The sequence below is a fragment of the Triticum dicoccoides genome, chromosome 7A, assembly GCF_002162155.2.
Source record: "Triticum dicoccoides isolate Atlit2015 ecotype Zavitan chromosome 7A, WEW_v2.0, whole genome shotgun sequence".
Classification (NCBI taxonomy): Eukaryota; Viridiplantae; Streptophyta; class Magnoliopsida; order Poales; family Poaceae; genus Triticum; species Triticum dicoccoides.
The window spans coordinates 505,161,098-505,233,186 of record NC_041392.1 but is presented as its reverse complement, the minus strand read 5'-3'; positions in this window follow the sequence as shown (position 1 = coordinate 505,233,186).

Genomic DNA, 72,089 nt, shown 5'->3' with positions numbered 1-72,089 from the left:
GCCTGAGGCAGATGGTAACAGGAGGGAGGGGACATGATGTTTACCCAGGTTCGGACCCTCTTGATGGAGGTAATACCCTACGTCCTGCTTGATTGATATTGATGATATGAGTATTACAAGAGTTGATCTACCACGAGATCGTAGAGGCTAAACCCTGGAAGCTAGCCTATGGTATGATTGTATGTTGTCCTACGGACTAAACCCTCCGGTTTATATAGACACCGGAGGGGGCTAGGGTTACACAGAGTCGGTTACAAGGGAGGAGATCTACATATCTGTATTGCCAAGCTTGCCTTCCATGCCAAGGAAAGTCCCATCCGGACACGGGATGAAGTCTTCAATCTTGTATCTTCATAGTCCACCAGTCCGGCCAAAGGATATAGTCCGGCTATCCGGAGACCCCCTAATCCAGGACTCCCTCAGTAGCCCCTGAACCAGGATTTCAATGACGATGAGTCCGGCGCGCAGTTTTGTCTTCGGCATTGCAAGGCGGGTTCCTCCTCCGAATACTCCATGGAATATTTTGAACACAAGGATAGTGTCCGGCTCTGCAAAATAAGTTTCCACATACCATCGTAGAGAGAATAATATTTCCACAAATCTAATCTGCTGACACGTTTTGACAGCATGACATCACGTCATGACCGGGTCATTATTCGAACCGTTTTTCTCAACCAGCACCGCACATATCGCGAGGTGGTTTTCTTGACACGTCTTGTCAAAGCAGAGATCGTGTCCCCCTTATTACGGGATTCTCATCAATACGGACGTGGGTAACCCAACCGCGCCATCAATTATGGCGCTTGGGGAATAAGCGATTTTACCAGGCAAGTGGGGAGGCGCATTGCCTCTTCCACCCTTATAAAGGGACAAGGATTCACCCTTTTTACCCAGCCTTCTTCCTCCTTGCTTACCCATTCTCGCACACTCGAGCTCTAGCACCCAAGTTCGCGTCTTTCTTCTCAAACCACTCCAAGCATGTCCGGAGCTGGAGGCAAGTGGATGGTCCCCTCCGTCACGGAGGAGAACATCACAAAGTTACGGGAAGCCGGATATCTGGCCGCAGATATCGCGCACCGGCTGCCAGATGCAGGGCAGATCATCCCTACGCCCGAACCCCATGAGAGGGTAGTTTTTCTTACCCACTTTGTCCTGGACTGGGATTTCCCCTCCACCCGTTTGTCCGCGGGCTCATGTTCTACTATGGGCTAGATTTTCATGATCTGGCCCCCAATTTCATCCTCAACATCTCGGCGTTTACATCATGTGCGAGGCCTTCCTCTGCATCAGGCCCCATTTCGGCCTGTGGCTGAAGACCTTCAATGTTAAACAGAAGGTGGTGATCGACCAACAAGAAGAGTGGGGAGGCGCCATGGTGGGAAAAATGCCTAACGTCACCAGGCTCGAAGGCTCCTATGCGGAGACCATAAAGGGGTGGAAATCAGGGTGGTACTACATCACCGAGCCGCGCGACACCAACTGGGTGGCGGCCCCCAAATTTCGATCCGGAATCCCCATGCGGCTCACTTCCTTGAAAGAGAAGGGTCTATCCTGGGGTTCCCCGGTAGAGCTGACCGGACTCTAGACCTGCATCAGGAACATGATGAGCAAGAAAATCATGCTCGTCAATATGGTCCAGGTCATGCTCTTCCGCCGGATTCTCCTGTGTCAACGACGGGCATTCAATTTGTGGGAGTTCGACCCGGCCAAGCACCAGACGCTGCGAGAGCTCTACGACACGACGCACAAGGACGTCTGGAGGGTGTTGTTCAAGTGCACCGAGGTACCTGCTCCCCTCACTGAGGACCGCGAACTCAGCGCAAAGCACCATGCCAATCCGGTAAGTTTTTATATCTCACAGGGTATTTATTTGCCCCAGTTAAATCATGTGCGGGATCTAAGCTTCCATGTCATTAACAGGACTGGATAAAGATAGCGGAGTAGCTCGATTGCCTAGCCCCCCTGCCTGAAGATCCTGCAGATGCTCTCCTAACGGAGATGCTGGCTCTGGCACCTTACGAGGTGCCGGTGAAGAAGACCAAGAAGAAGGTCATGGGGACCCGAAAGGGTCTCCGACGCAAGGTTGTATCGGACTCATCGTCCGATGACTCCGACGCACACTCCTCCCACGAAAACGAGGATCAGGAGGAAAGTTCTCCCCACCCAGCCGGGGGGGGGGGGACAAGAAAAGGAAGGCCGACCCAACCGGGGCGGCCGAAGGGTCCAAGAAGGGAAGGACCCTCCTTCCGGACTGCTCCACGATGGCCGCCTACAGCGGCGACGAGTGGTTGCCAGGGAGAAGCCCCTGGCGAAGTCGTAAGTATCCGGACGCCATAGTAATTCATGGTATGTTTTATTGCATTATTTCTCATTACGCCGCATATGACTATGCAGTCCGTCCCGAGCTCATCTCGACGTAGATTCGTCGGACGGTTCATTGGACTCGTCGGATATGAATAGTGATTCACTTCCGATCGCCTCCACCCCTTGCCCTACGGACAACATCGAGGTGTTGTCCCAAAAGGCACCGAGCCGAGGGGAGGTAGTCCTGGGGGCACCTTGAGGCGACCTTCCGGACCCTAGACGCAAAGGGAGAATGACTCCCACGAGCTCCAAGTTCGGCCCCCAGCTGAATACTGCCCCGGAACCTTCGGTGGTTCCGGACTCCGGCAGGCGATTCCGTGTTAAGGGGGGCAAGCCGCCCGTGCTGGTGTCCTCTATCCATCCAGAGGCACCGGACAACTTGCTGGAAGCGCTTCGCAGCGCCTCCATCGACGAAGAGCACCGCACTATCATGAGTGCGGTGATCGAGGAAGTTCAGTCCGCCAAAAACAGACTGACCGAAGCTTGCGCCAGCCTCCTAATAGGCTTTGAGGTAAGCAATCAAAATATAAGAAAATATTACCGCATAGACAGTAGCCCCTGATGCTCTGTTCGGCGTTCGCGAAGAAAGGCCGAATAGAGGATCAAATGATGACCCAGGAGTCTAATCAGAATATGTCTATGTGTATGTGCAGGCTTCACTGCTGGCCGTTGCCGCACGTACCGCGGAGGTCTCTGCACTGAAGCAGGACCTGGAGCGGTTCGAGAATGAGCTCGGGCTTACCAAGAGGCAGGTCGAGGAGAGAAAAGGTAAGCAATACATTGTCTATATATTTAAAAAGAAGTTAGGGTGTAAAGTAATAGGATCATCATGAATTTGCCAGGGGCCACGACCGAGGTGGCGACCTTGAAGAAGGCGTTGTCCGAGGCCGAAGACAAAGCAGCCAAGGAGCGCCTTCAGCGGGAAAAGCAAGAAGCCCGGGTAGGCGAGGTGCGGCAAGAGCTCGAGGCTCTCGCCAAAAAACACGAGTCCTTGGAGCTTGACTCTAAGACGCGAGAGTCCGAGCTTGCGAAGGCGCTCGAAAGCGCACGGAGCGCCAAGGCTGAAGCCCACAAGGCCCTCCAGGAGATGGATGCGGTGAAGAAGATAGCAGCGGGTAAGGCATTCATTATGCAAAGCAAGCATGTGAAGGAAACTTTCCTTTTACTTACCCAAGTTTGGAGCTCTCCAGGAGCGTTCGCAAATCTTCCCTGCAGTGTACTGGATGCCGCAGAGTTTTACTGAGCTGAGGAGGGGAGCTCGACGGAAAAGTTGTTCTGGTCTCAGTATACTGGGACCGAACACCCAATGCCCTTGAGCGACCAGCTGAAGCAATTGGTCGAGCTTCACAAGGCAGCCGAACAGGCCATGAAGGGTCTTATAGTCCAGATATGGCCTGGCGAGCCCCTGCCCGGCAGCTACTTCGGTCTGGTGAGGCGGCTTGTGGATGCCTGCCCTCGGCTTGAAGTCATAAAGCAGTCTATCTACATCGAGGGTGCGCGCAGGGCTTTTGCCCGAGCGAAGGTGCACTGGGCGAAGCTGGACGCCGTGAAGGTGGTGAAGGAGGGGCCGCCGGAGGGCAAGAAGCATCGCTGCCCCGAAATGTATTATGACAGTGTCCTGAAGGGTTCCCTCCTTGTGGCGGATGAATGTGCCAGAGATGTAATTTTTGAATGAACGTGCTCATCTGATCCTGTAATGTGAAACAAGTTCATTTGCGCTATGCAACGCTTTTTTTAATTTAAAATATTACCTTCTGTGCGGCCGTTTATGAAATCTGAGAGTTGGCCAGTCGTCGGCTTCTGCCCCCATGTAATTTGTATTGGGGTGTTCGGGATAAACCTGAGCACTCTTTATCCCAATTTTGGGTCCTTCGAGGGAGGTGTTCAGCACAACGAACCAGGCAATCGGACTATAAGGCTTTATCACTCTCACTTAGCCATAGAAGTCTACAATTTTAAATTTTGGCGAAGCCCCTAGTATTCGGAAGGCCGAATTAGGGGCGCTATACACGCCTAAGTCGGGCAAGGCCGACTCCTTGCCCAAAGCGGAAAATGTCTTTAGGGACTTTACACCTCTCGAATAGCGACCAACTCTCGCCTTATCATGACAGTCAGTTTTCGGCTTTCTGTACTGAGGTGCTCATCCGGAAGAACCGGGACACAATTGCAGTAGTTCTCCCAGAGCTACCTTAGCCGATATAGCGGAATGTAAGCTACCAAATCATGGGAGCCGAGCAAACCCAACTATTGACCCAAGACATGATTCGAAGCTGATGCATATAATGATATAAGTTCGGGGTGCCACACTGTCGAAAGTGTTTGGACTTCTCACACCGTAGTATGGGGTAAACGAAAGCCCCTGGCGTACTGACCGTACTAGAATGTACGGGTGCAAGTTGTGGTAAATGAACATATAAGAAAAAGGGGATGAATAATGCAATAACAGACTAATGCTATGCATTTATTTAAATAATACGTCAAAGCGTCCTGATACAAGTAGTGCAATAAGCAGAAAATAGGACTATTTGACATGTCCTATCCAAGGGCAAGCTGCGTATGGATAGTAGAAAGCGGGTATATCGATTATTATTTGAGACCACCTGGGGGTTCCCGTGTACATCTTAGCTTCTTGCCTCCTTGGTTGTTCCTTCCCGTAAAGTGTCTAGCAATCGTACCACCGGAAACGATGTTCAGAGAGTTAGGTCCTGAAAGAGAAAAAATGATAAAGGTATACAGCCCCTAGGGCGGTAAAGCCACATTGCGGGACGTGCCTTGATCGTGCCGCCGCCTATGCCCATGGTATTTTCAGTGCGTAATTATGTACGCTCGACACGGATTTCGTCGCTTGACTGAGACTGGGACGGGGGTCAAATTGCTAGGCGAGCTCTAAACGTGCCAGGCGATCCTGTTGCAATTTACTCCGGACTCACTTGATGGTGTCCGGGGGCTGTATCGCCGAATTGGTGGTTTGCCTTAAAAGGCTGCTTTGTGCTTCTGCTGCGAGGGCCGCAGTGTGCTCTTCTGTGCGGAGCGAGCGTTCTGTGTTTCCATTGACTGTTATGACCCCCCCTAGGTCCTGGCATCTTAAGCTTGAGGTATGCGTAATGCAGTACCGCATTGAATTTTGCAAATGCAGTTCGCCCGAGCAGTGCGTGATAGCCGCTGCGGAACGGGACGATATCGAAGATTAACTCCTCGCTTCAAAAGTTGTCCAGAGATCCGAAGACCACTTCTAGTGTGATTGAGCCCGTGCAATGGGCCTCTACACCTGGGATGACGCCCTTAAAGGTGGTTTTGGTGGGTTTGATCCTCGAGGGATCTATACCCATTTTGCGCACTATATCCTGATAGAGCAGGTTCAGGCTGTTGCCGCCATCCATAAGGACTCGAGTGAGGTGAAATCCATCGATGATGGGGTCTAGGACCAGTGCGGCGGATCCGCCATGACGGATACTAGTGGGGTGGTCCCTGTGATCAAAGGTGATCGGACAAGCGGACCATGGGTTGAACTTTGGGGCGACGGGCTCCATCGCATAGACGTCCCTTAGTGCACGCTTCCGTTCCCTCTTGGGAATGTGGGTTGCGTATATCATGTTCACCGTCTTCACTTGTGGGGGGAACCTCTTCTGTCCTCCTGTGTTCGGCGGTCGGGGCTCCTCCTCGTCATCACTATGCAGCCCCTTGTCCTTGTTTTCGAAATTTAACTTGTCGGCCTGCTTGAACACCCAGCATTCTTTGTTGGTGTGATTGGCTGGCTTTCGGGGGTGCCGTGGATTTGACACGAGCGATCCAGTATGCGATCCAAACTAGACGGTCCCGGAGTACTTCTTCTGAATGGCTTTTTCCGTTGACCCGATCTAGAGCCTCTGAATCCGGCATTGACTGCCGTATCATCGGTGTTATCGCCGTTGTTGCGGCGCTTTTGTCTGTTACGACGTGGTCTGACGTTGGCATCTTTGGTATCCAGAGTACCCGGATTCCTTGATGTGTTGTTGCTGCGAGCCAGGCAGCTATCCTCGCCCGCGCAAAAGCAGGTCATGAGTGTCGTGAGGGCTGCCATAGACTTCGGCTTCTCCTGGCCGAGGTGCCGGGCAAGCCACTCATCACTGATGTAATGCTTGAATGCCGCTAAGGCCTCTGGACAGTCGACAATTTGGTTTTTCTTAGTTAGGAACCGTGTCCAGAATTGCCTGGCCGGTTCCCCTGGCTGCTGAGTTATATGGCTCAAGTCATCAGCATCCGACGGTCGCACATAAGTGCCCTGAAAGTTGTCAAGGAATGCGTCTGCCAAATCCTCCCAAGTACCGACAGAGTCTGCTGGCAAGCTATTCAGCCAATGTCGAGCTGGTCCTTTGAGTTTTAGTGGGAGGTACTTGATGGCATGTAGATCATCACCGCGAGCCATGTGGATGTGAAGGAGGAAATCCTCAATCCATACAACAGGATCTGTAGCATCATACGATTCGATATTTACGGGTTTAAAACCCTCCGGGAATTCGTGGTCCATAACTTTATCAGTGAAGCATAGGGGGTGTGCGGCGCCTCTGTGCTGGGCTATATCACGACACAGCTCATATGAGTCTTGTCTGCTGTACTTGGCCCGGCCGGGTTTACTTTTAGTGTATCCGGCGCGACGGTCATCGTCCTGTGTTGGTGCGTGTCCCAGTGACCCGTATATTGACCTTGCATGTTTTGCCCTGCTGTCCAATACGTCTCGCAGGTCCCGTGTGTTGCCCCGGGCCTTGGTATTTTTGATTGAGTGCCGGCGGGGTGCAAGCTGAACTTCAGGCTGAAATGCCTCTCTGGCTCAGCCACGCGGTGTCCGGTCAGCCGCATCGTACACTAGTGATGGAGGTTTCAATGGTTCCTCCTCGAGGTGAGGTACCAACCTACGCTTTGGGTAGCTCTTGGAGGTGCGCTCGAGTTCGTATTCCTCGGCCGCAAGGACTTTGGTCCATCTATCTGCTAGCAAGTCTTGATCAGCTTGAAGCTGTTGTTGCCTTTTCTTCAAGCTATTTTATGTGGCCATAAGCCGGCGCTTGAAGCGCTCCTGCTCGACGGGATCCTCAGGCACGATAAATTCTTCGTCGCCGAGGCTCACCTCGTCTTCGGAGAGAGGCATGTAATTGTCCTCCTCCAATTCTCCATCTGCTGCCTGCTCTGGAGGGCTAGCTTGTTCACCCTCCCACTCTACATCATGCTGGAGGGGATTGAGGTTGTCTTCGGCACTATCCGGAGTGTTATTGTCTCTTGTGCCGGTATCAATACTTTTGCTGTGGCGGGACTTGGGTTGCTTCTTGGAGGGGTCATCCTCCACTGTCTCGTCGCCATTGCCTTCTTTGGGGGTGTCCACCATGTATATATCATATGATGAGGTGGCAGTCCAACACCCTGTGGGCGGTGGTTCCTGTTCGTCTCCCGCATCGTCGTCCATACCATCGATGTCTTTGGAGTCGAAGTCGAGCATGTTGTTTAAATCATCGACAGTGGCTACTAAGTGGGTGGTGGGTGGGCAGCGAATTTCTTCGTTGTCTGCATCCCATTCTAGCTGGACATAGTTCGACCACTGAGGGTGCGGCCTCCGTGGAGGGGTCTATCCCTCTGTCCTCGGATGGCGCAATTTGTTCCAGATTGAAGGCCAGAGTAGTTCTAGGTGTGATCTCCCGAACACTGTCCGACGGCATTGCTAAATCATGCTCGTCGTGACTGTGCGGCGCACCTGACATGGGCTCGAATCCGTCGAAGATCAAGTCTCCGCGGATGTCAGCAGTGTAGTTTAAGTTTCTGAACCTTACCTGATGGCTAGGGGCGTAGCTCTCGATCTGCTCCAGATGGCCAAGCGAATTGGCCCACAGTGCGAAGCCGCCGAATACGAAGATCTGTCTGGGGAGGAAAACCTCACCCTGGACCGCATCGTTACCGATGATCGAAGGGGCCATCGAGCCTTATGGTGACTGCACAGTGGAACTCTCAATGAAAGCACCAATGTCGGTGTCAAAACCGGCGGGTCTCGGGTAGGGGGTCCCGAACTGTGCGTCTGAGGCAGATGGTAACAGGAGGGAGGGGACACAATGTTTACCCAGGTTCGGGCCCTCTTGATGGAGGTAATACCCTACGTCCTGCTTGATTGATATTGATGATATGAGTATTACAAGAGTTGATCTACCACGAGATTGTAGAGGCTAAACCCTAGAAGCTAGCCTATGGTATGATTTTATGTTTTCCTATGGACTAAACCCTCCGGTTTATATAGACACCGGAGGGGTATAGGGTTACACAGAGTCGGTTACAAGGGAGGAGATCTACATATCCGTATTGCCAAGCTTGCCCTCCACGCCAAGGAAAGTCCCATCCGGACACGGGACGAAGTCTTCAATCTTGTATCTTCATACTCCAATAGTCCGGCCAAAGGATATAGTCCCGCTGTCCGGAGACCCCCTAATCCAGGACTCCCTCATGATCCCTCACTAAAATTTCAAGGTATAAGTGTTCTCCCTGAGTATGCACCATTGCGACAGTTCATCGTGCTGAGACACCACGTGATGGTCGGGTGTGATAAGCTCTACATTCACATACAATGGGTGCAAGACAATTTTGCACATGCGGAATACTCGGGTTAAACTTGACGAGCCTAGCATGTACACACATGGCCTCGGAACACTTGAGACCGAAAGGTTGAACGTGAATCATACAGTATATATGCTCAACATAGAGATGTTCACCATTGAAAACTACTCCATCTCACGTGATGATCAAACATGGTTTAGTTGCTATGGATCACGTGATCATTTAGATGACTTGAGGGATGTCTATCTAAGTGGGAGTTCTTAAGTAATATGATTAATTGAACTTAATTTATCATGAAATTAGTCCTGATAGTTTTTACATATCTATTTTGTAGATCAATGGCATGTGCTACCGTTCCCTTGAATTTTAATGTGTTCCTAGAAATCTAAGTTGAAAGATGATAGTAGCAACTACACAGACTGGGTCCATAACTTGAGGATTATCCTCATTGCTACACAGAAGAATTATGTCCTTGATGCACCTCTAGGTGACAAGCCCCCTCTCGCTAATGTAGATGCTTTGAACGTCTGGCAGACGCGCTCTGATGACTACTCTATAGTTCAGTGTGCCATGCTCTACGGTTTAGAATCGGGACTTCAAAGACGTTTTGAACATCATGGATCATATGAGATGTTCCAGGAATTGAAGTTAATATTTCAAGCAAATGCCTGAGTTGAGAGATATGAAGTCTCCAACAAGTTTTATAGCTGCAAGATGGAGGAGAATAGTTCTGTTAGTGAACACATACTCGGAATGTCTGGGTATCATAACCACTTGACTGAGCTGGGAGTTAATCTTCTAGATGAGAGTGTTATCGACAGAGTTCTTCAATCACTGCCACCAAGCTACAAAGGCTTCATGATGAACTATAATATGCAAGGAATGGATAAGACAATTCCCGAGCTCTTCGCTATGCTCAAAGCAACGGAGGTAGAAATCAAGAAAGAGCATCAAGTGTTGATGGTTAACAAGACCACTCGTTCCAAGAAAAAGGGCAAGGGAAAGAAGGGGAACTTCAAGAAGAATGGCAAGAAAGTTGTCACTCCCGGGAAGAAGCCCAAGTCTGGACCCAAGCCTGAAACTGAGTGCTTCTACTGCAAAGGGACTGGTCACTAGAAGCGGAACTGCCCCAAGTATTTGGCGGATAAGAAGGATGGCAAAGTGAACAAAGTTATATTTGATATACATGTTATTGATATGTACCTTACTAATGCTCGTAGTAGCGCCTGGGTATTTGATACTGATTTGTTGCTCATATTTGCAACTCGAAACAAGGGCTACGGATTAAACGAAGATTGTCTAAGGACGAGGTGACGATGCATGTCGGGAATGGTTCCAAGATCGATGTGATTGCCGCCGGCACGCTACCTCTACATCTACCTTAGGGATTAGTTTTAGACCCAAATAATTGTTATTTGGTGTCAGCGTTGAGCATGAACATTATATCTGGATCTTGTTTGATGCGAGACGGTTATTCATTTAAATCAGAGAATAATGGTTGTTCTGTTTATATGAGTAATATCTTTTATAGTGAAGAGTGGTCTATTTTTGTTGAATCTCGATCGTGGTGATACACATATTCATAATATTGATGCCAAAAGATGCAAAGTTGATAAGTGATAGTGCAAAATATTTGTGGCACCGCCGTTTAGGTCATATTCGTGTAAAGCGCATGAAGAAACTCCATGCGGATGGGCTTTTGGAATCACTTGATTATGAATCATTTGATGCTTGTGAACCGTGCCTCATGGGAAAGATGACTAAGACTCCGTTCTCCGGAACAATGGAGCGAGCCACTGGCTTATTGGAAATAATACATACCGATGTATGCGGTCCAATGAGTGTTGAGGCTCGCGGCGGGTATCGTTATTTTCTGACCTTCATAGATGATTTGAGCAGATATGGGTATATCTACTTGATGAAACACAAGTCTGAAACATTTGAAAAGTTCAAAGAATTTTAAACTGAAGTGGAGAATCATCGTAACAAGAAAATAAAGTTTCTACGATCTGGTCGCGGAGGCGAATATTTGAGTTACGAGTATGACCTTCATTTAAAACAATGTGGAATAGTTTCACAACTCACGCCACCTGAAACACCACAGCGTAATGGTGTGTCCGAACGTTGTAACCATACTTTATTAGATATGGTGTGATCTATGATGTCTCTTACTGATTTACCACTATCATTTTGGGGTTATGCATTAGAGACAACTGCATTCACTTTAAATAGGGCACCATCTAAATCCGTTGAGATGACACCATATGAACTGTGGTTTGGGAAGAAACCTAAGCTTTCATTTCTTAAAGTTTGGGGTTGCGATGTCTATGTGAAAAAGCTTTAGCTTGATAAGCTCGAAACCAAATCGGAGAAGTGCGTCTTCATAGGATACCCAGAAGAAACTGTTGGTTACACCTTCTATCATAGATCCGAAGGCAAGATCTTTGTTGCTAAGAATGGATACTTTCTAGAGAAGGAGTTTCTCTTGAAAGAAGTGAGTGGGAGGAAAGTAGAACTTGATGAGGTAATTGTACCTTCTCTCGAATTGGAAAGTAGTTCATCACAGAAATGAGTTCCAGTGATGCCTACACCAACTAGAGAGGAAGCCAATGATAATGATCATGAAACTTCAGATCAAGTTACTACTGAACCTCGTAGGTCAACCAGAGCACGTTCCACACCTGAGTGGTACGGTAATCCTATTATGGAAGTCATGTTACTAGACCATGACGAACCTACGAACTATGAGGAAGCGATGATGAGCCCAAATTCTGATAAATGGCTTGAGGCCATGAAATCTGAGATAGGATCCATGTATGAGAACAAAGTGTGGACTTTGGTTGACATGCCCGATGATCGGCAAGCCATAGGGAATAAATGGATCTTCAAGAAGAATACTGACATTGATGGTAATGTTACTGTCTACAAAGTTTGACTTGTTGCAAAAGGTTTTCAACAAGTTCCAGGAGTTGACTATGATGAGACTTTCTCACCCATAGCGATGCTTAAGTTTGTCCAAATCATGTTAGCAATTGCCGCATTTTATGATTATGAAATTTGGCAAATGGACGTTAAAACTTCATTCCTTAGTGGATTTCTCAAAGAAGAGTTGTATATGATGCAACCAGAAGGTTTTTCGATCCTAAAGGTGCTAACAAAGTGCATAAACTCTAGCGATCCATTTATGGACTGGTGCAAGCATCTCAGAGTTGTAATATGCGCTTTGATAGTGTGATCAAAATATATAGTTTTATACAGACTTTTGGAGAAGCCTGTATTTACAAGAAAGTGAGTGGGACCTCTGTAGCATTTCTAATATTATATGTGGATGACATATTGATGATTGGAAATGATATATAATTTATGAATAGCATAAAAGGATACTTGAATAAGAGTTCTTCAATGAAAGACCTCAGTGAAGCTGCTGATATATTGGGCATGAAGATCTATAGAGATAGATCAAGACGCTTAATTGGACTTTCGCAAAGCACATACCTTGATAAGTTTTGAAGAAGTTCAAAATGGATCAGTCAAAGAAAGGGTTCTTGCCTGTGTTACAAGGTGTGAAGTTGAGTCAGACTCAATGCCCGACTGCTGTAGAAGATAGAGAGAAAATGAAAGTCATTCCCTATGCCTCAGCCATAGGAGCTATCATGTATGCTATCCTGTGTACCAGACCTAATGTGTGCCTTGCTATAAGTCTAGCAGGGAGGTACCAAAGTAATCCAGGAGTGGATCACCGGACAGCGGTCAAGAACATCCTGAAATACATGAGAAGGACTAAGGATATGTTTCTCGTTTATGGAGGTGACAAAGAGCTTTTCATAAATGGCTACGTCGATGCAAGCTTTGGCACTAATCCGGATGACTCTAAGTCGCAAACCGGATATGTATTTATATTGAATGGTGGAGCTGTCAGTTGGTGCAGTTCCAAGCAGAGCATCGTGGCGGGATCTACGTGTGAAGCGGAGTACATAACTGCTTTGGAAGCAGCAAATGAAGGAGTCTGTATGAACGAGTTCATATCCGATCTAAGTGTAATACCTAGTGCATCGGGTCCAATGAAAATATTTTGTGACAATACTGGAGCAATTGCCTTGTAGAAGGAATCCAGATTTCACAAAAGAACCAAACACATCAAGAGCTGCTTCAACTCCATCCGTGATCAATTCAAGGAGGGAGACATAGAGATTTGCAAAATACATACGGATCTGAATGTGGCAGACACATTGACTAAGCCTCTTCCATGAGCAAAACATGATCAGCACCAAGACTCTATGGGTGTTAGAATCATTACAATGTAATCTAGATGATTGACTCTAGTGCTAGTGGGAGACTGAAGGAAGTATGCCCTAGAGGCAATAATAAAGTTGTTATTTATATTTCCTTATATCATGATAAATGTTTATTATTCATGCTAGGATTGTATTAATCGGAAACTTGATACATGTGTGGATACATAGACAAAACACAGTGTCCCTAGTAAGCCTCTACTAGACTAGCTCGTTAATCAAAGATGGTTAAGTTTCCTAACCATAGACATGTGTTGTCATTTGATGAATGGGATCACATCATTAGGAGAATGATGATATGGACAAGACCCATCTGTTAGCTTAGCATGTTGATCGTTCAGTTTTATTGCTATTACTTTCTTCTTGTCAAATACATATTCCTTCGTCTATGAGATTATGCAACTCCCGGATACTGGAGGAATACATTGTGTGCTATCAAACGTCACAACGTTACTAGGTGATTATAAAGATGCTCTATAGGTATCTCTGAAGGTTTTGTTGGGTTGGCATAGATCGATACTAGGATTTGTCACTCCGAGTATCGGAGAGGTATCTCTGGGCCCTCTCGGTAATGCACATCATAATAAGCCTTGCAAGCAATGTGACTAATGAGTTAGTTGCGGGATCATGCATCACGGAATGAGTAAATAGACTTGTCGGTAACGAGATTGAAGTAGGTATGAAGATACCGACAATCGAATCTCAGGAAAGTAACATACCGATGACAAAGGGAATAACGTATGTTGTCATTACGGTACGACTGATAAAGATCTTCGTAGAATATGTGGGAAACAATATGAGCATCTAGGTTCCGTTGTTGGTTATTGACTGGAGAGGTGTCTCGGTCATGTCTACATAGTTCTCGAACCCATAGGGTCCGCATGCTTAACGTTCAATGATGATTTTGTATTATATGAGTTATGTGATTTGGTGACCGAATGTTGTTCAGAGTCCCAAATGAGATCACGGACATGACGAGGAGTCTCGAAATGGTCTAGAGGTAAAGATTCATATATAGGACAATAGTATTCAGACACCAGAAGTGTTCCGGGGGTACCGTGTAAGTATCGGGTCAGTGGAAGGGGTTCCGGGCAACCCCGACAAACTATATGGGCCTAATGGGCCAAGAGAGGGACAGACCAGCCCCTTGGTGCGCCCCCCTATTGGACGAAATAGGAGGAGAAGGAAAGAAGGAAAGGGTAGGATTAGGCCTCCCCTTTCCCTCCCTCCTCCCTCTCTTTCCTTCCCTCTCTGATGCATATGAAAGGGGGAGAGGCCAAATTGGAGGAGGCGCCCAAGTAGGGTACCTCCTACTTGGGGCGCCCCTTGCTGCTCCCCTCCCCCTCCCACCTATATATATGTAGGGGGGAACCACTAGAACACACAACATTGATTCCTAGCCATGTGTGGCACCCTCCTCCACAGTTTACGCCTCCGGTCATATTCACGTAGTGCTTAGGCGAAGCCCTGCGTGGATCACTTCACCGTCACCGTCACCATGCCGTCGTGCTGACAGAACTCTCCCTCGACACTTTGTTGGATCAAGAGTTCGAGGGACGTCATCGAGTTGAACGTGTGCAGAACTCGGAGGTGTCGTACGTTCGGTGCTTGATCGGTCAGAACGAGAAGAAGTTTGACTACATCAACTGCGTTGTCAAACACTTCCGCTTTCGGTCTACGAGGGTACATGGACACACTCTCCCCCTCTTGTTGCTATGCATCTCCTAGATAGATCTTGCATGAGCGTAGGAATTTTTTTGAAATTGCATGCTAAGTTCCCCAACAGCCTATATAATGATCATTGCCTGGATATCATCATGATTATTTGAAGTTCTATCAATTGCCAACAGTAATTTGTTTACCCACCGTTGCTATTTTTCTCGAGAGAAGCCACTAGTGAAATCTACGGCCCCGGGGTCTTTTCTTTATTATAATTTCCTTCGTGGTCTATTTTTATTTGCTTTTATTTGCAAATCTATTAATCCAAAAAACCCAAAAACCCTAGCTGATTTTTTGCATTTATCAATGTACTACAATTGTTATCCCGTCTACTTGCCAATTTCAGGCACTGTTACCCGAAAGGGATTTACAACCCCTTTAATATGTCAGGTTGCGAGTATTTGTTATTTGTGTGTAGGTGTAATTCATGTAGTGTTGCATGGTTCTCCTACTGGTTCGATAACCTTGCTCTCGTCACTGAGGGAAATACCTACCGTAGCTATGTTGCATCATCCCTTCCTCTTTGGGGAAATACCGACGTTGTTCAAGCCGCATCAAAAGGAATTTCTGGCGCCGTTGCCGGGGAGACATCATCAACATCTACCAGCTTCCTAATCACAAATCTCATCTCCTTTCAATTTACATTATTTGCCATTTGCCTCTCATTTTCCTCTCCCCGCTTCACAAAAATTTCCAATTTTATTCGCCCTCTTTTTCGTTCGCCGTTTTCTCGTGAGATCTATTTTTGTGTGCACCCTTGTTTGCTTAGTCATGATGCCTCAAAGAAAATATTATGATGTTCCTTATCCCAATATTTTTCTTGAAATTGAGAAAAGTACTAAGGAATATATGACTACACAATTTGAGCACAATAAATATTTTACCGAAGAACTTAAGGAACACTCCGTTATGTTGGAAGCTATAGCCAAACAACTTGATGATATTAGTAGAGAAGTTTGCAATCTCCAATCTAAGTACTCTTTTGCTAAAAGTTTGCTAGGTAAAATATCTGATGCACAAGCTAACCTAGTAAATCAAATGGCCGCTAAACCAATCTCGTTAGAAGGTAAAAGTAGTGAGGATCTTAAAATGATTGGTGGTTCCTCTATTGATTCCTTGTTTAGTAAGATTGAGATTGATAATAAAGGGACTGAAGAAGAGTCAACTTTAGCTAGAAGCGTCCTGATAATTTGGAGGGTGAAAATCTTTTTGAGAAAAATTGATAAAAGTGGGTTTGAAGAGGTCAAACCTTTAACTAGTGATGTGCCCACTCTTTTGGATTACAAAGACTTTAATTATGATAGTTTCTCTTTGATTGATTGTATTTATTTGTTGCAATCCATGATAGATTCACCCCATGCTTATGAACAAAATAAAGCTTTTACTAAACATATTGTTGATGCTATGATGAAAGATTTAGAAGAAAAGTTGGAATTAGAGGTTTCGATCACTAGAAAATTGCATGATGAATGGGAACCTACCATCAAAGTCAAGGTTAAAAATTATGAGTGTTTTTCTTTATGTGACTTGGGTGCTAGTGTTTCTACAATTCCAAAATCTTTATGTGATGTGCTTGGTCTTACCGATATTGAAGAGTGTTCTCTAAATTTGCACTTGGCGGATTCTACTATTAAAAACCCAATGTGAAGAATTAATGTTGTTCTTATTCTTGCAAATAGGAATTATGCGCCCATATATTTTATTATTCTTTAATTGATTGCAATCCGTCTTGTCCAATTATTCTTGGTAGACCGTTTTTTATGTACTATTGGTGCCGTGATTGATATGAAAGAAGACAATATTAAATTTCAATTTCCACTAAGGAAGGGTATGGAACGCTTCCCCAGAACTAGAATTAAGCCACCATATGAATCAATCATGAGGGCATCTTATGGATCTAGAAACAAAGATGACAATACTTAGATCCTTCGCATTATGCCTAGCTAGGGGCGTAAAATGATAGCGCTTGTTGGGAGGCAACCCAATGAATAAAATTTATTTTGTCTTTTTCTTTCTGTTCTTGAGTGTTTGCACAATTATGCTACTGTTATGATTGTGTTTTTTGTGTTTTAATTAGTGTTTGTGCCAAGCAAAGCCTACGGTGATAGTTGATTTGATCTTGCTAAAAAACAGAAACTTTTGCACTCAGAAAGATAATTTTCGTTCTAACAAAAGCGCGATAAAATACTGATTGTTTTTGTAGAAGATTTATATACAAATTTTTCACGCTGTCCTAATTTCTCAGAATTTTTGGAGTTACAGAAGTATTCGAAATTTCCATATTGCTACACACTGTTCTGTTTTTGACAGATTCTATTTTCTTAGCGTTGTGTGCTTGTTTTGATGATTCTATGGTTTTCTAAGAGTTTTTGCCATACAAAAGTTGGAATACAGTAGATATAATGTAAAAATAAAATATGAATGGGTTTGCAACAATACTTATAGTAGTGATTTGCTTTCTTATACTAACGGATCTCACGAAGGTTTTGTTGAGTTTTGTGTGATTGAAGTTTTCAAGTTTTGGGTGATATTACGATGGATGAAGGAATAAGGATTAGCAAAAGGCTAAGCTTGGGGATGCCCTTGGCACCCCAAGATAATATTCAAGAAGATCAAGCAACTAAGCTTGGGGATGCCCCCGAGTGGCATCCCCTCTTTCTTCTAATGACCATCGGTATTTTACTTGAAACTATATTTTTATTCGTCACATATTATGAATTTTGCTTGGAGTGCCTTGTATGATATGAGTCTTTTCTTTTTTTTTCTTTGTATTTTTAGTCATGAATCCTTGCTAGACACACCTATTTTAGAGAGCCAAAATTATGCCATGGCTTGTTAGAACCGCTCTCTATGTTTCACTTAAATCTTTTTGAGCTATGGAATTGCTCTAGTGCTTCACTTATATCTTTTTTAGCATGGTGTGCTTTAGTAGTTTTGAAGAAATTCTCTCATGCTTCACTTAGATTTATTTGAGAGTTGGTAAATTTTTTTAAGAAATTCTCTCTTGCTTCACTTAAATTATTTTGAGAGAAGAAAAAAATCCACTTAGATTTGTTTGAGCTATCAAAAGCAGCATATGAAACTAGTCCCAAAGTGATAGATATCCAAGGAGGATGTAATAAAAACTTTCATGAAGATCATTGGACAAAATAAACTTGATTCGTTGTGATAGTTTTGAGATATGTTGATATAATATGTGGGTCATGTTGATGACTAATTATGCTTTAGTAAGAATATTGGTGTAAAGTTTTGTGATTCCCTATGCAAGAAAGAAAGTCAATAGTTATGCAATGAAATTACATCCTACTTGTGGTGCATTATTCAGTATTAGTTATGCTTAATGCTTGCTTATGAGATTTTTTGTTTCTTTTTTGGATGCTTCTCAATCTTTTGCTAGCCTTCATTTTGCACTAAGTATGATCACTACTTGTGCGTCCAAAATCCTTTAAACCAGTTTTTGCCACATGAGTCCACTATACCTACCTATATGTGGTATTCTTTTGCGGTTCTAAGCAAGTTTGTATGTGCCACCTCTAATTTTCAAAATAAACTTCTCTTTTGTGTGCTTGTGCCGCTCATGAAATGGTAGGGGGTGGCTGATATATTTCCATGCTAGATGTTTTATTCTCAAGATGAGTGTTTATTCACTTGTCATTGCACGAGAGTACGATGAAGGTATTAGGGATGCCCAGTCCCGAAATGAAAAATAAATTAACTTTATGTTGTCAAATAATAAATTCCTTGGAAAGTGTTGGTATGGAGGGCACTCGTGGATACGGTTAGCCATGAAAGTGAAAGTATGGTGGAAAAAGGAATAAAATTTATTTTTTGTTTGGGAACCGCCTATGATATATCTAGCATGGAAAGTATTGGGAACTACTCGGTCATTTTCGTTGACAGGAAAAGCATGCCACCCAAAATGTTTTATCTCTACCTTTTTCGCTTTGAGCTCTGGCACCTCTACAAATCCCTACTTCCCTCCGCGAAGGGCCTTTCTATTTACTTTATGCAATTTTTTTTACTTGAGTATCCATCTTCTCTTATAAAGCACCAACTAAGGGGCACTAGATCATACTTGAGCATTGGGCGTAGCTAATATGCGAGTGTGTTTCATGAATGGATCAATGATTGAGCATAATGGGCTAGGGATAACTTGCTTTAGCGTTGATAGTTTGAAAGACATGGTTGCTTGTTGATATGCTTGAGTATTAAAGTCCTCATGTCAAAACTAGACTATTGCTTTGAACCATATAAAAGTCAAAATGTCCATGCTATAAAAGAAAGAATATGTGATGAACATGTTAGGCAGCATTACACATCAAAAATTCTATTTTTATCATTTACCTACTCGAGGACGAGCAGGAACTAAGCTTGGGGATGCTAATACGTCTCCAACGTGTCTATAATTTTTTCTTGTTCCATGCTGTTATATTATCATTCTTGGATGTTTTACAATCATTTTATAATATTTTTTTGGGACTAACCTATTGACATAGTGCCAAGTGCCAGTTGCTATTGTTTGCTTGTTTTTTACATCGCAGAAAATCAATATCAAACGAGTCCAAATGCAGCGAAACTTTTTGTGATTTTTGATGGACCAGAAGACATCCAATGGGTTATAACATTGTTAAATTGAAGATATTTATGTTCTCACTACTAATACGTCTCCAACGTATCTATAATTTTTTATTGTTCCATGCTGTTATATTATCAATCTTGGATGTTTTATAATCATTTTATATCATTTTTGGTACAAATCTATTGACATAGTGCCAAGTGCCAGTTGTTGTTTTTGCATGTTTTTCACATCGCAGAAAATCAAGAGCAAACGGAGTCCAAATGCAGCGAAACTTTACGGAGATTTATTATGGACCAGAAGACACCTAACGGGCCAATGCAGACCCTGGGGGGTCCTCCGAGGAGAGCACAACTCACCAGGGCGCGCCAGGAGGCCCAGGCGCGCCCTGGTGGGTTGTGCCCACCTCGGGTGCCCACCGGACCGCCTATTTACTCTATAAATACCCCAATATTCCAAAAACCCTAAAGGTATCGACGAAAATCAATTCCAGCCGCCGCAGATTCCAGAACCACCAGATCCAATCTAGACACCATCTCGGATGGGGTTCACCACCTCCATTGGTGCCTCTCCGATGATGCGTGAGTATTTCTTTGTAGACCTTCGGGTCCGTAGTTAGTAGCTAGATGGATTCCTCTCTCTCTCTCTCTCTCTTGATTCACAATAAAATGGTCTCTTGGAGATCTATTTGATGTAACTCTTTTTACGGTGTGTTTGTTGGGATCCGATGAACTTTGAGTTTATGATCAGATCTATATTTTTATCCATGAAAGTTATTTGAGTCTTTTGGTCTCTTATATGCATGATTACTTATACCTCGTATTTTTTCTTCGAATCTTTGGTTTAGTTAGGCCAACTAGATCGATTTTTCTTGCCATGGGAAGAGGTGCTTTGTGATGGGTTCGATCTTACGATGCTTGATCCCACTGACAGAAGGGGAAACAACACGTATGTATTGTTGCTATTAAGCATAACAAGATGGGGTCTATTTCTACATAAATAGATCTTGTCTACATTATGTCATCATTCTTATTGCATTACTCTGTATCTCCATGAACTTAATACACTAGATCCATGCTGGATAGCGGTCGATGTGTGGAGTAGTAGTAGTACATGCAGGCAGGAGTCGGTCTACTAATCTTGGACGTGATGCATATATAATGATGATTGTCTGGATATCATCATGATTATTTGAGGTTCTATCAATTGCCCAACAGTAATTTGTTAACCCATCATTGCTATTTTTCTCGAAAGAAGCCACTAGTGAAATCTACGGCCCTCGGGTCTCTTCTTTATTATATTTGTCTTCACGATCTATTTTTATTTGCTTTTATTTTCAGATCTATTAATCCAAAAACCCAAAAATACCTTGTTGAATTTTATTTGCTTTTATCGATCTACTACAAATTGTATTCCATCTACTTGCCAATTTCTGACGTTGTTACCCGAAAAGGATTGACAACCCCTTCAATACGTCGGGTTGCGAGTATTTGTTATTTGTGTGCATGGTTCTCCTACTGGTTCGATAACCTTGGTCTCATCACTGAGGGAAATACCTACCTTAGCTGTGCTGCATCATCCCTTCCTTTTTGATGAAATACCGACGTAGTTCAAGCCGCATCAGCAATCTGCACCGTGTGTTTTCCATCCAACGGCTAAAGCGAAATTGACTGGCCTAAATTAAAATTTTAGTTGACTTACCACTAGCCATTCTCTGTATTATAGAGTGGGATGGAGGATTCTGGAGAAGATGATCATTCGATCAGTTTCATTGTGATATGAGACTTCTTATGTCATGTATAGTTCAATGAAGTATTCCCTCCATAAACCAATATAAGAGCATTTAGATCACTAAAAAGTAGTGATCTAGATGCAATCATATTAGTTTACAGAGGGAGTATAAAATAAGATTCACTAATCAATGAGATCAATGAGAGAAGTACATGTTTCAACCAAAAAGTCACTTTGGGGGACACGTGCATCAGAGCCCTATATTTTGAATAATGTCGAAATGCTTTTCTGAAGTTTCAAAAAAATCTGAAAACAAATCAACATGTTTATATGGATGTGTCACATTTGCAAATTTTGATGCTGCAATAAGTAACCATATGAGTTACACAAAAAAGACAAAATCATGATTTTGAGAAAATGAATAGTGCATGCATTATTCACTATTTGGAAACCACCATTTCATAATTTTTGTACAGCTCACATGTTTACTTATTTCATCACCAAACTTTACACATGGGTAATATCCATCCATATAATCATGTAGAATTATTTTTGGAATTTTTAAAACTTTAAATGTGATCTTTAAAGTATTTAAAATAAGGTTTTCCAATACACCCGGGCTTCAAAAATCTACTATCATGTTTCAACTCTCAACTTTTTCCCTAGTCTCATTTAACATCACCAACTCTAATACCGTCTACATTACAACCCCGAACTCTTAAAATGTCCAAAATTCAACACAGGCCGGTTTTGACACTTTGACCATCCAGTCAGCATGTCCAATCAACAAAAAAACCTGTAAAAAATCCCAAGAAAGGAATTCTGAAAAACTTAAAATATGTAAAATTATTTTAAAAACTGTAAAATAAAAATGTTCAAAAAACCATTTTTGTGTAGAATTAAGTCTTCCCAAATTTTGTCAAAAAAGTTAAAATGTTACAATTTTTTTTAAAAAAATATGTAAAATCATGAAAATAGTACTAACCATCTGGAAAAGTTTTTTTTTATTTCAGAATTTTGAAAACAAATCAAAACTTCTAGAATTTTGAACTTGTTTTTCCATCATTTTGAGACAACAGCCCAATTTTTTTATTTTCCAGAATTTTAAACTTTTTCCTATTTTGCAGGGTTTTTTACCGATTTTTTGGATTGTTTTACAAATTTTCTAATTTTTTCTGAAAATTTTGAATTTGTTGCTGACGTGGCATGTTGACTGGACATGCTAACTGAATGGTCAACAGGTCAAAACCGGTTAACTAGGTCATAACTTATTAATTGCGAGGGCATGGTGGAATCCTGGTCGGTTTTGAGAGTTTGGGGTTGTAATGTAGGCGGTAATGCAGTTCGGGGTTGTAAATTACACTAGGGCGGGAGTTAGGTGTTGAAATATGCACTTCAAAGCAGTCAATTAGACTCAAGAATTTACACCTACAAAGGGCGTCTTGTTCATCTTCTCCGAACTAGTCAATTAGACTGAAGAATTTACACCTACAAGGTGGCTCCGGCAAGGAGGCCCTTTGTCACCATATTTGTTGTAATTAGATGACACGTTTGGAGAAGATGATCGCTCGATTTGATGGTACATCGATGCAACTACAATGAACTATTTGAAACATGAAACGGAAATTAAGTGAACTATTTGAGGAAACCAACTACAACCATTGGCGCAAAAACCAACTACAGCTAAGAAGCAAAGAAATTAATACAATTGAAAATTTAGGTGAACGATTTGAAAGATGTGTCTCGTGAGTAGATTGCTACTGATTATGCTCCTATTGCATTTGTATTGCATTATATATTAACGAGCGATAGACAATAATGATCGTTGCTCGTGTCCTTCTTTTGCCGTCCAAGACAACCCAACAGCCGTGTGGCTGGAAAGGTCAACCACATCCTCACGGTACATGACCTGAACCCTCGAAATTGGGGACTCCTACTCGGAATAGCTGAGGCAACTCGAAGCCATTGGGGTAGACCACAAAGTCCAAATACCGGGAAGATATCCAAAAGCACGGTATCAAGCCAAACCGATGTTTGAGACGTATGATTGATGCTTAGTGATTTATTGGTGAAATATTTGTATAATCGTATTGTTGTCCATATCAATAGCCATTATGATGATTTGTGAGCAGTCCATTATTTTCTTAAGGACTTGGGAGAAACCGTGTTGTTGGTAAGCATGTGAAATTGCATAAAGTTAGTGTTTTTATTTTATGTCGTGGCATAATTCTCTAGTGTTGATATGCGAACCTCGGCTGCATGTCACTTCACTTATATGAGCCTACACGAGAGCATTGTGGGATAAGTTCATCTATTAGTATGGTTCATCCGAGTGACAATCAATTGCATCTCACCTGACCTATATGAACCTATAGGAGAGCATTGTGGGATAAGTTTATCTAGTGTGGTTCATTGGAGTGACACATAATACTAAACCCTGGATTTACGTACTTTTATCAGAGGGGTAATGGGGACCCAGAAAATTCTCGTCCTCACTTCTTGTTGGGGAATGCAGTAATTTCAAAAAAAAATCCTACGCACACGCAAGATCATGGTGATGCATAGCAACGAGAGGGGAGAGTATCGTCTACGTACCCTCGTAGACCGTAAGCGGAAGCGTTATGACAACGCGGTTGATGTAGCCATACGTGTTCACGACTGAACGATCTAGCACCGAAGGTACGACACCTCCGCGATCTGCACACGTTTAGCTCGGTGACGTCCCGCGAACTCATGATCCAGTAGAGCTTCGAGGGAGAGTTTCGTCAGCACGACGGCGTGATGACGATGATGATGATGCTACCAGAATAGGGCTTCGCCTAAGCACCACTACGATATAACCGAGGTGGATTATGGTGCAGGGGGGCACCGCACACGGCTAAAAGATCAATGATCAACTTGTGTGTCCATGGAATGCCCCCCTCCCCCGTATATAAAGGAGTGGAGGAGGGGGAGGGGGTGGCCTCTCTAGGCGCGCCCAAGGGAGTCCTACTCCCACCGGGAGTAGGATTCCCCCCCCCCCTTCCCTTGTTTGGTTTTAGGAGAGAAGGAAGGAGGAGGAAGAAGGAAGGAAAGGGGGGCGGGCCCCCTCCTAATTCGGATTGGGCTTGGGGGGCGCTCCCGCCTTTTCTTCTTCTCCCTCTCTTCCACTAAGGCCCAATAAGGCCCATACACCTCCCGGGGGGTTCCGGTAACCTCCCGGTGCTCTGGTATACTCCCGATTTCACCCAGAACCATTGCGATGTCCAAATATAGGCTTCCAATATATCGATCTTTATGTCTCGACCATTTCAAAACTCCTCGTCATGTTCGTGATCAGATCTAGGACTCCGAACTACCTTCGGTACATCAAAACACATAAACTCGTAATACCGATCGTCACCGAACGTTAAGCGTGCGGACCCTACGGGTTCGAGTACTATGAAGATATGACCGAGACATGTCTCTGGTCAATAACCAATAGCGGAACCTGGATGCTCATATTGGTTCCTACATATTCTACGAAGATCTTTATCGATCAAACCACATAACGTTATATGTTGTTCCCTTTGTCATCGGTATGTTACTTGCCCGAGATTCGATCGGTATCCCAATACCTAGTTCAATCTCGTTACCAGCAAGTCTTTTTACTCGTTTCGTAATGCTACATCCCATAACTAACTCATTAGCTACATTGCTTGCAAGGCTTATAGTGATGTACATTACCGAGAGAGCCTAGAGATACCTCTCCGACAATCGGAGTGACAAATCCTAATCTTGATCCATGCCAACTCAACAAACACCATCGGAGACACCTGTAGAGCACCTTTATAATCACCCAGTTACGTTGTGAAGTTTGGTAGCACACAAAGTGTTCCTCCGGTATTCGGGAGTTGCATGATCTCATAGTCATAGGAACATGTATAGTTATGGAGAAAGCAATAGCAACAAACTAAACAATCATCGTGCTAAGCTAACGGATGGGTCAAGTCAATCACATCATTCTCTAATGATGTGATCCCATTAATCAAATGACAACTCATGTCTATGGTTAGGAAACATAACCATCATTGATTCAAAGAGCTAGTCAAGTAGAGGCAAACTAGTGACACTCTGTTTGTCTATGTATTCACACATGTACTAAGTTTCCGGTTAATACAATTCTAGCCTGAGTAATAAAAATTTATCATGATATAAGGAAATATAAATAACAACTTTATTATTGCCTCTAGGGCATATTTCCTTCAGTCTCCCACTTGCACTACAGTCAATAATCTAGTTCACATCATCATGTGATTTAACACCAATAGTTCACATCTTTATGTGATTAGTTCACATCTCCATGTGACTAATACCCCAAGGGTTTACTAGAGTCAATAATCTAGTTCACATCGCTATGTGATTAACACCCAAAGAGTGATCATGTTGTTCTTGTGAGAGAAGTTTAGTCTATGGGTCTGCAACATTCAGATCCGTATGTATTTTGCAAATTTCTATGTCTACAATACTCTGCACGGAGCTACTCTAGCTAATTGCTCCCACTTTCAATATGTATCTAGATCAAAACTAAGAGTCATCTAGATCGATGTAAAAAGCTTGAATCGACATAACTCTTTACGACGAACTCTTTTATCACCTCCATAACCAAGAAATATTTCCTTAGTTCTCTAAGGATACTTTTGACCGCTGTCTAGTGATCTACTCCTAGATCACTATTGTACTCCCTTGCCAGAATCATGCTAAGGTATACAATAGGACTGGTACCTGATGTCTACTACACAACCTTCTTCTTGTAGATGTTGTTGGGCCTCCAAGTGCAGAGGTTTGTAGGACAGTAGCAAATTTCCCTCAACTGGATGACCTAAGGTTTATCAATTCGTAGGAGGCGTAGGATGAAGATGGTCTCCATCAAGCATTCCTACAACCAAATAACAAAGAGTCTCTTGTGTCCCCAACACACCCAATACAATGGTAAATTGTATAGATGCACTAGTTCGGCGAAGAGATGGTGATACAAGTGGTATATGGATGGTAGATAAAGGTTTGTGTAATCTGAAAATATAAAAACAGCAAGGTAACTATTGATAAAAGTGAGCGTAAGCGGTATTGCAATGCGTTGAAACAAGGCCTAGGGTTCATACTTTCAGTAGTGCAAGTCCTCTCAACAATAATAACATAATTGGATCACATAACTATCCCTCAACATGCAACAAAGAGTCACTCCAAAGTCACTAATAGTGGAGAACAAACGAAGAGATTATGGTAGGGTATGAAACCACCTCAAAGTTATTCTTTCCGATCAATCCATTGGGCTATTCCTATAAGTGTCACAAACAGCCCTAGAGTCCGTAGTAAAATAACACCTTAAGACACAAATCAACCAAAACCCTAATGTCACCTAGATACTCCAATGTCACCTCAAGTATCCGTGGGTATGATTATACGATATGCATCACACAATCTCAGATTCATCTATTCAAACCAACACAAAGTACTTCAAAGAGTGCCCCAAAGTTTCTACCGGAGAGTCAAGACGAAAACGTGTGCCAACCCCTATGCATAGGTTCATGAGCGGAACCCGCAAGTTGATCACCAAACATACATCAAGTGGATCAATAGAATACCCCATTGTCACCACGGGTATCCCACGCAAGACATACATCAAGTGTTCTCAAATCCTTAAAGACTCAATCCGATAAGATAACTTCAAAGGGAAAACTCAATCCATTACAAGAGAGTAAAGGGGGGAGAATAGATCCAACTATAATAGCAAAGCTTGTGATACATCAAGATCGTATCACCTCAAGAACACGAGAGAGAGAGAGAGAGAGAGAGAGAGAGAGATCAAGCACATAGCTACTGGTACATACCCTCATCCCCGAGGGTGGACTACTCCCTCCTTGTCATGGAGAGCACCGGGATGATGAAGATGGCCACCGGAGAGGGATTGCCCCTCCGGCAGGGTGCCGGAACGGGTCTAGATTGGTTTTCGGTGGCTACGGAGGCTTTTGGCAGCGGAACTCCTGATCTATTGTGCTCCTCGAAGTTTTTAGGTTATATGGGTATATATGGGAGGAAGAAGTACGTCGGTGGATGAGGAAGTCCTGGATTAGGGGGTGTTCGGATAGCCGAACTATACCTTCAGCCGGACTCCCGGACTATGAAGATACAAGATTGAAGACTCCGTCCCGCGTCCTGAAGGGACTTTCCTTGGCGTGGAAGGCAAGCTTGGCGATACGGATATGAAGATCTCCTACCATTGTAACCGACTCTATCTAACCCTAACCCTATCCGGTGTCTATATAAACTGGAGGGTTTTAGTCCGTAGGACAACATAGACATCCGCAATCATACCATAGGCTAGCTTCTAGGGTTTAGCCTCTCTGATCTCGTGGTAGATCTACTCTTGTACTACCCATATCATCAATATTAATCAAGTAGGACGTAAGGTTTTACCTCCATCGAGAGGGCCCGAACCTGGGTAAAACTTCGTGTCCCTTGCCTCCTATTACCATCCGGCCTAGACGCACAGTTCGGGACCCCCTACCCGAGATCCGCCGGTTTTGACACCGACATTGGTGCTTTCATTGAGAGTTCCTCTGTGCCATCGCCGTCAGGTCCGATGGCTCCTATGATCATCAATAGCGATGCAGTCCAGGGTGAGACCTTTCTCCCCGGGCAGATCTTCGACTTTGATGGCTTCGCACTGCGGGCCAATTCGCTTGGCCGTCTGGAGTAGGATCAAAAGCTACGCCCCTGGTTGTCAGGTCAGATTTAGAAGTTTAAACCACACGGCTAACATCCGCGGGGATTTGATCTTCGACGGATTTGAGCCACTGCCGAGCGCGCCACACTATCACGACGAGCATGATCTAGCTTTGCCGCCGAACAGTGCCCTGGAGGCCATACCCGCATCGGCTCCAACCCTTAGTCCGGAGCCAACCGCGCCGATCAAGGATAGGCGGTTGGACGCCGCCTCGGGGGCTGCGATCCCAACGGCGGTTGAGCCAAACACCAGCCTCGTATTCTGCGGGACTCGTGACTCCAAGGAGCCGGACTCCGAACCTTCCATGCCCCTGCCAATCGAATCCGATTGGGCGCTGATCATGGAGTTCACTGCCGCAGACATCTTTCAGCACTCGCCTTTCGGCGATATCTTGAAGACACTGAAGTCTCTCTCTTTATCAGGAGAGCCCTGGCCAGACTGCGGTCAGCAAGGTTGGGGTACGGACGATGAAGAAATTCAAAGCCCACCCACCACCCACTTTGTAGCCACTATCGAAGACCTAACCGACATGCTCGAAGTCGACTCCGAAGACATCGACGGTATGGACACCGATGAAGGAGACGATGAAGAACCAGCGCCTGTTGGGCCCTGGAACGCCACCTCATCATATGACGTATACACGGTGAACGCACCAAAAGATGACGACGAAGAGCGGAAGGACGCACCGAAGGCTTGTTCCCTCGAAAAGCAGTCAAAATGGCGACGCAAGCGCCGCCCCAAATCCCGCCTCGACAGAAATAGCGATCACACAGACCCACCGCTGGAGCAGGGCGAACCGCTGCCGGACAATGGCAATCCGGATGTTCAAACCGAACAAAAAAATCCTATCAAGGATAATGACCCGGACGACATAACGCCGGACAGGCACCCGGAGCATCAGAATGCCCCCAAAAGGCTCGTTGCCACCGCGAGGAGCCTTAAAAAGCAGAAGCGAAGGCTCAAGGCCACGCAAAACACACTCCAATTCAGATGGAGTAAAATACTCAATACAGCAGCAATGTACGGCGACAATCGCCCCTCAAAAGGCTACCCAAAGCGGAAGCTACTACCTGAATTCCATGAGGAGGCCTCCGACCCCCCACAACCAAATATCAAAGCAGCCACCCGGTCAGATAGATGGCCCCTCTATCAACACAGAACGGCATACAACGCCGCTCACAATACAACACGGGACCCATGCGAGGGCTCGCACCCAAAGGACGGCGCAACAAGATCCATTTATGGACCACGCAGGCGCGCCCCAGCATACAATGCAACACAACAAACGTCCGAACAACATGGCACACCCAGCTACAGGGGTGCCGCACATCCCTTGTGTTTCACCGATGAGGTGCTAGACCATGAATTTCCAGAGGGATTCAAGCCCGTAAACATATAGGCATACGACGGAACAACAGACCCGGGGGGTCTGGATTGAGGACTACATCCTTCATATCCATATGGCTCGAGGAGATGATCTCCACGCCATCAAGTACTTACCCTCAATCTCAAAGGGCCAGCTCGTCACTGGCTCAAAGGCCTCCCCGAAAGCTCCATTGGAAGTTGGGAAGAGCTCGAAGATGCCTTTCGGGCAAATTTTCAAGGGACTTATGTCCGACCTCCGGATGCGGATGATCTGAGTCATATAACTCAGCAGCCCGGAGAGTCAGCCCGAAAGCTTAGGAATAGGTTTCTTACTAAAAAGAACCAGATTGTTGACTGTCCGGACGCCGAAGCCTTAGCGGCTTTCATGCATAGCGTCCGTGACGAATGGCTCGCCAGACACCTCGGCCAAAATAAGCCGAGAACAATGGCCGCATTAACAAACCTCATGACCCGCTTTTTCGCGGGTGAGGACAGCTGGCTAGCCAGATGCAGCACTAGCGATCCCAACACATCTGAAGTTAGAGATGGAAACGGCAAATCACGGCGCAACAGCAATAACAAACACCGGAATAAAGAAGACAGCACGAAGGGCACGACAGTAAACGCCGGATTCAAAGTCTCTCGGCCAGGCCAAAAGTCGCCCCCTAAAGGCACCAGGGATGAACTGTCCAGCCTCAACAAAATTCTGGACCAAGTATGTCAGATCCATAGTACCCCTGGCAAACCTGCCAATCATACCCACAGGGAATGTTGGGTCTTCAAGCAGTCCGGCAAGATCAACGCCGTACACAAGGGGGAGGATACACCAAGTGAAGACGAGGAGGAACCTCCCAAACGAGACACGGGGGAACAAAAGAAATTTCCACCCGAAGTCAAAACAGTAAACGTGTTACACGTGATCAAGGGAAAAGGTAATGCGGCACTCCCAGAAAAATATACCCAAGCGCCTATCACCGAGAAGTCCTGCCACTGGTCATCTCAACCGATCATTTTCGACCATCACGATTACTCAGCAAGTATCCGACACACATGATGGGCCACCCTGGTGTTAAACCCAGTAATTGGCGGATATCACTTCACACGAGTATTGATGGACGGCGGCAGCAGCCTAAACCTAATATATCAGGATACAATCCGTGGGATGGGGTTAGACCCAACACAAATTCGCCATAGCAACACTACCTTCAAAGGAGTAACGCCAGGCCCAGGGGCTCGTTGCACGGGCTCCCTCCTATTACAGGTCATATTCGGCTCCCCCGATAACTTTCTTCATGAGCATTTAACTTTCCACATCGCTCCGTTCCAAAGTGGCTATCAAGCACTGCTCGGACGTGAAGCTTTCACTCACTTTAATGCAATACCACACTACGCCTCCCTTACACTCAAGATGCCCGGTCCACGAGGCATCATTTTAGTGCACGGAAGTATCAAGCGATCTCTGCGCGCCGAAGAGAGTGAGGCTGCCTTGGCAGCCGCACACTAAAGGCGCCCGGACAAACGAAAGCATCCAATAGGTCCTCAAGACCTCAGACACAACTAATCGAGTCTGGCGCCACTACTTATACCGCATAAATGGTCACACCCCTATTTTTCAATACAAGGGGCTCCACGCACGCAGACAAGTGGCAATTTCTCCTCCTCTTGAATTACACATGGTTTCTTTAGAAAACTATCTTGTTGCACGACCACCTTTTCACCCAAATTCCTCTCTTTTACAGACGATCATCGTGCTACACCCGTCCAGGATACGGCACAACGGAGACACATGCGCAGACGTGCAGCAGGGACCCGCCCCAAGGATTCTTTTTAGATTAAGACCCTGCGTAAACCTTTTTTACTGTCTCTTGTTGATACATATCCACCGTTGAGAAGGATGCTGACGTCTTGGCATGTGGCCACGCCAGAACAATGCACGTACCTGGACACAAGGGGCTTCTTTCAAAGGCCATTTTTAGGCCTGGTTTATACCACAAAGACCGAATACCTTAGGGAGTGTTCGGCGGTGCGAGTTTGGCCCTATATGCATCAGCTCCGAATCATTGTCTTTGGTCAAATGTTGGGTTTGCCCGGCTCCTGTGTTTTGGTGCCTTACGTTCCGCTTTACCGGCTAAGGTAGCACCAGGAGAACTACTGCGATTGTGCCCTGGTTCATCCGGACAAGCACCTCAGTAGAGAAAGCCGAAAACTGACTGTCATGATATAGCGTGAGACTGGTCAACCACTCGACGACCTATGGGAATGTTAGAATTCCCCCGCCTTAACGAAGGGCCGTTTCCCGGCCAGGCATGTACGCACCCCGGGATCGGGAGAGTGCGGAGCCACCAGGGGTTATCTAGTAGCCCCACTGTCAAACTCCTATGGCTAAGTGAAAGTGTTAAAGCATTATAGTCCGGTTGCCTCGCTCGCTCCGCTATCACCTCCTTTATAGGACCAAGACGTTGGGTTAAGTGTGAACGCGTGTCTTTGCGAACACCCCCGCATTATATGCGTGGGGGTTGAAGCCGACGACTGCAATCTTTCAGGTTATATACATGTATACATAAACGGCCGCCCAGGAGGCATCATATTACTTTCAGGCAAAAGTATAAAAGTAACCTTATGAAAATTTATAAAAGCATTTCGCTTACAATGATATTACATATCACTCAAACATAATATTTTTTGAGCACTAGGTCTCTATGAAATGAGCACCCTCAAGAACTTCCTCAAAGTAGTGCTCAGCAGCCCTTCGACCTATGGCCGAATCCCGTGCTGCAACAGTGGTAGCATCCATCTCCGCCCAGTTTGCTTTAACACGGGCAAAGGCCATTCGTGCGCCTTCTATACACGCCGACCTCTTCATCGCATTAATGCGCGGCACCACGTCAAGGAACTGCTGCACCAAGCCAAAATAGTTGTTCGGTTTTAGCCTTTCCGGCCATAGCTGATCCACAACAGACCTCATGGCGAGTCCGGACAACCTATTCAGTTCGGCCCATTTGGCTAGTTGGTCTGACAAGGAAAGTGGACGCTCAGGAGAATGGAATTTTGTCCAAAACAGCTGGTCCACTTCACGGTCCGTCTGACCCTTGAAGTACTTGGCCGCATCAGCAGCGCTCGCCGCCAAATCCATATACGCATCCTCCGAACTCCACAGCCGATCCAGAGGGGCATACCGTGGATCTCCAAACTTCCTCTACAACATAAAGGATTTCCCACCTAAAATATCCCCGGCTTCCCGCAGCTCCTCCTTTTTTGCCCTCATAGCAGAGCGGAGGTCTTTTCCCGTTGCAGCAGCCTTCTCGAGGTCTGATGCCTTCGCCTGGTTTTCCTTTTCAAGAACCCGGCAACGGTCGACGGCGGCTTTTAATTCTATGGCCATATTGTCCATCTTATCTCGGCTCTCGCCATGTGCGGCCTTCTCGGCTCGCAACTCTTTGGCCGCCTTCAAAGCAGCTGCATTATCCAATTTCGCTTGTTCCTTGGCTCGGGCAAGTTCCGCCCGCAAGGCTTCAACAGTGGCAGCTCCATCTGCAGTCATAACATGTTAAACATACTGGCTTCATGCTGCTCTCACTATGCGGCGTTTACCAGATAATAACACTTACCCTACGCCTCATCAAGCCTTTTGTTAACAAGCTCGATGTCGGCGTCTACCGCATCCAATTGCCGTCTTAAATGGGCAAACTCGCTAGTCCGGCTAGCCACCGGAGCTTCCATCACCTGCTCATAGAGGCAGTATGGTTACTACCTGGGATTATGATCCTCTGATCGTCGTCGTTCCCAACGACAACCAGAGTCTCAGGGGCTACTATCTACACAGGGCACACTTAGCATGTGCAGGGTTATCATACATTATTTTACGTACCTCAAAACCTATCAGTAGACTCATAAAAGCTTTATGCAATCCGTTTTCGGCGAACAAGATTCTCTCCATCATCGTATTCATCAGCACATGGTGTTCATCTGAGATGACCGCTCGCCCCACCAACTCCCTCAGAACATCCGACCGCACACTAGACGGTGCCAGACTCATTTGTCTGCTCTCTTCGGGAGCCGGACACTGGGAATTTCGGGGGTCGACGGGATTATCTTCTGGCCTCGCCGGACTCGGAGAGGCCCTCCGCGACGACACTTCAGGGTCGCCCGCTTCCGGAGCGAAGGAGTCCGGAGGAGGCGTTTCGCTCTCCATCATCTCTGGAAGAAGATCCCCCGAAGACGAGCTCATTTGAGAGGGGCTAAGGCCCGAACTGCAAAGATACATGCAGTGGTTATATTCTCAGAAGAAAAGACGACATATCTGTACTATTAAGGTATTTTGGGTCACTTACGACTCGTGGGAGAATTGATCCCCCCACGGACTTTGTGCGGCAACCGCACCCCCAGGGGTAGGACCCTCTGTGGGAGACTTCTTCTCCCGTTAGGAAGCTTCGGCTTCCGAATCCCCAGACGCAATCCTTTTCCTCTTCTGGTCGTCTTCCTTCATGGAGACGCTCGCTCCCTCGGCTAGAGCGGCCAGCGTTTGGGGCCCGGGACCGCCCGCATTTTCCTTCAAGGGCTCCGGGCAAGGTGCGGTCTGGAGCATCTTTTCCAATATAGGATTTTCCAAACCCTCGGGGAGGGGGGCCGAGCACCGAATCAACTTTGCCTTCGTTAGCCAGTCCTGGTCAAAAAGCGAACTCTTAGAAATAACTTCGCATCAAAGGAGAGGTAGTATGCTCGGTCGGAAGATGCCTTACCTATTCGGCGGCACGGTTGCTACTCAGGCCCACGTCCTCGGTAATTTCCGGACACTCCACTTGAGGTCCGAAGAACAACTTGTACATCTCCTCGTGCGTCAGGCCGAGGAAATTTTTAATGGCGCGCGGTCCCTCGGGATTGAACTCCCACAAGCGAAGAGGACGGCGTTTGCAAGGCTGGACTTGACGAACCAGCATAACTTGTGTTACCGTGACCAAACTGAAATCTCCATTAAAGAGATCTTGAATGCGACTTTGCAGTATAGGCACGTCCTTGGCCGGACCCCAGCTCAATCCTCTGCTAATCCATGACATCAGTTGTGGAGGAGGGCCCGGGCAGAAAACGGGGCGGCCGCCCACTTGGCACTTCTAGGAGCCGTGATGTAGAACCACTCCTGTTGCCACAATTCAGACACCTCTGGAATGGAACCTTTGGGCCATGCAGCCCCCGTCATCTTGCGTATTGAGGCACCTCCACACGCCGCATGTTGCCCCTCGATCATCTTCGGCTTTACTTCAAAAGTCTTGAGCCATAGGCCAAAGTGAGGGGTAACCCGGAGGAAGGCCTCGCACACAACAATAAACATCGTGATATGAAGAAAGGAGTCTGGAGCTAGATCATGGAAATCTAGCCCGTAGTAAAACATCAAGCCACTGACAAAAGGATCCAATGCAAGGCCTAGACCTCGGAGGAAGTGGGAGACGAACACGACGCTCTCGTTGGGTTCGAGGGAGGGGACGGCCTGCCCCCGGGGAGGCAGCCGATGCAGAATCTCGGCGGTCATATATCTGGCCTCCCTCAACTTTTTGACGTCTTCTTCCGTAATGAAGGAATGCACCCATTGGCCTTGAAGGCTATATCCAGACATGACTGAAGGTTCGGAGCTCCCGACCTAAACTTTGGGCGTTTGAGCTTGAGGTGGGGGAAAGATTTGATTGAGCACGGGAGGGAAAAATAAAAAGCCTCGTCCCTTTATAAAGAGGCGAACATTAAGTGTCCTCTCCGTGTCCGTTTGGACTTGCCTATAATCTAGAAGTCCTAGAAACGGTTGGGTTACCCACGCCCGTATTGATGAGAATCCCGGAATAAGGGGACACGATCTCTTCTTTGACAAGACGTGCCAAGGAAACCGCCTCACATGACGCGCTGAGGTGGGATAATGAAACAACTCGGATAAAAGCTTGGTCGTGGTGTGTCGCACTATGGAATACGTCAGCAGATTAGATTTGTGTAAATATTATTCTCTCTATGGCAATATGTGAAAAACTTATTTTGCAGAGCTGGACACTATCTTTGTGTTTAAAATCTTCTATAAAGTACTTGGAGAAGGAACCCGCCTTGCAATGCCGAAGACAATCTGCGCGCCGGACTCGTCGTCATTGAAGCCTGGTTCAGGGGCTACTGAGGGAGCCCTGGATTAGGGGGTGTTCGGATAGCCGAACTATACCTTCAGCCGGACTCCCGGACTATGAAGAAACAAGATTGAAGACTCCGTCCCGCGTCCGGAAGGGACTTTCCTTGGCGTGGAAGGCAAGCTTGGCGATACGGATATGAAGATCTCCTACCATTGTAACTGACTCTATGTAACCCTAACCCTATCTGGTGTCTATATAAACCGGAGGGTTTTAGTCCGTAGGACAACATACACATCAGCAATCATACCATAGGCTAGCTTCTAGGGTTTAGCCTCTGTGATCTCGTGGTAGATCTACTCTTGTACTACCCATATCATCAATATTAATCAAGCAGGACGTAGGGTTTTACCTCCATCGAGAGGGCCTGAACCTGGGTAAAACTTCGTGTCCCTTGCCTCCTATTACCATCCGGCCTAGACACACAGTTCGGGACCCCCTACCCGAGATCCGCCGGTTTTGACACCGATAGTGGACCTCCGGGCTGTCCACGAGGCAGGGGGCGCGCCCAGGGGGTGGGCGCGCCCCCACCCTCGTTGGCAACCTGGGACTCTCCTGGTCCAACTCCGATACTCTGTGGGCTTCTTCTGGTCCAAAAATAAGTTCCATGAAGTTTCTGGTCAATTGGACTCTGTTTGATTTTCCTTTTCTGCAATACTCTAAAACACGGGAAAAAACAGAAACTGGCACTAGGCTCTGGGTTAATAGGTTAGTCCCAAAAATAATATAAAAGTGCATAATAAAGCCCACAAACATCCAACACAGATAATATAATAGCATGGAACAATCAAAAATTATAGTGCGTTGGAGACGTATCAGCATCCCCAAGCTTAATTCCTGCTTGTCCTCGAGTAGGTAAATGATAAAAACAGAATTTTTGATGTGGAATGCTACCTAACATATTTATCCATGTAGTTCTCTTTATTGTGGCAAGAATATTCAGATCCATAAGATTCAAGACAAAAGTTTAATATTGACATAAAAATAATAATACTTCAAGCATACTAACCAAGTAATCATGTCTTCTCAAAATAACATGACCAAAGAAAGCTATCCCTACAAAATCATATAGTCTGGCTATGCTCCATCTTCACCACAAAAAGTATTTAAATCATGCACAACCCCAATGACAAGCCAAGCAATTGTTTCATACTTTTGATGTTCTCAAACGTTTTCAATCTTCACGCAATACATGAGCGTGAGCCATGGACATAGCACTCTAGGTGGAATAGAATGGTGATTGTGGAGAAGACAAAAGGGAGAAGATAGTCTCACATCAACTAGGCATACCAACTGGCTATGGAGATGCCCATCAATAGATATCAATGTGAGTGAGTAAGGATTGCCATGCAACGGATGCACTAGAGCTATAAGTGTATGAAAGCTCAACAAAAGAAACTAGTGGGTGTGCATCCAACTTGCTTGCTCACAAAGACCTAGGGCATTTTGAGGAAGCCCATCATTATAATATACAAGCCAAGTTCTATAATGTAAAATTCCCACTAGTATATGAAAGTGACAACATAGGAGACTCTGTATCATGAAGATCATGGTGCTACTTTGAAGCACAAGTGTGGTAAAAGGATAGTAGCATTGTCCCTTCTCTCTTTTTCTCTCATTTTTTTATTTTTTTATTTGGGCCTTTATCTTTTTTTATGGCCTCTTTTTTTATTTGGGCTTCTTTGGCCTCTTTTATTTATTTATTTTTTCGTCCGGAGTCTCATCCCAACTTGTGGGGGAATCATATTCTCCATCATCCCTTCCTCACTGGGACAATGCTCTAATAATGATGATCATCACACTTTTATTTACTTACAACTCAAGAATTACAACTCAATACTTAGAACAAGATATGACTCTATATGAATGCCTCCGGCGGTGTACTGGGATATGCAATGATGCATGAGTGACATGTATGAAAGAATTATGAACGGTGGCTTTACCACAAATACAATGTCAACTATATGATCATGCAAAGCAATATGACAATGATGGCGTGTGTCATAGCAAACGGAACGGTGGAAATTTGCATGGCAATATATCTCGGAATGGCTATGGAAATGTAGCGGCCAGACCTCAAACGGTCCAATCTCTGTGCTCAGGTGTCATCCCTGGATCAGTAATGCTGACACCACACAGTACTTGAAGGATTTATAACAAAGTAGCAATCACACACTTATTACATCGAGTGTCTCAAAAGAGAACTTATTACAATAAATATGGCTTAAGGCCATCTAATAACGATAACAACGGAAGGCTTGGAAGATAAGTGAGTCATCAACTCCAACGGCATCACTGAGTATAGAACCACGACCTAAAAACTCCTTAATCGTCGTCTGAAAAGTCTGCAACATTAACGTTGCAGCCCGAAACGGGTCAGCACATGGAATATGCTGGCAAAATAACACATAGAGAATAATGGAATGAAATAGGCTATTCTATATGCATATTTGGCTGGTGGAAAGCTCTATGGTTACAGTTTTGCGTAAAGCCAATTTTTCGCTACTACAAAGGAATAAATTTTATTTAACTATCATGGTAGTTGTTAAACATTGAGAATGGTTGACAGCATTCTCAATCCCAATTAAGCATCATCATTAAACAAAACCCAACAAAATTAATTTTTAGAGTAACATGTTGAGATTCACATGATAATCCAGGTACTAGATACTCAAGATGTCCATAACCGGGGACACGGCTAATCATGATTAGTTTATACACTCTGCAGAGGTTTGCGCACTTTTCCCCACAAGACTCGATTGCCTCCGTTTGGTTTCTCACACTACATGGTATTTGAGAAGACGGATGACCGAGACATAGTCTTTCAGAAGCGCTAGCACCTTACGATCGGGTAGACCGTTACACCTACTGTCCCCTACATCTGCTAGTCTACCACTGTAAGAGTTCGCACAACTTAATCAACTATGCTAGAGCCCATAATAGCTTGTGGCTGCACACGGAAGTTTCTAGCATGAATAATCTCACGATCCCTTTGAGCCTGGGTGGCGGTCCAAAAGAAAAACAGGCAATTGCTGGAATACCCAGGTGCCTCAATCCACCCAGATGTGTGTTTAAGTTGCCACCTTAAATAAACCATTAATTAATAATCTCACATCTGTCATGGATACACTCACCCAATCCACGTCTACTAGCATAGCATGGCATAATAAGCAAACGTAGAAGTAACTGCCAAAGGTTTGATAATAAATAGGTAATAGGTACTACCTCAACTACTTCCCAAACCCACAATTTAATTAGATCCTAATCATGCAACGTGTGAGGATTTATCTAATGCAATAAAACTGGGTAGTGGGAAAAGCATGATCAAAGTGTTACTTACCTTGCTGATGATCCAGGAAACCTAGCGATTCGAAGTAGCAAGCGGCGCACTCCGGGTACTCTATCGCAAACAAACAAGCATACAATAAGTCCTCAACTAATGCACAGGTAAAACTCAAATAAGAGATGTAACCAAAAAATTCATCTTAAGAACTCCGGTTGGCAAAAAGAATCAAATCGAACGAAGCAATGAAAGACAAACGGCAAAAGAAACAAGCTTCATTTACTATTCTGGATCTAGGGTAATTTTTATAGTGGCAAAAACTTGTTTGAGTTGGCTAAACGGAAAGAGGGTTTCGAGACGAAACTCCAGGCGCTTGAATCGCCTGATTTCGATAAACGAGCGAAAAGTTAGACTAAAACGAAAATCGGATCAGAAATCGCGATCTGAAAAATCGCGGATTTAATCCGAGAAAAAGAAAAACGACGAACGTTCGTTAAACAAACAAACGGACGAACGCTCGCTCATTAAATAAACTGGAAAACTGATCTATTTTAAAAAACCGAAACTAAAAAAATGAACAAAACCGTCGGAAAACCGAACGGTTTTTCAAGAAAAACGGAGGCGAAAAAAAAACTACCTCCGGTTAACGGCGGCGGCAGTCCGGCGGGGCGGCGGTGCTCCGGCGGCGGCGGCGGTGGCGGCGGGGGCCGGCTAGGGTTAGGGTTTTCGGGTGGGGTGCGGCTTGGGCTTTGGCCGGGGCCTCGGGGCGCTTATAAGAGGCCCGGCCAGGAGGAGTCCTGTCCGGTTACGGCCCAAGGTCGGTCCGGACTTTTTTTTAAATAATTACGCTCGAAAAAAACAAAAGAAATACTAAACAGACTCCAAAATTCCTGAAATAAATTTTCCCCGGCTTCTAAAATCAAGCCGCACAGGATGAACATTTATTTGGGGCCTAAATGCAATTTCGAAAAACACGCATTTTTTCTAAATTCAAATAAAATAGCAAATAAAACCAAAATAAAATCTTATTTGATTTTTTATTAAATCCTCAATATTTCTTTATTTTGGGAAATTCATTTTATTCCCTCTCTCGTATTTTTGTAATAGAAATGATTGAAGATAAAATAAATAAAATCAAATGATCCTATTTTTCAAAATTTGAGACAACTCAAATATGAAAATAACAAAATCCCCAACTCTCTCCGAGGGTCCTTGAGTTGCGTGAAATTTCTAGGATCAACCAAAATGCAATAAAATATGATATGCAAAGATGATCTAGTGTATAACATTCCAAATTGAAAATTTGTGATGTTACAGGAAATGTCATGATAGGTAGGTATGGTGGGTGTTTTGAGGAAGGTATATGGTGGGTTTATGGTACCGGCGAAAGTTGTGCGGTACTAGAGAGGCTAGCAATGGTGGAATGGTGAGAGTGCGTATAATCCATGGACTCAACATTAGTCATAAAGGACTCACTTACTTATTGCAAAAATCTATTAGTTATCGAAGCAAAGTACTACGCGCATGCTCCTAGGGGGATAGATTGGTAGGAAAAGACCATCGCTTGTCCCCAACCACCACTCATAAGGAAGACAATCAATAAATAAATCATGTGCCGATTTCATCACATAATGGTTCACCATACGTGCATGCTACGGGAATCACAAACTTGAACACAAGTATTCCTCAAATTCACAACTACTCAACTAGCATGATTCTAATATCACCATCTCCATATCTCAAAACAATCATCAAGTATCAAACTTCTCTTAGTATTCAATGCACTTATATGAAAGTTTTTATTATATCCCTCTTGGATGCCCATCATATTAGGACTAAATTCATAACCAAAGAAAATTACCATGCTGTTTAGGACTCTCAAAATAATATAAGTGACGCATGAGAGTTCATCTATTTCTAGAAAATAAAACCACCATCGTGGTATGAAAGGATATAAGTGAAGCACTAGAGCAACAACAAACTACTCCGAAGGATATAAGTGAAGATCAATGAGTAGTCAAATAATTATGCAACTATGTGAAGACTCTCTAACATTTAAGAATTTCAGATCTTGGTGTTTTATTCAAACAGCAACCAAAACTAAATAAAATAAAATGACGCTCCAAGCAAAACACATATCATGTGGCGAATAAAATATAGCTCCAAGTAAAGTTACCATTGAACGAAGACGAAAGAGGGGATGCCTTCCGGGGCATCCCCAAGATTAGGCTCTTGGTTGTCCTTGAATTTTACCTTGGGGTGCCATGGGCATCCCCAAGCTTAGACTCTTTCCACTCCTTGTTCCATAATCCATCAAAACTTAACCCAAAACTTGAAAACTTCACAACACAAAACTCAAAATAGAAAATCTCTTGAGCTCCGTTAGCGAAAGAAAACAAAACACCACTTCAAGGTAATGTAATGAACTCATTCTTGATTTATATTGGTGTTAAACCTACTGTATTCCAACTTCTCTATGGTTTCTAAACTATTTTACTAGCCATAGATTCATCAAAATAAACAAACAACACATAGAAAACAGAATCTGTCAAAAACAGAACAGTCTGTAGTAATCTGTAACTACCGCAAACTTCTGGAACCCCAAAATTCTAAACTAAATTTCTGGACATGAGGAAATTACCTATTAATCATCTTAAAAAATAATTAACTAAATAGCACTCTCCAATAAAAAATGGCAGCAATTCTCGTGAGCGCTAAAGTTTCTGTTTTTTACAGCATGATCGCAAAGACTTTCCCCAAGTCTTCCCAACGGTTCTACTTGGCACAAACACTAATTAAAACATAAAAACTCGATCATAACAGAGGCTAGATAAATTATTTATTACTAAACAGGAGCAAAAAGCAAGGGACAAAAATAAAATTGGGTTGCCTCCCAACAAGCGCTATCGTTTAACGCCCCTAGCTAGGCATGATGATTTCAATGATGCTCACATAAAAGATAAGAATTGAAACATAAAGAGAGCATCATGAAGAATATGACTAGCACATTTAAGCCTAACACACTTCCTATGCATAGGGATTTTGTGAGCAAACAACTTGTGGGAACAATAATCAACTAGCATAGGAAGGCAAAACAAGCATAACTTCAAGATTTTCAACACATAGAGAGGAAACTTGATATTATTGCAATTCCTACAAGCATATATTCCTCCCTCATAATAATTCTCAGTAGCATCATGAATTAATTCAACAATATAACCAGAACCTAAAGCATTCTTTTAATGGTCTACAAGCATATAAAATTTACTACTCTCTACATAAGCAAAATTCTTCTCATGAATAATGGTGGGAGCAAACTCAACAAAATAACTATCATGTGAGGCATAATCTAGTTGAAGGTTAAAATCATGATGACAAGTTTCATGGATATCATTATTATTTATAGCATACAAGTCATCACAATAATCATCATAGATAGCAACTTTGTTCTCATAATAAATTGGAACCTCTTCCGGGATAGTGGATTCATCACAAAATAAAGTCATGACCTCTCCAAATCCACTTTCATCAATATAATCATCATAAATAGGAGGCATGCTTTCATCATAATAAATTTGCTCATCAAAACTTGGGGGACAAAAAATATCATCTTCATCAAACATAGCTTCCCCAAGCTTGTGGCTTTGCATATCATTAGCATCATGGATATTCAAGGAATTCATACTAACAACATTGCAATCATGCTCATCATTCAAAGATTTAGTGCCAAACATTTTAATGCATTCTTCTTCTAACACTTTGGCACAATTTTCCTTTCCATCATTCTCACGAAATATATTAAAAAGATGAAGCGTATGAGGCAAACTCAATTCCATTTTTTTGTAGTTTTATTTTATAAACTAAACTAGTGCTAAAACAAGAAACAAAAAGATTTGATTGCAAGATCTAAAGATATACCTTCAAGCTCTAACCTCCCCGGCAACGGTGCCAGAAAAGAGCTTGATGTCTACTACACAACCTTCTTCTTGTAGACGTTGTTGGGCCTCCAAGTGCAGTGGTTTGTAGGACAGTAGCAAATTTCCCTCAAGTGGATGACCTAAGGTTTATCAATCCGTAGGAGGCATAGGATGAAGATGGTCTCTATCAAGCAACCCTGCAACCAAATAACAAAGAGTCTCTTGTGTCCCCAACACACCCAATACAATGGTAAATTGTATAGGTGCACTAGTTCGGCGAAGAGATGGTGATACAAGTGGTGTATGGATGGTAGATAAAGGTTTGTGTAATCTGAAAATATAAAAACAACAAGGTAACTATTGATAAAAGTGAGCATAAGCGGTATTGCAATGCGTTGAAACAAGGCCTAGGGTTCATACTTTCACTAGTGCAAGTCCTCTCAACAATCAAGGTTGTCAGAATCGTGATTCTGAATCGGATCGGAAGTCCGATGGCAGGATCGCAAATCATAGAATCTTAACTACCAGGATCGTAAAAACGTAGATTCTATGAACCAAAATCGTAGAATCAGAGGGCTTAGTTTCGATCGTAAAGTCGTAGAATCGTACAATAGAATCGTGATTCTGACAACCTTGTCAACAATAATAACATAATTGGATCACATAACTATCCCTCAACATGCAACAAAGAGTCACTCCAAAGTCACTAATAGCGGAGAACAAACAAAGAGATTATGGTAGGGTACGAAACCACCTCAAAGTTATTCTTTCCGATCAATCCATTGGGCTATTCCTATAAGTGTCACAAACAGCCCTAGAGTTCGTAGTAAAATAACACCTTAAGACACAAATCAACCAAAACCCTAATGTCACCTAGATACTCCAATGTCACCTCAAGTATCCGTGGGTATGATTATACGATATGCATCACACAATCTCAGATTCATCTATTCAAACCAACGCAAAGTACTTCAAAGAGTGCCCCAAAGTTTCTACCGGAGAGTCAAGACGAAAACGTGTGCCAACCCCTATGCATAGGTTCATGAGCGGAACCCGCAAGTTGATCACCAAAAACATACATCAAGTGGATCAATAGAATACCCCATTGTCACCACGGGTATCCCACGCAAGACATACATCAAGTGTTCTCAAATCCTTAAAGACTCAATCCGATAAGATAACTTCAAAGGGAAAACTCAATCCATTACAAGAGAGTAGAGGGGGGAGAAACATCATAAGATCCAACTATAATAGCAAAGCTCGCGATACATCAAGATCGTATCACCTCAAGAACACGAGAGAGAGAGAGAGAGATAAAGCACATAGCTACTGGTACATACCATCAGCCCCGAGGGTGGACTACTCCCTCCTCATCATGGAGAGCACCGGGATGATGAAGATGGCCACCAGAGAGGGATTGCCCCCTCTGGCAGGGTGTTGGAACGGGTCTAGATTGGTTTTCGGTGGCTACGGAGGCTTCTGGCGGCGGAACTCCCGATCTATTGTGCTCCTCGAAGTTTTTAGGGTATATGGGTATATATGGGAGGAAGAAGTATGTCGGTGGACCTCCGGGCTATCCACGAGGCAGGGGGCGCGCCTAGGGGGGTGGGCGCGCCCCCACCCTCGTGGGCAGCCCTGGACTCTCCTGGTCCAACTCTGATACTCAGTGGGCTTCTTCTAGTCCAAAAATAAGTTCCGTGAAGTTTCAGGTCAATTGGACTCTGTTTGATTTTCCTTTTCTGCGATACTCTAAAACAAGGAAAAAAACAGAAACTGGCACTGGGCTCTGGGTTAATAGGTTAGTCCCAAAAATAATATAAAAGTGCATAATAAAGCCCATAAACATCCAAAACAGATAATATAATAGCATGGAACAATCAAAAATTATAGATACATTGGAGACGTATCAGTACACAACATAGCATACTTTATAGAACCTATGACTGAGGCATAGGGAATGACTTTTCATTCTCTTTCTATTTTCTGCTGTGGTTGGGTTTTGAGTGTTTACTCAACTTCACGCCTTGCAACACAAGCAAGAACTCCTTCTTTGACTGTTCCATTTTGAACTACTTCAAAATCTCGTCAAGGTATGTACTCATTGAAAAATCTTATCAAGCGTCTTGATCTATCTCTATAGATCTTGATGCTCAATGTGTAAGCAGCTTCACCGAGGTCTTTATTTGAAAAAATTCTTATTCAAGTATCGTTTTATGCTATCCAGAAATTCAGTATCATTTTGGATCAACAATATGTCATCCACATATAATATCAAAAATGCGACAGAGCTCCCACTCACTTTCTTGTAAATACAGGCTTCTCCAAAAGTCTGTATAAAACCATATGCTTTGATCACACTATCAAAGCATATATTCCAACTCCAAGAGGCTTGCACCAGTCCATAAATGGATCGATGGAGCTTGCACACTTTGTTAGCAACTTTAGGATCGACAAAACCTTCTGGTTGCATCATATACAACTCTTCTTTAAGATACCCATTAAGGAATGCAGTTTTAACATCCATTTGCCAAATTTCATAATCATAAAATGCGGCAATTGCTAACATGATTCGGACGGACTTAAGCATCGCTACGGGTGAGAAGGTCTCATCGTAGTCAACTTCTTGAAGTAGTCGAAAACCTTTCGCAACAAGTCGAGCTTTGTAGACAGTTGCTACCTCTTGAGCACTGCCTTGGTTTTCCCTTGAAGAGGAAAGGGTGATGCAGCAAAGCAGCGTAAGTATTTCCCTCGGTTTTTGAGAACCAAGGTATCAATCCAGTAGGAGGCCACACGCAAGTCCCTCGTACCTACACAAACAAATAAGAACCTCGCAACCAACGCGATAAATGGGTTGCCAATCCCTTCACGGTCACTTAAGAGAGTGAGATCTGATAGAGATGATAAGATAATATTTTTGGTATTTTTATGATAAAGATTAAAAGTAAAGATTGCAAAATAAAAGGTAATAGAAATAGCTTGTTGACGGAAGATTAATATAATGGAGAATAAACCCGGGGGCCATAGGTTTCACTAGTGGCTTCTCTCAAGATAGCATAAGTATTACGGTGGGTGAACAAATTACTGTCGAGCAATTGATAGGAAAGCGAATAATTATGAGAATATCTAGGCATGATCATGTATATAGGCATCACGTCCGTGACAAGTAGACCGACTCCTGTCTGCATCTACTACTATTACTTCACACATCGACCGCTATCCAGCATACATCTAGAGTATTAAGTTCATAAGAACAGAGTAACACATTAGGTAAGATGACATGATGTAGAGGGATAAAATCAAGCAATATGATATAAACCCCATCTTTTTATCCTCGATGGCAACAATACAATACGTGTCATTTCCCTTTCTGTCACTGGGATCGAGCACTGCAAGATTGAACCCAAAGCTAAGCACTTCTCCCATTGCAAGAAAGAACAATCTAGTAGGCCAAAGCAAACTGGTAATTTGAAGAGACTTGCAAAGATAATCAATCATACATAAAAGATTTCATAGAAGAATCAAATATTGTTCATAGATAGACTTGATCATAAACCCACAATTCATCGGATCTCGACAAACACACCGCAAAAAGAGTTACATCGAATAGATCTCCAAGAAGATCAAGGGGAACTTTGTATTGAGATCCAAAGAGAGAGAAGAAGCCATCTAGCTAATTACTGTGGACCCGAAGGTCTGAAGTAAACTACTCACACATCATCGGAGGGGCCATGGAGTTGATGTAGAGGCCCTCCGTAATCGATGCCCCCTCTGGCGGAGCTCCGGAAAAGGCCCCAAGATGGGATCTCTTGGGTACAGAAGGTTGCGGCGGTGCAAATAGGATTTCGTGGTGCTCCTGGATATTTTCAGGGTATATGAGTATATATAGGAGGAAGAAGTAGGTTGGTTGAGCCATGAGGGTCCCGCGAGGGGGGAGGGTGCGCCCAGGGTGTAGGCGCGCCCCTGCCTCGTGGCCTCCTCGGTTGTTTCTTGACGTCCACTCCAAGTCCTCTGGATCACGTTTGTTCCAAAAATCACGCTCCCGAAGGTTTCATTCCGTTTGGACTCCGTTTGATATTTCTTTTCTGCGGAACACTGAACTAGACAAAAAACAGCAATTTGCACCGGGCCTTGGGTTAATAGGTTAGTCCCAAAAATAGTATAAAAGTGTATAATAAAGCCCATTAAACATCCAAAACAGAATATATAATAGCATGGAACAATCAAAAATTATAGATGCGTTGGAGACGTATCAAGCATCCCCAAGCTTAATTCCTGCTCGTCCGAGTAGGTAAATGATAAAAACAGATTTTTGATGTAGAATGCTTTCTAGCATATTCTTCAATGTAATTTTCTTTATTGTGGCATGAATGTTCAGACCCGGAAGATTCAAGATAAAAGTTTAATGTTGACATAAAAATAATAATACTTCAAGTATGCTAACCAAGCAATTATGTCTTATCAAAATAACATAGCCAAAGAAAACGTATCCCTACAAAATCATATAGTTTGGCCATGCTTCATTTTCATCACACAAAATGCTCTCATCATGCACAACCCCGATGAGAAGCCAAGCAATTGTTTCATACTTGGCCTTTTTAAACTCTTTCAACTTTTACGCAATATATGAGCGCGAGCCATGGACATGGCACTATGGGTGGAATAGAATATAATGATTGAGGTTGTGTGAGAAGACAAAAAAGGAGAAAGTCTCACATTGATGCGGCTAATCAATGGGCTATGGAGATGCCCACCGATTGATGTGAATGCAAGGAGTAGGGATTGCCATGCAACGGATGCACTAGAGCTATAAATATATGAAAGCTCATCAAAGAAACTAAGTGGGTGTGCATCCAGCTTGCTTGCTCACGAAGACATAGGGCATTTGAGGAAGCCCATCATTGGAGTATACAAGCCAAGTTCTATAATGAAAAATTCCCACTAGTATATGAAAGTGACAAAATAAGAGACTCTCTATCTTGAAGATCATGGTGCTACTTTGAAGCACAAGTGTGGAAAAAGGATAGTAACATTGTCCCTTCTCTCTTTTTCTCTCATCATTTTTTTATTTGGGCCTTTTTTATGGCCTCTTTTTTTTATTCGTCTGGAGTCTTATCCTGACTTGTGGGGGAATCATAGTCTCCATCATCCTTTCCTCACATGGGACAATGCTCTAATGATGATCATCACTCTTTTATTTACTTACAACTCAAGAATTACAACTCGATACTTAGAACAAAATATGAATCTATGTGTATGCCTCCGGCGGTGTACCGGGATATGCGATGAATCAAGAGTGACCTGTATGAAAAATTAAGCATGGTGGCTTTGCCACAAATACGATGTGAACTACATGATCATGCAAGGCAATATGACAATGATGATGCGTGTCATAATAAACGGAACGGTCGAAAGTTGCATGGCAATATATCTTGGAATGGCTATGGAAATGTCATAATACGTAGGTATGGTGGCTGTTTTGAGGAAGATATAAGCAGGCTTATGTGTGATAGAGCGTATCATATCACGGGGTTTGGATGCACCGGCGAAGTTTGCACCAACTCTCAAGGTGAGAAAGGGCAATGCACGGTACCGAAGAGGCTAGCAATGATGGAAGGGTGAGAGTGCGTATAATCCATGGACTCAACATTAGTCAAAAAGAACTCACATACTTATTGCAAAAACCTACAAGTCATCAAAACCAAGCACTATGTGCATGCTCCTAGGGGGATAGATTTGTAGGAAAAGACCATCGCTCGTCCCCGACCGCCACTCATAAGGAAAGCAATCAAAGAACACCTCATGCTTCAAATTTGTCACACAACGTTTACCATATGTGCATGCTACGGGACTTGCAAAATTCAACACAAGTATTTCTCAATTTCACAATTACTCAACTAGCACACCTCTAATATTACCACCTTTATATCTCAAAACAACCATCACGCATCCAACTTCTCTTAGTATTTAAAATTTATAACCAAAGAAAATTACCATGTTGTTCTAAAGGACTCTCAAAATAATATAAGTAAAGCATGATAGATCAATTATTTCTATAAAATAAAACCAACGCCGTGCTCTAAAAGATATAAGCGAAGCACTAGAGCAAAATTATCTAGCTCAAAAGATATAAGTAAAGCACATAGAGTATTCTAATAAATTCCAATTCATGTGTGTCTCTCCCAAAAGGTGTGTACAGAAAGGATGACTGTGGTAAACAAAAAAACAAAGACTAAAATCATACAAGACGCTCCAAGCAAAACACATATCATGTGGTGAATAAAAATATAGCTCCAAGTAAAGTTACCGATGGACGAAGACGAAAGAGGGGATGCCTTCCGGGGCATCCCCAAGCTTAGACTTTTGGTTGTCCTTGGATTTTACCTTGGGGTGCCTTGGGAATCCCCAAGATTAGGCTCTTGCCACTCTTTGTTCCATAATCCATCAAATCTTTACCCAAAACTTGAAAACTTCACAACACAAAACTTAAACAGAAAATCTCATGAGCTCCGTTAGTAAAAGAAAACAAACCACCACTTAAGGTACTGTAATGAACTCATTATTTATTTATATTGGTTTTAAACCTACTTTATTCCAACTTTTCTATGGTTCATAAACTCTATTACTAGCCATAGATTCATCAAAATAAGCAAACAACACACGAAAAACAGAATCTGTCAAAAACAGAACAGTCTGTAGTAATCTGTAGGTTTAGAATAATTATGGAACCCCAAAAATTCTAAAATAAATTGCTGGACGTGAGTAATTTATATATTAATCATCTGAAAAAATAATTAACTAAATATCACTCTCCAGTAAAAAATGGCAGCAAATCTCGTGAGCGCTAAAGTTTCTGTTTTTTACAGCAAGATCGCAAAGACTTTCCCCAAGTCTTCCCAAAGGTTCTACTTGGCACAAACACTAATTAAAAGCATAAAACCACATCTAAACAGATAGTAGATGAATCATTTATTACTAAACAGAATCAAAAGGCAAGAAACAAAAATAAAATTGGGTTGCCTCCCAACAAGCGCTATCATTTAACGCCCCTAGCTAGGCATAAAAACAAGGATAGATCTAGGTATTATCATCTTTGGTATTTACATTTTTAATGGAGTTATGCTCGGATCCGGGAGGTTCTTTACGTTTCCCTTCATACTCGGAGACTTTTAGATCTAGAGCATCCAACCGCTTATTGCAAAGTGTAATCAACGTATTCATGCGGTTAACGTTCCCTCCAACATTTTTAAGAGGTTCAATAGACTTTGGCAATTCCCATAATTTCTCTAAGATTTGGGTTCCCTCGAGTAGGAGATGGTCCCTTTTGTGGGGGAAGTACTCCTACTATCCCCTATATAATTTCATAAGCAACACTTGGATCAATATCAATAAAATTCCCTTTGGCGGCAAAATCAAGGAGTTGCCTATGGGATATGGTGATCCCAATATAAAAATTGCGAAGTAAAATCTTGGAGTCTCCCTCTATAGTGCAACCATGATAAGATTTTATCATCCTATACCAAGCATCTTTTAAGTTTTCTCCTTGTCTTTGTTTGAAGTGGAGGACTTCAAAATCGGGAGATAAAGGAGTAGATAAAGGACTAGCCATAACGACGAAGCAAGCGAAAGAAAAGATGAACGGAAAAAGAGAAGGGGGACGGAAAAAGAGGGCGAATAAAACGGCAAGGGTGAAGTGGGGGAGAGGAAAACGAGAGGCAAATGGCAAATAATGTAATGCGAGGGATAAGAGTTTGTGATGGGTACTTGGTATGTCTTGACTTGTGCGTAGACTCCCCAACAACGGCGCTAGAAATCCTTCTTGGTACCTTTTGAGCACTGCGTTGGTTTTCCCTTGAAGAGGAAAGGGTAATGCAGCAAAGTAGCGTAAGTATTTCCCACAGTTTTTGAGAACCAAGGTATCAATCCAGTAGGAATACACATGCAAGTCCCTCGTACCTACACAAACAAATAAGAACCTCGCAACCAGCGTGATAAAGGGTTGTCAATCCCTTCACATTTACTTACGAGAGTGAGATCTGATAGAGATGATAAGATAATATTTTTGGTATTTTTATGATAAAGATTAAAAGTAAATATTGCAAAATAAAAGGTAATATAAATAGCTTGTTGACGGAAGATTAATATAATGGAGAATAGACCCGGCGACCATAGGTTTCACTAGTGGCTTCTCTCAAGATAGCATAGGTATTACGATGGGTGAACAAATTATTGTCGAGCAATTGATAGAAAAGCGAATAATTATGAGAATATCTAGGCATGATCATGTATACAGGCATCATGTCCGTGACAAGTAGACCGACTCCTGCCTGCATCTACTACTATTACTCCACACATCGACCACTATCCAGCATGCATCTAGAGTATTAAGTTCATAAGAACAGAGTAACGCATTAGGTAAGATGACATGATGTAGAGGGATAAACTCAAGCAATATGATATAAACCCCAGCTTTTTATCCTCGATGACAACAATACAATACGTGTTGTTTCCCTTTCTGTCACTGGGATCGAGCACCGCAAGATTGAACCCAAAGCTAAGCACTTCTCCCATTGCAAGAAAGATCAATCTAGTAGGCCAAACCAAACTGATAATTCGAAGAGACTTGCAAAGATAACCAATCATACATACAAGATTTTAGAGAATAATCAAATATTGTTCATAGATAGACTTGATCATAAACCCACAATTCATCGGATCTCTACAAACACACCGCAAAAAGAGTTACATCGAATAGATCTCCAAGAAGATCGAGAAGAACTTTGTATGGAGATCCAAAGAGAGAGAAGAAGCCATCTAGCTAATTACTATGGACCCGAAGGTCTGAAGTAAACTACTCACACATCATCGGAGGGGCCATGGAGTTGATGTAGAGGCCCTCCGTGATCAATGCCCCCTCCGGCGGAGCTCCGGAAAAGGCCCCAAGATGGGATCTCTTGGGTACAGAAGGTTGCGGCGGTGGAAATAGGGTTTCATGGTGCTCCTGGGTACAGAAGGTATATGAGTATATATAGGAGGAAGAAGTAGGTCGGTTGAGCCACAAGGGGCCCACGAGGGGGAGGGCGCGCCCAGGGGGGTAGGCGCGCCCCCTGCCTCATGGCCTCCTCAGTTGTTTCTTGACGTCCACTCCAAGTACTCTGGATCACATTTCTTCCAAAAATCACGCTCCCGAAGGTTTCATTTCGTTTGGACTCCGTTTGATATTTATTTTCTGCGAAACACTAAAATAGGCAAAAAAACAGCAATTTGCACTGGTCCTTGGGTGAATAGGTTAGTCCCAAAAATAATATAACAGTGTATAATAAAGCCCATTAGACATCCAAAACAGAATATATACTAGCATGGAACAATCAAAAATTATAGATACGTTGGAGGCGTATCAACAGTAACATTACCGTCAGCGTCAGTCTTCTTCATGAAGATCCATTTATTTTCTAGGGCCTGCTGATCATCGGGCAAGTCAACCAAAGTCCATACTTTGTTCTCATACATTGATCTCATCTCAGATTTCATGGCTTGAAGCCATTTTGCGGAATCTGGGCTCATCATTGCTTCCTCATAGTTCGTAGGTTCCTCATGGTCAAGTAACATGACTTCCATAACAGGATTACCGTACCACTCTAGTGCGGATCTTACTCTGGTTGACCTACGAGGTTCGGTAGTAACTTGATCAGAAGTTTCATGATCATCATCATTAGCTTCCTCACTTAGTGGTGTAGGGATCACTGGAACTGATTCCAGTGATGAACTACTTTCCAATAAGGGAGAAGGTACAATTACCTCGTCAAGTTCTACTTTCCTCCCACTCACTTCTTTCGAGAGAAACTCCTTCTCTAGAAAGGATCCATTCTTAGCAGAATATCTTGCATATGGATCTGTGACAGAAGGTGTACCCAACAGTCTCCTTTGGGTATCCTATGAAGACACATTTCTCTGATTTGGGTTCGAGCTTATCAGGCTGAAGATTTTTCACATAAGCATCGTAGCCCCAACCTTTAAGAAACGACAACTTGGGTTTCTTGCCAAACCACAGTTCATAAGGTGTCGTCACGACAGATTTAGATGGTGCCCTATTTAACGTGAATGCAACTCTCTCTCTAAAGTGTAACCCCAAAACAATAGTGGTAAATCAGTGAGAGACATCATAGATCGCACCATATCTAGTAAAGTACGATTACGACGTTCAGACACACCATTACGCTATGGTGTTCCAGGTGGCGTGAGTTGTGAAACTATTCCACATTGTTTCAAATGAAGTCCAAACTCATAACTCAAATATTCACCTCCATGATTAGATCGTAGAAACATGATTTTATTGTTACGATGATTTTCCACTTCACTCTGAAATTCTTTGAACTTTTCAAATGTTTCAGACTTATGTTTCATCAAGTAGATACACCCATATCTGCTCAAATCATCTGTGAAGGTGAGAAAATAATGATATCCGCCGCGAGCTTCAATGTTCATTGGACCACACACATCAGTATGTATGATTTCCAATAACTCTGTTGCTCACTCCATTGTTCCGGAGAACGGAGTTTTAGTCATCTTGCCCATGAGGCATGGTTCGCATGTACCAAGTGGTTCCAAAAGTCCATCAGAATGGAGTTTCTTCATGCGCTTTACACCAATATGACCTAAACAGCAGTGCCACAAATAAGTTGCACTATTATTACCAATGCTGCATCTTTTGGCCTCAATACTATGAACATGTGTATCACTACTATCAAGATTTAGTAAAAACAGACCACTCGTTAAGGGTGCATGACCATAAAAGATATTACTCATATAAATAGAACAACCATTATTCTCTGATTTAAATGAATAGCCGTCTCGCATCAAACAAGATCCAGATATAATGTTCATGCTCAACGCTAGCACCAAATAATAATTATTTAGGTCTAATACTAATCCCTAAGGTAGATGTAGAGGTAGCGTGCCGAGGGCGATCACATCAACTTTGGAACCATTTCCCACGCGCATCGTCACCTCGTCCTTAGCCAATCTTCGCTTAATCTGTAGCCCCTGTTTCGAGTTTCAAATGTTAGCAACTGAACCAGTATCAAATACCTAGGCACTACTGCGAGCATTAGTAAGGTACACATCAATAACATGTATATCAAATATACCTTTCACTTTGCCATCCTTCTTCTCCGCCAAATACTTGGGGCAGCTCCGCTTCCAGTGACCAGTTCCTTTGCAGTAGAAGCACTCAGTCTCAGGCTTAGGTCCAGACTTGGGTTTCTTTGTTGGGGAACGTAGTAATTTCAAAAATTTCCTACGCACGCGCGAGATCATGGTGATGCATAGCAACGAGAGGGGAGAGTGTTGTCTACGTACCCTCGTAGACCATTCGCGGAAGCGTTATATCAATATGGTTGATGTAGTCGTACGTCTTCATGATCCGACCGATCCAAGTACCGAAAGCACGGCACCTCCGAGTTCTGCACACGTTCGGCTCGGTGACATTCTCGCCTTCTCGATCCAGCAAGAGGGGCGAAGTAGTAGATGAGTTCCGGCAGCACGACAGCGTGGTGACGGTGTTGGTGAAGAATAATCTCCACAGGGCTTCGCCTAAGCACTACGAAAACTAGGACGGAGGATAAACTAGAGGGGACGGGGTTGCCAGCACACGGCTTGGTGTTTCTTGATGTGTCTTGGGTGCTAGCCCTACCCCTCTATTTATATGTTGAGCCTTGGGGTCGAAAATTGGAGTAAAAGCCTCCACAAAGTCGGTTTCACCCGAAAGGCAAGAGTCCTTCTCGGACTCCAGGGCCAGACGCCAAGGACCCTGGCGTCTGGCCCCTGGACTCCGCAAAACTTCCTTTTGCGCTTTCCAAAAACCTTGTGGGCTTTCCCCTTTGGCCCAAATAAAGTGTTCTCGTACCCAAACATTTGGGGAAACATCCGGAACCCCTTCCGGTGATCAAACACTATTATCCCATATATCAAACTTTATCTCCGGACCATTCCGGAGTTCCTCGTCATGTCCATGATCTCATCTCGGACTCCAAACAACATTCGGTCACCAACATACATAACTCATATAGTACTATATCGTCAACGAACGTTAAGCGTGCGGACCCTACGAGTTCAAGAACTATGTAGACATGACCGAGACACCTCTCTGGTCAATAACCAATAGCGGGACCTGGATGCCCATATTGGCTCCTACATATCCTACGAAGATCTTTATCGGTCAGACCGCATAACAACATATGTTGTTCCCTTTGTCATTGGTATGTTACTTGCCCGAGATTCGACCGTCGGTATCTCAATACCTAGTTCAATCTCGTTACTGGCAAGTCTCTTTACTCGTTCCGTAATACATCATCCCGCAACTAACTCATTAGTTGCAATGCTTGCAAGGCTTATAGTGATGTGCATTACCGAGTGGGCCTAGAGATACCTCTCCGACAATCGGAGTGACAAATCCTAATCTCGAAATATGCCAACCCAACAAGTACCTTTGGAGACATGATACGTCTCCAACGTATCTATAATTTTTGATTGCTCCATGCTATATTATCTACTATTTTGGGCAATATTGGGCTTTATTATCCACTTTTATATTACTTTCGGGACTAACCTATTAACCAGAGGCCCAGCCCAGATTTGTTGTTTTATGCCTATTTCAGTGTTTTGAAGAAAAGGAATATCAGACGGAGTCGAAACGAAACGAAATCAACTAGAGAAGTTATTTTTGGAACGAAAGCCACCCGATGGACTTGGACCCCACGTCAAGGAAGGAAGGAGGAGCTCACGAGGGTAGGGGGCGCGCCCACCCCCTAGGGGGCGCCCCCTGCCTCGTGGGGCCCTCGTGGCTCCCCTGACGTGCTTCTTCTGCCTATATAACTCCATATACCCTAAAACTTCCAGAACGCAGATTAGATCGAGAGTTCCACCGCCAGAAGCCTCTGTGGCCACCAAAAGTCAATCGGGACCCTATTCCGGCACCCTGCCGGAGGGGGGATCCCTCACCGGTGGCCATCTTCGTCATCCCGACGCTCTCCATGACGAGGAGGGAGTAGTTCTCCCTCGGGGCTGAGGGTATGTACCAGTAGCTATGTGTTTGATCTCTCTCTCTCTCTCGTGTTCTTGATTTGGCACGATCTTGATGTATCACGAGCTTTGCTATTATAGTTGGATCTTATGTTTCTCCTCCCCCTCTACTCTCTTGTAATGAACTGAGTTTTCCCTTTGAAGTTATCTTATCGGATTGAGTCTTTAAAGATTTGAGAACACTTGATGTATGTCTTGCCATGGATATCTGTGGTGACAATGGGATGTCACGTGATTCACTTGATGTATGTTTTGGTGATCAACTTGCGGGTTCCTCGCATGAACCTATGCATAGGGGTTGGCGCATGTTTTTGTCATGATTCTCCGGTAGAAACTTTGGGGCACTCTTTGAGGTCCTTTGTGTTGGTTGAATAGATGAATCTGAGATTGTGTGATGCATATCGTATAATCATACCCACGGATACTTGAGGTGACATTGGAGTATCTAGGTGACATTAGGGTTTTGGTTGATTTGTGTCTTAAGGTGTTATTCTAGTACGAACTCTAGGGCTGTTTGTGACACTTATAGGAATAGCCCAACGGATTGATTGGAAAGAATAACTTTGAGGTGGTTTCATACCATACCATAATCTCTTCATTTGTTCTCTGCTATTAGTGACTTTGGAGTGACTCTTTGTTGCATGTTGAGGGAGAGTTATGTGATCCAATTATGTTAGTATTGTTGAGAGGACTCGACTAGTGAAAGTATGAACCCTAGGCCTTGTTTCCTAGCATTGCAATACCGTTTACACTCACTTTTACCATTAGTTACCTTGCTGTTTTTATAATTTCAGATTACAAATACCTTTATCTACTATCCATATACCACTTGTATCACCATCTCTTCGCCGAACTAGTGCACCTATACAATTTACCATTGTATTGGGTGTGTTGGGGACACAAGAGACTCTTTGTTATTTGGTTGCAGGGTTGCTTGAGAGAGACCATCTTCATCCTACGCCTCCTACGGATTGATAAACCTTAGGTCATCCACTTGAGGGAAATTTGCTACTGTCCTACAAACCTCTGCACTTGGAGGCCCAACAACGTCTACAAGAAGAAGGTTGTGTAGTAGACATCAAGCTCTTTTCTGGCGCCGTTGCCGGGGAGGTTAGCGCTTGAAGGTATATCTTTAGATCTTGCAATCGAGTCTTTTAGTTTCTTGTTTTATCACTAGTTTAGTTTATAAAGGAAAATTACAAAAAAATGGAATTAAGTTTGTCTCATACGCTTCACCTTTTTAATATCTTTCGTGAGTATGATGGAAAGGATAATTGTGCTCAAGTGCTAGAAGAAGAAATCTATAAAATGTTTGGCACTAAATCTTTGAATGATGAGCATGATTGCAATGTTGTTAGTATGAATTCCTTGAATATCTATGATGCTAATGATATGCAAAGCCACAAGCTTGGGGAAGTATGTTTGATTAAGATGATATTTTTTGTCCCCCAAGTTTTGATGAGCAAATTTATTATGATGGAAGCATGCCTCCTATCTATGATGATTATTGTGATGACACGTATGCTTTAAAGAATAATGATAAGCATGAAACTTGTCATCTTGATCTTAATTTACAATCACATGATAGTTATTTTGTTGAGTTTGCTCCCACTATTATTCATGAGAAGAATTTTGCTTATGAGGAGAGTAATAAATTTTCTGTGCTAGTAGATCATGAAAAGAATGCTTTAGGTGCTGGTTATATTGTTGAATTCATTCATGATGCTACTTAAAATTATTACGAGGGAGGAATATATGCTTGTAGGAATTGCAATAATATCAAGTTTCCTCTCTATGTGCTTAAAGTTTTGAAGTTTTGCTTGCTTTACCTTCCTATGCAAGTTGATTCTTGTTCGGTTATTCCCATAAGTTGTTTGCTCACAAAATCCCTATGCATAGGAAGTATGTTAGACTTAAATGTGCTAGTCATATTCTTCATGATGCTCTCTTTATGTTTCAATTCTTATCCTTTATGTGAGCATCATTGAAATCATCACGCCTAGCTAAGGGCATTAAACGATAGCGCTTGTTGGGAGGCAACCCAATTTTATTTTTGTTCCTTGCTTTTTATTCCTGTTTAGTAATAAATATTCATCTAGCCTCTGTTTAGATGTGGTTATATGCTTTTAATTAGTGTTTGTGCCAAGTAGAACCTTTGGGAAGACTTGGGGAAAGTCTTGTTGATCATGCTGTAAAAAACAGAAACTTTAGCGCTCACGAGAACTGCTGCCATTTTTATTTGGAGAGTGATATTTAGTTAATTATTTTTGCAGATGATTAATAGATAAATTCCTCAGGTCCAGAAATTTATTTGAGAATTTTGTGAGTTCCAGAAGTATACGTTTGATTCAGATTACTACAGACTGTTCTGTTTTTGACAGATTCTGTTTTTCATGTGTTGTTTACTTATTTTGATGAATCTATGGCTAGTAAAATAGTTTATAAACCATAGAGAAGTTGGAATACAGTAGGTTTAACACCAATATAAATAAAGAATAAGTTCATTACAGTACCTTGAAGTGGTGATTTATTTTCTTATACTAACGGAGCTTACGAGTTTTCTGTTAAGTTTTGTGTTTTGAAGTTTTCAAGTTTTGGGTAAGGATTCGATGGACTATGGAATAAGGAGTGGCAATAGCCTAAGCTTGGGTATGCCCAAGGCACCCCAAGGTAATATTCAAGGATAGCCAAGAGCCTAAGCTTGGGGATGCCCCGGAAGGCATCCCCTCTTTCGTCTTCGTTCATCGGTAACTTTACTTGGAGCTATATTTTTATTCGCCACATGATATGTGTTTTGCTTGGAGTGTCAATTTATTTTGTTAGAATTTGCTTGCTGTTATTTAGAACAATGTTTTGCATCTTTTATTTCAATAAAAGTGGCATTGATATCCCTTACTATGCCTATGTTACAAGTCCACATGTTGCTGTTTGAAAACAGAAAGTTTACCGCTGTCGCAATAATTCCCTAGAAAAGTCAGAATGTGATAAAATGTTGAAACCTTTTGAATATTAAGCTCTGATAAATTTACTAAATTGTGAATTTTCTTTAATAATTTTTGGAGCTAGGGAAGTATGTATGTTGCAGCATTCTTTACAGACTATCCTGTTTAGGCAGATTGCTGTTATGTCTGCATTGTTTGCATATGTTTGCTTATTTAATGATTCTATTTGAGGATAGGACTATTAAATATGCAGAGACATTTAGTATGCAATGTTGAATAATAATTTTAGTGATTTTCTACAGTAGAGTATGATAAGGTTTTTGCAATGGTTTATACTAACTTATCTCACGAGTCCTTGTTGAGTTTTGTGTGGATGAAGCTTTTGAGATTTAGGGAGACCATGATATGAGAAGAATTAAGGAGACACAAAAGCTCAAGCTTGGGGATGCCCAAGGCACCCCAAGATAATATTTCAAGAAGTCTCAAGCGTCTAAGCTTGGGGATGCCCCAGTTGGCATCCCAGCTTTCTTCTTCAACAACTATCGGTTAGTATCGGTTGATCCTAAGTTTTTGCTTCTTCACATGATGTTTGCTATTCTTAGATGTCATTTTATTTTGTTTTGCTTACTGTTTGAATAAAATACCAAGATCTGAAATTATTAAATGTTAGATAGTCTTCACATAGTTGCATAATTATTAAACTACTCATTGGTCTTCATTTATATCTTTCGAAGTAGTTTGTCGATGCTCTAGTGCTTCACTTATATCTTTTAGAGCATGGTGGTAGTTTTATTTTATAGAAATAGATGAACTCTCATGCTTCATGTAACATCCCAAATTTTCAATTTGGAATGTTATACATTAGATCATCATTGCATATCATATTTTATTTTTGCATTTTGGTTGATCCTAGAAAATTCTACGCAACTCAAGGACCCATGGAGAGAGTTGGGGATTTCGTTATTTTCATATTTGAGTTTTCTCAAATTTTGAGAATAGGATCATTTGATTTTATTATTTTTATCATCAATTATTTCTATTACAAAAATATGAGAGAGGGAATAAAATGACTTTCCCAAAATAGAGAAATATTGAGGATTTCATAATAAAATAAACAAGATTTTATTTCGCAGTTTTTCGGTGTTTTATTTGAATTTAGGAAAAATGTGTGTTTTTCAAAATTGCATTTAGGCCCCAAATAAATGTTCACTTTGTTGGGCTTGATTTTAGAAGCCCGGGAAAATTCATTTCGGGATTTTTGGAGCCCGTTTAGTATTTCTTTTTTTTCCGACCGGAAATAAATTAAAAAAACCGACCTAACGGGCCGTGTCCGACTAGGACTCTGGCCCGACTAGGCTTTATAAGCCGAGGCCCAGCCCCGGGGAACCCTAGCTGCCCCAGCCCCCAACCCTAGCCGCCGCCCGGTCCCGCCGCCGTCGCTGCCGCTGCCCGCCGCCGCCGCCGCCCGCGCCGCCGTCGCCGGACGCCGCCGCCGCCGAGGTTCGCCGCCGCACCTCGTTTTTCGTGCCTTCGGTTTTAAAAAAACCGATCGGTTTTCGTCGGTTTTCGTCGGTTTAATAGATTTGGTTTTTTTAAAATAGATCGGTTTTCCGGTTTATTTATTTTAGCGAGCGTTCGTCGTTTTTCTTTTTCTCGGATTAAATCCGCGATTTTTCTGATCGCGATTCCTGATCCGATTTTCGTTTTAGTTTAACTTTTCGCTCGTTTATCGGAATCAGGCGATTCAAGCGCCTAGAGTTTCGTCTTGAAACTCTCTATCCGTTTAACCAACTTAAACAAGATTTTGCTACTGTAAAATTTTCCCTAGATCCAGATTACTAGAATGAAGTTGTTTTCTTCCGCCATTTGACTTTCGTTGCTTCGTTCGATTTGATTCTTTTTGCCAACCAGAGTTCTTAAGTTGAACCTTCTGGTTAGATCTCTTATTTGAGTTTTAACTGTGCATTAGTTGAGTACTTATTGTATGCTTGTTTGTTTGTCTGCGATAGAGTATCCGGAGTGCGCCGCCTGTTACTTCGAATCGCTAGGTTTCCCGGATCATCAGCAAGGCAAGTAACACTTTGATCATACCTTTTCTACTACCCAGTTTTATTGCATTAGATCAATCCTCACACATTGCATGATTAGGGTCTAATTAAATTGTGGGATGGGAAGTAGATGAGGTAGTACCTATTACCTGTTTATTATCAAACCTTTGGGAGTTACTTCTACGTTTGCTTATTATGCCATGCTATGCTAGTAGACGTGGATTGGGTGAGTGATATCCATGACATATGTGAGATTGATAATTAATGGTTTATCTAAGGTGGCAACTTAAACACACATCTGGGTGGATTGAGGCACCTGGGTATTCCAGGACTTGCCTGTTTTCTTTTGGACCGCCACCCAGGCTCAAAGGGATCATGAGACTATTCATACTAGAAACTTTCGTGTGCAGCCACAAGCTATTATGGGCTCTAGCATAGTTGACTAAGTTGTGCGAACTCTTACAGTGGTAGACTAGCAGATGTAGGGGATGTAGGTGGTACGGTCTACCCGATCATAAGGTGCTAGCGCTTCTGAAAGACTATGTCTCGGTCATCCGTCTTCTCAAACACCATGTAGTGCGAGAAAACAAACGGAGGTGATCGAGTCTTGTGGGGAAAAGTGCGCAAATCTCTGCAGAGTGTAACAAACTAATCATGGTTAGCCGTGTCCCCAGTTATGGACATCTTGAGTATCTAGTACTTGGATTATCATGTGAATCTCAACATGTTACTCTAAATTAATTTTGTTGGGTTATGTTTAATGATGATGCTTAATTGGGATTGAGAATGCTGTCAACCATTCTCAATGTTTAACAACCTTTGCTAGCCTCTCTAGTACCGCGCAACTTTCGCCGGTACCATAAACCCACCATATACCTTCCTCAAAACAGCCACCATACCTACCTATCATGGCATTTCCATAGCCATTCCGAGATATATTGCCATGCAACTTTCCACCGTTCTGGTTATTATGACACACTCACCATTGTCATATTGCTTAGCATGATCATGTAGTTGACATTGTATTTGTGGCAAAGCCACCGTTCATAATTCTTTCATATTTGTCACTCTTGATTCATTGCATATCCCGGTACACCGTCGGAGGCATTCATATAGAGTCATCCTTGTTCTAGTATCGAGTTGTATCATCAAGTTGTAAGTAAATAGAAGTGTGATGATCATCATTCAATAGAGCATTGTCCTAAAAAAGGCCAAATAATAAAAAAAGGCTAAATAAAAGAAAGGCCAAATAAAAAATAAAAAATAAAAGGGACAATGCTACTATCCTTTTACCACACTTGTGCTTCAAAGTAGCACCATGATCTTCATAGTAGAGAGTCTCTCATGTTGTCACTTTCATATACTAGTGGGAATCTTTCATTATAGAACTTGGCTTGTGTATTCCAATGATGGGCTTCCTCAAAATGCCCTAGGTCTTCGTGAGCAAGCGAGTTGGATGCACACCCGCTAGTTTCTTTTGTTGAACTTTCATACATTTATAGCTCTAGTCCATCAGTTGCATGTCAATCCCTACTCACTCACATTGATATCTATTAATGGGCATCTCCATAGCCCGTTGATACGCCTAGTTGATGTGAGACTATCTTCTCATTTTTTGTCTTCTCCACAACCACCACTCTATTCCACCTATAGTGCTATATCCATGGCTCACGCTCATGTATTGCATGAAGATTGAAAAAGTTTGAGAACATCAAAAGTATGAAACAATTGCTTGGCTTGTAATCGGGGTTGTGCATGATTTAAATATTTTGTGTGGTGAAGATGGAGCATAGCCAGACTATATGATTCTATAGGGATAGCTTTCTTTGGCCATGTTATTTTGAGAAGACATGATTGCTTAGTTAGTATGCTTGAAGTATTATTATTTTTATGTCAATATGAACTTTTGTCTTGAATCTTATGGATCTGAATATTCATGCCACAATTAAGAAGAATTACATTAAAATTATGCCAAGTAGCACACCGCATCAAAAAATCTCTTTTTATCATTTACCTACTCGAGGACGAGCAGGAATTAAGCTTGGGGATGCTTGATACGTCTCCAACGTATCTATAATTTTTGATTGCTCCATGCTATATTATCTACTATTTTGGGAAATATTGGGCTTTATTATCCACTTTTATATTACTTTCGGGACTAACCTATTAACCGGAGGCCCAGCCCAGATTTGTTGTTTTATGCCTATTTCAGTGTTTTAAAGAAAAGGAATATCAAACGGAGTCGAAACGAAACGAAATCAACTAGAGAAGTTATTTTTGGAACGAAAGCCACCCAATGGACTTGGACCCCACGTCAAGGAAGTAAGGAGGAGCTCACGAGGGTAGGGGGTGCGCCCACCCCCCTGGGGGCGCCCCCTGCCTCGTGGGGCCCTCGTGGCTCCCCTGATGTGCTTCTTCTGCCTATATAACTCCATATACCCTAAAACTTCCAGAACGCAGATTAGATCAAGAGTTCCGCCGCTAGAAGCCTCCGTGGCCACCAAAAGTCAATCAGGACCCTATTCCGGCACCCTGCCAAAGGGGGGATCCCTCAGTGGCCATCATCGTCATCCCGGCGCTCTCCATGACGAGGAGGGAGTAGTTCTCCCTTGGGGCTGAGGGTATGTACCAGTAGCTATGTGTTTGATCTCTCTCTCTCTCTCATGTTCTTGATTTGGCACGATCTTGATGTATCACGAGCTTTGCTATTATAGTTGGATCTTATGTTTCTCCTCCCCCTCTACTCTCTTGTAATGAATTGAGTTTTCCCTTTGAAGTTATCTTATCGGATTGAGTCTTTAAAGATTTGAGAACACTTGATGTATGTCTTGCCGTGGATATCTGTGGTGACAATGGGATGTCACGTGATTCACTTGATGTATGTTTTGGTGATCAACTTGCGGGTTCCTCCCATGAACCTGTGCATAGGGGTTGGCACACGTTTTCATTGTGATTCTCCGGTAGAAACTTTGGGGCTCTCTTTGAGGTCCTTTGTGTTGGTTGAATAGATGAATCTGAGATTGTGTGACGCATATCGTATAATCATACCCACGGATACTTGAGGTGACATTGGAGTATCTAGGTGACATTAGGGTTTTGGTTGATTTGTGTCTTAAGGTGTTATTCTAGTACGAACTCTAGGGCTATTTGTGACACTTATAGGAATAGCCCAACGGATTGATTGGAAAGAATAACTTTGAGGTGGTTTCGTACCCTACCATAATATCTTCGTTCGTTCTCTGCTATTAGTGACTTTGGAGTGACTCTTTGGTGCATGTTGAGGGATAGTTATGTGATCCAATTATGTTAGTATTGTTGAAAGGACTTGCACTAGTGAAAGTATGAACCCTAGGCCTTGTTTACTAGCATTGCAATAGCGTTTACGCTCACTTTTACCATTAGTTACCTTGCTGTTTTTATAATTTCAGATTACAAATACCTTTATCTACTATCCATATACCACTTGTATCACCATCTCTTCGCCGAACTAGTGCACCTATACAATTTACCATTGTATTGGGTGTGTTGGGGACACAAGAGACTCTTTGTTATTTGGTTGCAGGGTTGCTTGAGAGAGACCATCTTCATCCTACGCCTCCTACGGATTGATAAACCTTAGGTCATCCACTTGAGGGAAATTTGCTACTGTCCTACAAACCTCTGCACTTGGAGGCCCAACAACGTCTACAAGAAGAAGGTTGTGTAGTAGACATCAAGACACCTGTAGAGAACCTTTATAATCACCCAGTTACGTTGTGACGTTTGGTGGCACACAAAGTGTTCCTCCGGTAAACTGGAGTTGCATAATCTCATAGTCATAGGAACATGTATAAGTCATGAAGAAAGCAATAGCAACAAACTAAACGATCAAGTGCTAAGCTAACGGAATGGGTCAAGTCAATCACATCATTCTCCTAATGATGTGATCCCATTAATCAAATGACAACTCATGTCTATGGTTAGGAAACTTAACCATCTTTGATCAACGAGCTAGTCAAGTAGAAGCATACTAGTGACACTCTGTTTGTCTATGTATTCACACATGTATTATGTTTCCGGTTAATACAATTCTAGCATGAATAATAAACATTTATCATGAAATAAGGAAATAAATAATAACTTTATTATTGCCTCTAGGGCATATTTCCTTCAGTCTCCCACTTGCACTAGAGTCAATAATCTAGATTACACAGTAATGAATCTAACACCCATGGAGCCTTGGTGCTGATCATGTTTTGCTCGTGGAAGAGGCTTAGTCAACGGGTCTGCAACATTTAGATCTGTATGTATCTTGCAAATTTCTATGTCTCCCACCTGGACTAAATCCCGGATGGAATTGAAGCGTCTCTTGATGTGCTTGGTTCTCTTGTGAAATCTGGATTCCTTCGCCAAGGTAATTGCACCAGTATTGTCGCAAAAGATTTTCATTGGACCCGATGCACTAGGTATGACACCTAGATCGGATATGAACTCCTTCATCCAGACTCCTTCATTTGCTGCTTTCGAAGCAGCTATGTACTCCGCTTCACACGTAGATCCCGCCACGACGCTTTGTTTAGAACTGCACCAACTGACAGCTCCACCATTTAATATAAACACGTATCCGGTTTGCGATTTAGAATCGTCCGGATCAGCGTCAAAGCTTGCGTCAACATAACCATTTACGATGAGCTCTTTGTCACCTCCATAAACGAGAAACATATCCTTAGTCCTTTTCAGGTATTTTAGGATGTTCTTGACCGCTGTCTAGTGATCCACTCCTGGATTACTTTGGTACCTCCCTGCTAGACTTATAGCAAGGCACACATTAGGTCTGGTATACAGCATTGCATACATGATAGAGCCTATGGCTGAAGCATAGGGAACATCTTTCATCTTCTCTCTATCTTCTGCAGTGGTCGGGCATTGAGTATTACTCAACTTCACACCTTGTAACACAGGCAAGAACCATTTCTTTGTTTGATCCATTTTGAACTTTTTCAAAACTTTGTCAATGTATGTGCTTTGTGAAAGTCCAATTAAGCGTCTTAATCTATCTCTATAGATATTGATGCCCAATATGTAAGCAGCTTCACCGAGGTCTTTCATAGAAAAACTTTTATTCAAGTATCCCTTTATGCTATCCAGAAATTCTATATCATTTCCAATCAGCAATATGTCATCCACATATAATATCAGAAATGCTACAGAGCTCCCACTCACTTTCTTGTAAATACAGGCCTCTCCAAAAGTCTGTATAAAACCAAATGCTTTGATCACACTATCAAAGCGTTTATTCCAACTCCGGGAGGCTTGCACCAGTCCATAAATGGATCGCTGGAGCTTGCACACTTTGTTAGCTCCCTTTGGATCGACAAAACCTTCTGGTTGCATCATATACAACTCTTCTTCCAGAAATCCATTCAGGAATGCAGTTTTGACATCCATTTGCCAAATTTCATAATCATAAAATGCGGCAATTGCTAACATGATTCGGACAGACTTAAGCATCGCTACGGGTGAGAAGGTCTCATCGTAGTCAATCCCTTGAACTTGTCGAAAACCTTTTGCAACAAGTCGAGCTTTATAGACAGTAACATTACCGTCAGCGTCAGTCTTCTTCTTGAAGATCCATTTATTCTCAATTGCTTGCTGATCAACGGGCAAGTCAACCAAAGTCCACACTTTGTTCTCATACATGGATCCCATCTCAGATTTCATGGCCTCAAGCCATTTTGCGGAATCTGGGCTCACCATCGCTTCTTCATAGTTCGTAGGTTCGTCATGGTCTAGTAACATAACTTCCAGATCAGGATTACCATACCACTCTGGTGCGGATCTTACTCTGGTTGACCTACGAGGTTCGATAACAACTTGATCTAAAGTTTCATGATCATCATCATTAACTTCCTCACTAATTAGTGTAGGTGTCACAAAAACTATTTTCTGTGATGAACTACTTTCCAATAAGGGAGCATGTACAGTTACCTCATCAAGTTCTACTTTCCTCCCACTCACTTCTTTCGAGAGAAACTCCTTCTCTAGAAAAACTCCGAATTTAGCAACAAAAGTCTTGCCTTCGGATCTGTGATAGAAGGTGTACCCAACAGTCTCCTTTGGGTATCCTATGAAGACACATTTCTCTGATTTGGGTTGGAGCTTATCAGGTTGAAGCTTTTTCACATAAGCATCGCAGCCCCAAACTTTCAGAAACGACAACTTTGGTTTCTTACCAAACCATAGTTCATAAGGCGTCGTCTCAACGGATTTCGATGGTGCCCTATTTAAGGTGAATGCAGCCATCTCTAAAGCATATCCCCAAAATGATAGCGGTAAATCAGTAAGAGACATCATAGATCACACCATATCCAGTAAAGTATGATTACGACGTTCGGACACACCATTACGCTGTGGTGTTTCGGGTGGCGTGAGTTGCGAAACTATTCTGCATTGTTTCAAATGAAGACCAAACTCATAACCCAAATATTCTCCTCCACGATCAGATCGTAGATACTTTATTTTCTTGTTACGATGATTTTCAACTTTACTCTGAAATTCTTTGAACTTTTCAAATGTTTCAGACTTATGTTTCATTAAGTAGATATACCCATATCTGCTTAAATCATCTGTGAAGGTGAGAAAATAACGATATCCGCCACGAGCCTCAACATTCATTGGACCACATACATCTGTATGTATGATCTCCAACAAATCTGTTGCTCTCTCCATAGTTTCGGAGAATGGCGTTTTAGTCATCTTGCCCATGAGGCACGGTTCGCAAGTACCAAGTGATTCATAATCAAGTGGTTCCAAAAGTCCATCAGTATGGAGTTTCTTCATGCGCTTTACTCCGATATGACCTAAACGACAGTGCCACAAATAAGTTGCACTATCATTATCAACTCTCCATCTTTTGGCTTCAATATTATGAATGTGTGTATCACCACTATCGAGATTTAGCAAAAATAGACCACTCTACAAGGGTGCATGACCATAAAAGATATTACTCATATAAATAGAACGACCATTATTCTCTGATTTAAATGAATAACCGTCTCGCATCAAACAAGATCCAGATATAATGTCCATGCTCAATGATGGCACAAAATAACAATTATTTAGGTCTAATACTAATCCCGAAGGTAGATGTAGAGGTGGCCTGCCGACCGCGATCACATCGACTTTGGAACCATTTCCCATGCGCATCATCACCTCGTCCTTAGCCAATGTTCGCTTAATCCGTAGCCCCTGTTTCGAGTTGCAAATGTTAGCAACAGAACCAGTATCAAATACCCAGGTGCTACTACGAGCATTAGTAAGGTACAAATCAATAACATGTATATCACATATACCTTTGTTCACTTTGCCATCCTTCTTATCCGCCAAATACTTGGGGCAGTTCCGCTTCCAGTGACCAGTCTGCTTGCAGTAGAAGCACTCAGTCTCAGGCTTAGGTCCAGACTTGGGTTTCTTCTCCTAAGCAGCAACTTGTTTGCTGTTCTTCTTGAACTTCCCCTTCTTCTTCCCTTTGCCTTTTTTCTTGAAACTGGTGGTCTTATTGACCATCAACACTTGATGCTCCTTCTTGATTTCTACCTCCGCGGCCTTTAGCATCGCGAAGAGCTCGGGAATAGTCTTATTCATCCCTTGCATATTATAGTTCATCATGAAGCTTTTGTAGCTTGGTGGCAGTGATTCAAGAAGTCTGTCAATGACACTATCAACAGGAAGATTAACTCCCAGTTGAGTCAAGTGATTATGATACCCAGACATTTTGAGTATATGTTCACTGACAGAACTATTCTCCTCCATCTTGCAGCTATATAACTTATTGGAGACTTCATATCTCTCAATCCGGGCATTTGCTTGAAATATTAACTTCAACTCCTAGAACATCTCATATGCTCCATGACGTTCAAACCGTCGTTGAAGACCCGATTCTAAGCTGTAAAGCATGGCACACTGAACTATCGAGTAGTCATCAGCTTTGCTCTGCCAAACGTTCATAACATCTCGTGTTGCTCCTGCAGCAGGCTTGGCACTTAGCGGTGCTTCCAGGACGTAATTCTTCTGTGTAGTAATGAGGATAATCCTTAAGTTATGGACCCAGTCCGTGTAATTGCTACCATCATCTTTCAACTTTGCTTTCTCAAGGAATGCATTAAAATTCAACGGAACAACAGCACGGGCCATCTATCTACAATCAACATAGACAAGCAAGATGCTATCAGGTACTAAGTTCATGATAAATTTAAGTTCAATTTAATCATATTATTTAAGAAATCCCACTTAGATAGACATCCCTCTAATCCTCTAAGTGATCACGTGATCCATATCAACTAAACCATGTCCGATCATCACGTGAGAAGAAGCACCAGACCCTAAAAAGGCTCTTCGATACTTCTCACGAAGGGGCCTGGAAGTTGCTCTTTAAGGGCAACGAGAAGCCACCGGCCACGGACTCAGACCGTGGTCACAATTGTAACCGCCCCGCCAGCGAGGTATGTTACTTTTGACGTACTCCCAACTTAAATGTTTCAAGGATGATGTCTGAGATTTTAGTATTGCTTCCTCGGGACTGGGTGGAGAGGGCGAAGCGGATCCAGTGTCCGGCTCCGTTGCCCGAAGAACCAGTCATCCCGCGCCTGGCGAGGATGCTGGTGCTGGCGCCATATACGGCGCCGGAGAAGAAGGCCAAGAAAAAGGCCAAGGGGGCCAAGAGAGGCCCCATCGCAAGGGCACTTCAGACGCGACATCCGAAGACGACGAGGCCCATTCCTCTGTCCCTGAGGAAAATGACGAGGAAGAGGGGGATGAAGAGGAGGGAAACAACCCTCCTCCCAAGGAGAGGAAGAAGAAGAGGGTGGCCTCGACACATCTGGAGGTGAAAGCTCCCAAAAAGGGGAAGGGCACCCCAGCGGTCAACACCGCGTGTGACGCTGACAGTAGTACGGAACATCACCCTCGTACTAGGCCCCAGGCCGCATCGTAAGTGACATGGCTTATTCATGCACATATCAACCCTTTCTTTTTATTATTCTAACATGGTTAATCCACACTATTGCAGTCTGGCCCGTGACCTTATCCAGCGATCCTCATCTAGAGGTTCGTTGGCTCCGTCGAAGATGGCGAGCATGTCTCCACCGCCTACTTACTCCCCCGGGGCCAGGGACGACACCAAAGTGTTAACCCGGAGGACCGCTCCAAGGGGAGGAGCCCCGGATGTTGTCCGGGAGGCGCCACAAGGCAGGACCTCCACTGCCGGACACACAGGGGAGTCAATCCCCATGGAGACTGGCAAAGAGGGCCGTATCCAGTTCTGCCCTCAGCCGAATACGATTCCGGAGACCAATATGGCTCCGGAGTCGGGCGAGCAGCCCCCTTTGAAGGAGGGGGTGCGTCGCCTCCACCGGTGGCTCCTGTCCATCTAGGAGCGCTGGATGACCTGATGGGGGCGCTACGAAGCGCCTCCGTCATTGACGAGCACCATATCCTTATGGGTGCGGTGATTGAGAAGGTTCGGTCCACCAAGAGCGGACTGAATGAAGCCTGCAGCAGCCTGTTAACAGGTTTCGAGGTAAGAAAGAGAAAAACCCCGTATAGTCCATAGCCCCTGGGACGTTGTCCGGTGTTCGGCGAGGAGGACCGGACAGGGGATCAATCCTTAATTATAAGAGGCTAACTGAATATGTATTGATAAGCAAGCGTCCTTGTTGGTCGCGACCTCGCATGCTGCCGAGGTCTCTGTGTTGAAGCGGAGGCTGGAGCGGACCGAGAACGAGCTCGGCGAGGTTATGGCTCGGCTCCAGGAGAAGCAAGGTGAGGAACGACTTGCTATATGTTCGGGAAAGGATAAGTGCTGTATATTGACAGCGCTATTGTGATATGTGCAGAAGCCGCAACCGAGGTCGAGGCCTCGAGGAAGGCCCTGGGCGAGGCCGAGGAGCAGGCTGTCCAGCAGCAGGCCGCCCGTAAGAAGCCAAATGCCTGGGTCAAAGAAGTCCACCAGGAGCTCCAGGAAGCGGTGAAAAAATGCAAGGCCTTGGAGCATGACGCGTCGGTTCGAGGGACCGAACTCGCCAAGGCTCGTCAGAGCGCGGAGACCGCACGGAATGAGGCCCAGGCCGCCCTCCAGGAGATCCAGGAGGCCAAGAAGATCATGACGGGTAAGGCATTTAAGATGCAAAGCAAGTATGCAGAGAAGCACTACCTTTTACTAACCCGGGTTCGGAGTTCCCCAGGTGCTTTTGCAGATTTGCCATGCAGTGTATCAGACGCCATGGAGTTCTATCGAGCCGAAGGAGGGGGTTCTTCGGAGAGGCTCTTCTGGTCGCAGTATGTGGGGCCAGAACATCCCGTATTCACCGATCAGCTGAAACAGCTGGTGGAGCTGCATAGGGTGGCTGAACTAGCCATTAAGGATTTGATAATCCGGTTGTGGCCAGCCGAAGCTATGCCTAATAGCTACTTCGGACTCGTGAGGCGGATGGTGAACGCCTGTCCTCGGCTGGACGTTGTCAAGCGCTCCATCTGTATTGAAGGTGCCCGTATGGCTTTCGCTCGCTGCAAGATGTGGTGGGCTAAGATGAACGCTGTTGAAGTTGTCAGCGTGCTGCTAGAGGGCAAGGAGCATCGCACACCCGAGCGATATTTCGAGGATGTTGTAGAAGGGTCTCAACTTGTGGCGGCGCAATGCTCGCGGGACATTGTATTTGAATAAATGTATTCATGTCGCCTTTGTATCATGTGAACAAAGCCAGTTTTTTGTGAAGTAATTTTATTATGCTTTGAATTGTTTCCACCTGTGCGGCCGTGTTGTGTGTAATCTGAGGATTGTCCAGTCGTTGGCTTCTGCCCTCACATAGATATTACGGAGGTGTTCGGGATGGAATCTAAACAATCTTGATCCAATTACATGGTCCTTTGAAGGAGTTGTTTAGCGCATAGAACAAGGCAATCAGACTTTATGGCTTTAACACCCTCACTTAGCCCTAGGAGTTTTATAATAAAGCGTGGGCGCAGCCCCTGGTTTAAGCCAGAGTACTGTCAGCATCTGATCGGGAAGTGTTGATCTCTCGCGTAACGCGGAAAAAATCTCCAACGATTTGTAACCCTCGAGTAGTTGACCGACTCTTGCGCATCATGACAGTCAGTTTTCAGCTTTCTCTACTGAGGTGCTCGTCTGGTCAAAGCCAGGGCACAATCGCAGTAGTTCTCCCTTTACTACCCTAGCTGATGGAGCAGAACGTAGGGTAGCAAGCACAGGAGCCGGGCAACCCAACTATTGACCAAAGACATGATTCAGAGCCAATGCATATAATGCTAAATTTGG